At 45.6% G+C, this 72,089-nt stretch overlaps 2 protein-coding genes across 2 annotated transcripts; one reads left to right on the top strand and one right to left on the bottom strand.

Annotated features, from left to right (window-relative positions):
• Positions 1–18,768: 18,768 nt before the first annotated feature.
• LOC125511398 (noroxomaritidine synthase 3) lies at positions 18,769–20,779 on the bottom strand. Its single transcript, XM_048676761.2, has one exon. The coding sequence runs from the start codon at positions 20,745–20,747 to the stop codon at positions 19,140–19,142; it is 1,608 nt and encodes a 535-aa protein (XP_048532718.1). The 5' UTR covers positions 20,748–20,779; the 3' UTR covers positions 18,769–19,139.
• A 25,949-nt stretch (positions 20,780–46,728) lies between these two features.
• On the top strand, positions 46,729–48,593 carry LOC125506378 (phospholipase A1-II 6-like). The gene is made up of 2 exons (XM_048671202.2): positions 46,729–47,516; positions 47,639–48,593. The coding sequence occupies exons 1-2, from the start codon at positions 46,893–46,895 to the stop codon at positions 48,275–48,277; spliced, it is 1,263 nt and encodes a 420-aa protein (XP_048527159.1). The 5' UTR covers positions 46,729–46,892; the 3' UTR covers positions 48,278–48,593.
• The last annotated feature ends 23,496 nt before the right edge of the window (positions 48,594–72,089 follow it).

Here is a 72,089-nt window from a genome sequence, read left to right as displayed (position 1 = left end):
TATAAGCCCTTTATGTGATGTCGCTTAGACGTCCGACTGTGGCATTCTTGTTATTTACTTTAATATAAGCCCTTTATGTGATGTCACTTAGACGTCTGACTGTGGCATTCTTGTTATTTACTTTTGATATAAGCCCTTTATGTGATGTCGCTCTGACGTCCGACTATGGCATCCTTGTTATTTACTTTCATTATAAGCCCTTTTCGAGATGTCGCTTAGACGTCCGACTGTGGCACGTACTGTCATTTACGTTTCAATATAAGCCCTTTATGTGGTGTCGCCCTGACGCCCGACTGCGGCATGTTAAGTTATTTTACCTTTCGAGGCGTCGCTTCAAACACCCGATCGGTCTTCAACTATTTTATTGGGATTTCGGGAGGACTACCGCCTGACTTCCTTTTTATTTAACATGCAGTGCAAAATTTATTATCTGAGTGCGCATTACTAGTCTACTCATGTGCATCATGTTTGCATTTGTTATATCTTATGTCCAAACTGTCTTGCGAGTACATTCAAAGTAGTCACCTAGCTTGTTGATTTGGCCAGATGTTGACGAAGGCGATCTTATGGATGAAGAGTACGATAGCTAGTCCGACGCCTAGAGGAGTCTCAGTCAGTCCCGTGCAATTCTGGAGTTGGTCACTTGTATTATATACGCTTCCGCTACCCTAATAAAATCATCGAGCCTCACTCCGGCGCTTGATGAGCTATAAGATTTTGGAGTCATGTCACCCACTTCATTGTGACATATCCGCCGCCACTTTTATTACGAGTCAGTAGTTATGCCACCATACCCTTTGTGTCATATCCGCCTTTATGTATAATATCAGTGTGCTTGTAATAAATTGTTGAGCAGCCTCAGCTCAACCTTGTATAATATTTAGTACTTCTGGATTTCTGTATCAAGGATCTGTCTACCAGTAAGGAGGATTCTTCTATACTGGTCTGATATAATGGTCGGTTTTCCAACAAATGTTTTATTGGAAAACCGGTCCTGACACCAGGGCAGGGCCACGCGCCCCCTCCCCTCTAGTCCAAATTGGACTAGGGAAGGGGGCGGCGCCCCCCTTTCCTTCTCCCTTCTTCCTCTCCTTCCTTCCCCCTTCCTCCTCCTAGTTGGACTAAGAAAGGGGGAGTCCTAGTCCTACTAGGAGGAGGACTCCTCCCCTCCTTGGCGCGCCCCAAGGGCTGGCCGGCCTCCCCCCTTGCTCCTTTATATACGGGGGCAGGGGGCACCCTAGAACACACAAGTTGATCATTGATCCCTTAGCCGTGTGTGGTGCCCCCTCCACCATAATCCACCTCGATCATATCATCGTAGTGCTTAGGCGAAGCCCTACGTTGGTAGCTTCATCTTCGCCGTCATCAAGCCGTCGTGCTGACGAAGCTCTCCCTCGACACTCAACTAGAGGTGTCATACTTTCGGTACTATGATCGGTCGGATCGTGAAGACGTACGACTACATCAACTGTGTTGTCATAACGCTTCCGCTTACGGTCTATGAGGGTACATGGACAACACTCTTCCCCTCTCGTTGCTATGCATCACCATGATAAATCTTGTGTGTGCGTAGGAATTTTTTTGAAATTACTGCGTTCCTCAGAAGTGGCATCGGAGCCATATTTATGCGTAGATGTTATATGCACAAGTAGAACACAAAGGAGTTGTGGGCATAGGTATATACATATTGCTTTCTGTCACTAGTTGATTCTTGATTCGGCGGTATTGTTGGATGAAGTGGCCCAGACCGACATTACGTGTACGCTTACGCAAGACTGGTTCTACTGACGTGCTTCGCACACAGGTGGCTGGTGGGTGTCAGTTTCTCCAACTTTAGTTGAATCGGATTGAATGAACAGGGTTCTTTTTGAAGATCAAAAAGCAATCACTATACCGCGTTGTGGTTTTTGATGCATAAGTAATAATGGTTCTTGCTCAGCTCGTACCAGCCACGTAAAACTTGCAACAACAAAGTAGAGGACGTCTAACTTGTTTTTGCAGGGCATCTTGTGATGTGATATGGTCAAGACATGATGCTAAATTTTATTGTATGAGATGATCATGTTTTGTAACACAGTTATCGGCTACTGGCAGGAGCCATATGGTTGTCACTTTATTTTATGAAATGCAATCGTCATGTAATTGCTTTACTTTATCACTAAGCGGTAGCGATAGTCATAGAAGCAATAGTTGTTGAGACGACAATGATGCTTCGATGGAGATCAAGGTGTCAAGCCAGTGACGATGGTGATCATGACGGTGCTTCGGAGATGGAGATCAAAGGCACAAGATGATGATGGCCATATCATATCACTTATATTAATTGCATGTGATGTTTATCCTTTATGCATCTTATTTTGCTTAGTTCGGCGGTAGAATTATAAGATGATCTCTCACTAAACTTCAAGGTATAAGTGTTCTCCCTGAGTATGCACCGTTGTAACGCCCTCGATGCGGCTATAGCTCCCACGTGTCGAGGCACGACTTAGAGACATAACCGCATTGAAAGCAATGTCGCGAGTTAGGCAATCATCACAACATCCCATGTAATATAAATAATAAAGGGGAGATACATAGTTGGCTTACACTCGCCACGTCACACAAAGTACATAAATAGCATTACAACATTCAAACACTCATGGCCCGACTACGGCGCCAAAATAAAAGATAACCCAACATGCGACACGGTCCCGATCACCCCCAACTGGGCACCACTACTGGTCATCAGGGAAAGACACGTAGTATCGTTGAGAGTCCTCGTCGAACTCCCACTTAAGCTCAAGCGCGTCATCTGGAGCGGAAACATCAGGCCCTGCATCTGGTTTGGAAGTAATCTGTGAGCCACAGGGACTCAACAATCTCGCACCCTCGCGATCAAGACTATTTAAGCTTATAGGTAAGGCAAGATAAAAATATGTGGAGCTGCAGCAAGCGACTAGCATATATGGTGGCTATCCTGTTCGCAAAAGAGGGCGAGAAGAGGAGGCAAAGCGCGAACAAGAAACTAGAGAGCAACCTGCGCAAGCATTACTCCAACACCGTGTTCACTTCCCGGACTCCGCCGAGAAGAGACCATCACGGTAACTCACACTGTTGATTCATTTTAAATAAGTTAAGGTTCAAGTTATCTACAACCGGACATTAACAAATTCCCATCTGCCCATAACCGCGGGCACGGCTTTCGAAAGTTCAAATCCCTGCAAGGGAGTCCCAACTTAGCCCATGACAAGCTCTCACGGTCGACGAAGGAATAGACCTCCTCCCGAGACATTCCGATCAGACTCGGTATCCCGGTTCTTCAAGACAACTCCGACAATGGTAAAACAAGTCCAGAAACACCACCCATTGTGCCGACAAATCCCGATAGGAGCTACACATATCTCGTTCTCAGGGCGCACCGGATAAGCTAAGCGTACGGGAGCCAATGTAACCCAAGTTGCCAAGGGACGGCGCCGCACGGTGCTCTAGGTTGGACCAACGCTCAGAGGAGCACTGGCCCGGGGGTTTAAAATAAGATGACCCTTGAGTCCGTGAAACCCAAGGGAAAAGGCTAGGTGGCAAATGGTACAACCAAGGTTGGGCATTGCTGGAGGAGTTTTATTCAAGGCGGACTGTCAAGGGGTTCCCATTATAACCCAACCGCGTAAGGAACGCAAAATCCGGGAACATAACACCGATATGACGGAAACTAGGGCGGCAAGAGTGGAACAAAACACTAGGCCAGAGGCCGAGCCTTCCACCCTTTACCCATTATATAGATGCATTAAGATAACATGGCAATATAATGATATCCCAACAAGTAAATAATGTTCCAGCGAGGAACGGCCTCCAATCTTCACCTGCAACTAGCAACGCTATAAGAGGGGCTGAGCAAAGCGGTAACATAGCCAATCAACGGTTTGCTAGGACATGGTGGGTTAGAGGTTTGACATGGCAATTTGGGAGGCTTGAAAGCAAGTGGTAGGAATCGTAGCATGGCATAGCAAAAGAGCGAGCATCTAGCAAAGCAAAGATAGTAATGATTTCGAGGGTATGATCATCTTGCCTGCAAAGTTGTCAGAGTTGACTGGATCCTCGAAAGCAAACTCAACGGGCTCCTCATTAGCTAACTCATCTCCCGGCTCTACCCAAACAAGACAAACAAGAAAACGGAACACAATCAACCACGTGCAAAACTCAAACAATATGATGCAAGGATGGTATGCTATGCGGGATGCGATGCGGAATGCATATGCAAGATTTGACAAGGAATGCATGAACCTGGCCTTAACTTGGAAATCCAAGTGTGCCACTGGAAAGATGAGATGAAATCTCTTGAAAACGATATAAAGATCACCGGAATCGGAGTTACGGTTTGGAAATGGCAAGCGATTCAAATATGACACCGGTCTGCGACTTACATCAAGTAGCCATCTAAATGCAACAAGATGAACATGCTACAGCACCTAAAAATGGCATCAAAATACATGGCAGGAATCCATTCATGATGCTTAACAAAAGTCTAGCACTGAGCTACGGCCAATTCATCCATCAACAGGTTCAAACAAGCATGGCAAAAATGCATTTGACAAACAGATTTTAGACTTAGTGAAATTAACACTTGTCTGGAATTTCAGATCAGATAGCACACTTCGGAGCAACAAAACTACATGCTACAGGATCTGAACATGGCAAAGTAAAGCATGGCATGGAGCTACTCAAAGAGCTTAACAAAAGTCCCTTAGTGACCTTGAGCCAAAAGGGATTAGAAAATACAATTGCAAGCATGTGAACATGGCAAAAACATAATCAGTTCTCAGACTTAGTGAAAACTGGAACATGCTGAAACAGATATCAAGTAGTCATGTTTACGAGCTCGATGCACTCACTAAAGAGCAAGTCATGACAAACTAAGCATACACCCATAAAGAATACACAAAATACAAGCTAGACATGGCAAGAACAATAACATAGCATGCACAGATCAACTACAACATCCTTGGCAAAATCGCTAACAAGTAGACAATCTGCCCAGATTCACGAAATGACAAAAGTAGAGCTCGATTGACTCAAGCTAGGGTGCTCCATAATTGCAAACAAGGACATGGATAGATAGAGCACAACAAGATTAACAAAAAATCCTTACTGATCATCATCAAAAGAGGCACGGATCACTAGGAAACAACATGAACATATGGCCATATGAGATAAATAGCTCAAGGACTTAGTGGAAATGCTAAGTCTCTGAAATCAGCATTAGCAAATGCCTCACTTTGCAAGCTCGTGCTAGTCACCACACACATCACAAAAATACATGGGTTGCACCTCTGGAAAGAATGCAAAACCCTTAACAAAACATATGTAGAGCTCATGGGCATATCATGCACACAATAATCATGGCAAAAATGACAAATATCTAAATGGAGCAGCAGATCTGACAATTATCTCAAGTAGCACTCTTCTAACAGCATTTCGGGCACCAAGATGAACTCAAATGAAAATGATGCAGTGAGATGAAATGATGTACTCTCTGAGACGAACATTTTGATATGCTATATGCCCAAAACTGAGCTATGGATGAGGAGTTACGGCACGATGAACATGAGCAAATGAATTAGGGTTAGGGAAAAAGTTAACCCTCGTTTTGGATCTCATATCCAGATCCACTGTAGCAGCGTCACGAACTCCGAGGATGGCCGGACTACTCGCCGGCGTTGGAGTCGGCCGACGGAGGAGGAGGTAGGCGCGGGGGCGGGGATGGCCGGAGTGGCCGCGGTGCTCGCCGGCGTTGGCGCGGGGTCGGACGGCGTCGGTGGCGGCCGGCGGCTCCCGGGCGCCTCGGGCGGCCGGAGTTCGCGAAGGGCGGCGGCAGCGCGGCTCCCGGTGGCCGGAGCCGGCGAAGGAGGCGGCGGGCGCTCGGGTGCGCGGGAGGAGGAAGGAGTCGGGCGGCGGCGCGCCGCTCTGGGCCGCGGGGGCCCTACGCGGGCCGGGCGCGGCTGAGGCGGCGATGTGGGCGCGGCTCGCCACGTGGCGCGCTGCGGTTGGGGCGGCGGCGATGTCTGGTGGCGGGTCGGACGTGTCCGGCGGCGGCGGTTAGAATTTTAGGGTTTTCGGGGGAGAAGAAGATCCGGATTCGGAGGGGTTCTATTTATAGGCATAGAGGGAGCTAGGAGAGTCCAAATGAGGTGCGGTTTTCGGCCACGCGATCGTGATCGAACGCTCTAGATGATGGAGAGGGTTTTGGGCCAAATTGGAGGGGTGTTGGGCTGCAACACACACGAGGCCTTTTCGGTCCCTCGGTTAACCGTTGGAGTATCAAACGAAGTCCAAATGATACGAAACTTGACAGGCGGTCTACCGGTAGTAAACCAAGGCTGCTTGGCAAGTCTCGGTCCAATCCAGAAATGTTTAATCCCCACACACGAAAGAATGGTAGAAATGACCACCGGAGGAGAACGAAGCGCCGGAATGCAAAACGGACAACGGGGAAAATGCTCGGATGCATGAGATGAACACATATGTAAATGCAATGCACATGATGACATGATATGAGATGCATGACAACGACAACAACACACGGAGACAAAAACCCGAACCCGAGAAAATAAAATAACTTAAGGCCGGAAACGGCAAGAGTTGGAGTACATATTGGGTAAGTTACATCCGGGGTGTTACAACACTCCACCACTACGAAACGATCTCGTCCCAAGATCTAGGACTGAAAGAACGCCGGGTACTCAGAACGGAGGTGATCCTCGCGTTCCCAGGTAGCTTCACGGTCGGAATGGTGTGACCACTTGACTTTGAGGAATTTGATTGACTTGTTGCGAGTCTTGCGTTCAGTCTCTTCAAGAATAGCAACGGGGTGCTCACGATAGGAGAGATCTTCTTGGAGCTCAATGTCCTCGAAGTTGACGGTACGATTAGGAGTCTTGAAGCACTTTGGAGCTGAGAGACATGGAACACGTCATGAACATTTGCGAAGTTTGAAGGAAGGTCGAGTTGATAGGCGAGGTCGCCTCTCTTGCTGACAATCTTGAAAGGTCCCACGTATCTAGGGGCAAGCTTCTCTTTGATACCGAAGCGGCGAGTACCTTTCATAGGAGAGACGCAGAGGTAAACATGATCTCCGATCTCAAAAGCCAAATCAGGGTGCTTACTATCATAGTAGCTCTTCTGGCGGGATTGGGCTGCTTTGAGGTTATCTCGAATGACTTTGCACATTTCCTCTGCCTCTGTGATTAAGTCATTACCCAAAAGCTGACGTTCACCGGTTTCGGACCAGTTGAGAGGGGTACGGCACTTCCTGCCATACAGGATTTCAAATGGGGCCTTGCCCAAACTTGCTTGAAAACTATTGTTGTAGGAGAATTCAGCATAAGGAAGACAATCCTCCCACTTCATGCTGAAGGAGATCACACAAGCCCTGAGCATATCTTCAAGAATCTGATTGACACGCTTGACTTGACCGCTAGTTTGAGGATGAAAAGCTGTGCTGAAGCGGATGTTGGTGCCCATGGCCTTCTGAAAAGAATCCCAAAACTTTGAGGTAAAGATGCTGCCACGGTCTGAAGAGATCACCTGAGGAATACCGTGCAGAGAGACAATTCGAGAGGTATAGAGTTCCGCCAATTGAGCTGCAATGATTGACTCTTTGATAGGCAGAAAATGAACCACTTTAGTGAGTTTTTCGATGACAACGAATATAGCATCATTGCCATGCTTGGACTTTGGAAACCCAGTCACGAAGTCCATTTCAATGTGGTCAAACTTCCATTCTGGAATGGCAAGAGGTTGGAGGAGACCCGCTGGCCTTTGGTGTTCTGCCTTGACTCTTCTGCAGACATCACATTCATTCACGAATTGAGCAATCTCGCGCTTCATTCGAGTCCACCAATAAGCCTGCTTGAGGTCCTGATACATCTTCGTGCTCCCAGGGTGGATGGAGAGGAGAGAATTGTGAGCCTTGTTCATGATCACTTTACGAAGATCACCTTTGGGCACAACAATACGATCCTCGAAGAAGAGAGTATCCTTGTCATCAAGGCGGTAGCACTTGTACTTGGGTTGACTCTTGGCAATCCCAATCTTCACCTTTTTCACCATAGCATCAAGAAGCTGGGCTTGGCGAATCTGGTCTTCCAAGGTAGGAGAGACTTGAAGGTTGGCGAGGAAACCTTGAGGAACAACTTGCAGATTAAGTTTGCGGAAAGCTTCACAAAGCTCGGGTTGGGGCGGCGGCGATGTCCGGTGGCGGGTCGGACATGTCCGGCGGCGGCGGTTAGAATTTTAGGGGTTTCGGGGGAGAAGAAGATCCGGATTCGGAGGGGTTCTATTTATAGGCATAGAGGGAGCTAGGAGAGTCCAAATGAGGTGCGGTTTTCGGCCACGCGATCGTGATCGAATGCTCTAGATGATGGAGAGGGTTTTGGTGGGTTTTGGGCCAAATTGGAGGGGTGTTGGGCTGCAACACACACGAGGCCTTTTCGGTCCCTCGGTTAACCGTTGGAGTATCAAACGAAGTCCAAATGATACGAAACTTGACAGACGGTCTACCGGTAGTAAACCAAGGCCGCTTGGCAAGTCTCGGTCCAATCCGGAAATGTTTAATCCCCACACACGAAAGAAAGGTAGAAATGACCACCGGAGAAGAACGAAGCGCCGGAATGCAAAACGGACAACGGGGAAAATGCTCGGATGCATGAGATGAACACGTATGCAAATGCAATGCACATGATGACATGATATGAGATGCATGACAACGACAACAACACACGGAGACAAAAACCTGAACCCGAGAAAATAAAATAACTTAAGGCCAGAAACGGCAAGAGTTGGAGTACATATTGGGTAAGTTACATCCGGGGTGTTACAACCGTTGCCACAGTTCATCGTGCCGAGACACCACGTGATGATTGGGTGTGATAAGCTCTACGTTCACATACAACTGGTGCAAGCCAGTTTTGCACACGCAGAATACTCGGGTTAAACTTGACGAGCCTAGCATATGCAGATATGGCCTTGGAACACTGAGACCGAAAGGTCGAGCGTGAATCATATAGTAGATATGATCAACATAGTGATGTTCACCATTGAAAACTACTCCATCTCACGTGATAATCGGACATGGTTTAGTTGATATGGATCACGTGATCACTTAGATGATTAGAGGGATGTATATCTAAGTGGGAGTTCTTAAGTAATTTGATTAATTGAACTTTAATTTATCATGAACTTAGTACCTGATAGTATTTTTCATGTCTAATTTGTTGTAGATAGATGGCTCGTATTGTTGTTTCGTTGAATTTTAATGCATTCCTAGAGAAAGCTAAGTTGAAAGATGATGGTAGCAACTACACAGACTGGGTCCGTAACTTGAGGATTATCCTCATTGCTGCACAGAAGAATTACGCCCTGGAAGCACCGCTAGGTGACAAACCCACTGCAGGAGCAACGCCAGATGTTGTGAACACCTGGCAGAGCAAAGCTGATGATTACTGGTGCCAGCGTTGAGCATGAACATTATATCTGGATCTTGTTTGATGCGAGACGGTTATTCATTTAAATCAGAGAATAATGGTTGTTCTATTTATATGAGTAATATCTTTTATGGTCATGCACCCTTGATAAGTGGTCTATTTTTACTAAATCTTGATAGTAGTGATACACATGTTCATAGTATTGAAGCCAAAAAAATGCAGAGTTGATGATGATAGTGCAACTTATTTGTGGCACTACCGTTTGGGTCATATTGGTGTAAAGCGCATGAACAAACTCCATTCTGATGGACTTCTGGAATTACTTGATTATGAATCACTTGGTACTTGCGAACCATGCCTCATGGGCAAGATGACTAAAACTCCATTCTCCAGAACAATGGAGCAAGCAACAGAGTTACTGGAAATCATACATACTGACGTATGTGGTCCAATGAACATTGAGGCTCGTGGCAGATATCATTATTTTCTCACCTTCACAGATGATTTGAGCAGATATGGGTATATCTACTTAATGAAACATAAGTCTGAAACATTTGAAAAGTTTAAAGAATTTCAAAGTGAAGTGGAAAATCATCGTAACAAGAAAATAAAGTTTCTAGGATCTGATCATGGAGGAGAATATTTGAGTTACGAGTTTATTCTTCATTTGAAACAATGCGGAATAGTTTCGCAACTCACGCCACCCGGAACACCACAGCGTAATGGTGTGTCCGAACGTCGTAATCGTACTTTACTAGATATGGTGCGATCTACGATGTCTCTTACTGATTTACCACTATCGTTTTGGGGTTATGCTTTAGACACAACTCCATTCATGTTAAATAGGGCACCATCTAAATCCGTTGAGACGACACCTTATGAACTGTGATTTGGCAACAAACCCAAGTTGTTGTTTCTTAAAATTTGGGGTTGCGATGCTTATGTGAAAAAGCTTCAACCTGATAAGCTCGAACCCAATTCGGAGAAATGTGTCTTCATAGGATACCCAAAGGAGACTGTTTGGTACACCTTCTATCACATATCCGAAGGCAAGATATTCGTTGCTAAGAATGGATCCTTTCTAGAGAAGGAGTTTCTCTCAAAAGAAGTGAGTGGGGGGAAAGTAGAACTTGATGAGTTAATTGTACCTGCTCCCTTATTGGAAAGTAGTTCATCACTGAAATCATTTCCAATGATTCCTACACCAGTAAGTGAGGAAGCTAATGATGATGATCATGAAACTTTTGATCAAGTTACTACCGAACCTCGTAGGTCAACCAGAGTAAGATCTGCACCAGAGTGATACAGTAATCCTGTTCTGGAGGTCATGTTACTTGACCATGACGAACCAACGAACTATGAGGAAGCGATGATGAGCCCAGATTCCGCAAAATGGCTTGAGGCCATGAAATCTGAGATGGGATCCATGTATGAGAAGAAAGTGTGGACTTTGGTTGACTTGACCGATGATCGACAAGCCATAGAGAATAAATGGATCTTCAAGAAGAAGACTGACGCTGACGGTAATGTTACTGTCTACAAAGCTTGACTTGTTGCAAAAGGTTTTCAACAAGTTCAAGGAGTTGACTATGATGAGACTCACCCGTAGCGATGCTTAAGTCCGTCCGAATCATGTTAGCAATTGCCGCATTTTATGATTACGAAATTTGGCAAATGGATGTCAAAACTACATTCTTTAATGGATATCTTAAAGAAGAGTTGTATATGATGCAACCAAAAGGTTTTGTCGATCCAAAAGGTGCTAACAAAGTGTGCAAGCTCCAGCGATCCATTTATAGACTAGTGCAAGCCTCTCGGAGTTGGGATATACGCTTTGATAGTGTGATCAAAGCATATGGTTTTATACAGACTTTTGGATAAACCTGTATTTATAAGAAAGTGAGTGGGAGCTCTGTAGCATTTATGACATTATATGTAGATGACATATTGTTGAACGAAAATGATACTGAATTTCTGTAGCATAAAAGGATACTTGAATAAGAATTTTTCAATGAAAGACCTTGGTGAAGTTGCTTATATATTGGGCATCAAGATCTATAGAGATAGATCAAGACGCTTAATTGGACTTTCACAAAGCACATACCTTGATAAAGTTTCGAAGAATTTCAAAATGGCTCAGGCAAAGAAAGGGTTCTTGCCTGTGTTACAAGGTGTGAAGTTGAGTCAGACTCGATGCCCGACCACTGCAAAAGATAGAGATGAAATGAAAGGCATTCCCTATGTTTCAACCATAGGTTCTATCATGTAAGCAATGCTGTGTACCAGACCTGATGTGTGCCTTGTTATTAGTTTAGTAGGGAGGTACCAAAGTAATCCAGGAGTGGATCACTGGACAACGGTCAAGAACATCCTGAAATACCTGAAAAGGACTAAGGATATGTTTCTCATTTATGGAGGTGACAAAGAGCTCATCGTAAACGATTACGTCGATGCATGCTTTGACACTGATTCGGATGACTCAAAGTCACAAACTGGATACTTATTTTTATTAAATGGTGGAGTTGTCAGTTGGTGCAGTTCCAAGCAAAGCTCGTGGCGGGATCTACATGTGAAGCGGAGTACATAGCTGCTTCGGAAGCAGCAAATGAAGGAGTCTGGATGAAGGAGTTCATATCCGATCTAGGTGTCATACTTAGTGCATCGGGTCCAATGAAAATCTTTTGTGACAACACTGGTGCAATTGCTTTGGAAAAGGAATCCCGATTTCACAAGAGAACCAAGCACATCAAGAGATGCTTCAATTCCATCCGTGATCAAGTCAAGGAGGGAGACATAGAGATTTGCAAGATACATATAGATCTGAATGTTGCAGACCCATTGACTAAGCCTCTCTCACGAGCAAAACATGATCATCACCAAGACTCCATGGGTGTTAGAATCATTACAATGTAATCTAGATTATTGACTCTAGTGCAAGTGGGAGACTGAAGGAAATATGCCCTAGAGGCAATAATAAAGTTATTATTTATATTTCCTTATATCATGATAAATGTTTATTATTCATGCTAGAATTGTATTAACCGGAAACTTAGTACATGTGTGAATACATAGACAAACAGAATGTCACTAGTATGCCTCTACTAGACTAGCTTGTTGAATCAATGATGGTTATGTTTCCTAACCATAGACATGAGTTGTCATTTGATTAACGAGATCACATCATTAGAGAATGATGTGATTGACTTGACCCATCCGTTAGCTTAGCACGATGATCGTTTAGTTTGTTGCTATTGCTTTCTCCATAACTTATACATGTTCCTATGACTATGAGATCATGCAACTCCCGAATATCGGAGGAACACTTAGTGTGCTATCAAACGTCACAACATAACTGGGTGACTATAAAGATGCTCTACAGGTGTCTCTGATGGTGTTTGTATAGTTGGCATAGATCGAGATTAGGATTTGTCACTCCGAGTATCGGAGAGGTATCTCTAGGCCCTCTCGGTAATGCACATCACTATAAGCCTTGCAAGTAATGTGACTAATGAGTTAGTTACGGGATGATACACTACGGAATGAGTAAAGAGATGTGCCGGTAACGATATTGAACCAGGTATTGAGATACCGACGATCAAATCTCGGGCAAGTAACATACCGATGACAAAGGGAACGACGTATATTGTTATGCGGTTTGACTGATAAAGATCTTCGTAGAATATGTGGGAGCCAATATGAACATCCAGGTTCCGCTATTGGTTATTGACCGGAAACGTGTCTCGGTCATGTCTACATAGTTCTCGAACCCGTAGGGTCCGCACGCGTAACGTTCAGTGGCGATTGGTATTATGAGTCTATGTGTTTTGATGTACCAAAGGTAGTTCGGAGTCCCGGATATGATCAAGGACATGACGACGAGTCTCGAAATGGTTGAGACATAAATATTGATATATTGGATGGCTATATTCGGACACCAGAAGTGTTCCAGGTGATTTCAAAGAAAACCGGAGGCCGGAGGGTTACCGGAACCCCCCCCCCCCCCCGGGGAGAACTAATGGGCCACATGGGCCTTAGTGGAGAGAGAGAGAGAGGGCAGGGCCGCGCGCCCCTCCCCTCTAGTCCTAATTGAACTAGGGAAGGGGGGGCGGCGCCCCCCTTTCCTTCTCCTTTCTTCCTCTCCTTCATTCCCCCTTCCCCCTCCTAGTTGGACTAGGAAAGGGGGAGTCCTACTCCTAGTAGGAGGAGGACTCCTCCCCTCCTTGGTGCGCCCCAAGGGCCGGCCAGCCTCCCCCCTTGCTCCTTTATATACGGGGGCAGGGGCACCCTAGAACACACAAGTTGATCATTGATCCCTTAGCCGTGTGCGGTGCCCTCCTCCACCATAATCCTCCTCGGTCATATCGTCATAGTGCTTAGGCGAAGCCCTGTGCTACCTCTAGAGCACTGCGTTGGTTTTCCTCGAAGAGGAAGGGATGATGCAGCAAAGTAGCGTAAGTATTTCCCTCAGTTTTTGTGAACCAAGGTGTCAATCCAGTAGGAGGCTACGCGCGAGTCCCTCGTACCTTCACAAAACAAATAAATCCTCGCAACCAATGCGAATAGGGGTTGTCAATCCCTACACGGCCACTTATGAGAGTGAGATCTGATAGATATGATAAGATAATATTTTTGGTATTTTTGTGATAAAGATGCAAAGTAAAATAAAGGCAAAGTAAAAAAGCAAAGGAAATAACTAAGTAGTAGGAGATTAATATGATGAAGATAGACCCGGGGGCCATAGGTTTCACTAGTGGCTTCTCTCGAGAGCATAAGTATTGTACGGTGGGTAAACAAATTACTGTTGAACAATTGACAGAATTGAGCATAGTTATGAGAATATCTAGGTATGATCATGTATATAGGCATCACGTCCGAGACAAGTAGACCGACTCCTGCCTGCATCTACTACTATTACTTCACTCATCGACCGCTATCCAGCATGCATCTAGAGTATTGAGTTAAAAATAGAGTAACGCCTTAAGCAAGATGACATGATGTAGAGGGATAAACTCATGCAATATGATGAAAACCCCATCTTGTTATCCTCGATGGCAACAATACAATACGTGCCTTGCTGCCCCTACTGTCACTGGGAAAGGACACCGCAAGATTGAACCCAAAGCTAAGCACTTCTCCCATTGCAAGAAAGATCAATCTAGTAGGCCACCAAACTGATAATTTGAAGAGACTTGCAAAGATAACCAATCATACATAAAAGAATTCAGAAGAGATTTAAATATTGTTCATAGATAGACTTGATCATAAACCCACAATTCATCGGTCTCAACAAACACACCGCAAAAAGAAGATTACATCGAATAGTTCTCCATAAGAGAGGGGGAGAACATTGTATTGAGATCCAAAAAGAGAGAAGAAGCCATCTAGCTACTAACTATGGACACGTAGGTCTAAGGTAAACTAGTCACACTTCATCAGAGGGGCTATGGTGTTGATGTAGAAGCCCTCCGTGATCGATGCCCCCTCCGGCGGAGCTCCAAAACAGGCCCCAAGATGGGATCTCGTGGATACAGAAAGTTACGGTGGTGGAATTAGGGTTTTGGCTCCGTATCTGATCGTTTGGGGGTACGTAGGTATATATAGGAGGAAGGAGTACGTCAGTGGAGCAATAGGGGGCCCACGAGGGTGGAGGGCGCGCCTGGGGGGTAGGCGCGCCCCTACCTCGTGGCCTCCTCTTTTGTGTCTTGACGTAGGGTCCAAGTCTTCTGGGTCTTGTTCGTTGAGAAAATCACGTTCCCAAAGGTTTCATTCCGTTTGGACTCCATTTGATATTCTTTTTCTTCGAAACCCTAAAACAGGCAAAAAAACAACAATTCTGGGCTAGGCCTCCGGTTAATAGGTTAGTCCCAAAAATAATATAAAAATGGATAATAAAGCCCAATAATGTCCAAAACAGTAGATAATATAGCATGGAGCAATCAAAAATTATAGATACGTTGGAGACGTATCACCCTGCGCTGGTAGCTTCATCATCGCCGTCATCACGCTGTCGTGTTGACGAAGCTCTCCCTCGACACTCAGCTGGATCAAGAGTTCGTGGGACGTCACCAAGCCGAACATGTGCAGATCGCGGAGGTGCCATACTTTCGGTACTAGGATCGGTCGGATCGTGAAGACGTATGAGTACATCAACCGCGTTGTCATAACGCTTCTGCTTACGGTCTACGAGGGTACGTGGACAACACTCTTCCCCTCTCGTTGCTGTGCATCATCATGATAAATCTTGCGTGTGCGTAGGATTTTTTTTTTTGAAATTACTGCGTTCCCCAACAGGAGGAGCCCGCATCACCACCTCGTCGGGCCCCCGCGCCGCCCGCGTTCTCCATCGCGCCCACGGCCGTCGGCGAGCGTTACCGGCACTACATCGAGGCGGCTGTATGCCGCCGCTATTGGGAGACGAGGACGCCGCTTCCCTGTAGCGACGTCCACCTCCCCAACAACTGGCACTTATTCGCCGTCCGCGTGCCGATCTCGCCGATCCCGCTGAGCGGCCGTGCGCGCCGCCAGGAGATCGAGCGCCGCCGCCGCCTCCTCCCGGACGACCTCTACTACGACGAGAGGTACGCCCCGACTCGTCCCTGTGGGACACGTGGTTTCGGGATGAGCGTGACATGCGGCGGGCGTCCTTCTTCGCCGGCACGTCGATGGGGCCGCGGCGGCCACGTGAGCACCGAGCGCCTGCTCCCCAGGCGCGCGGGCGTATGCGGGTGCGCGGCCTCGTGCCCACGCCGTCGCCGTCGCCACCACCACCTCCTTGCATGACAGCGGAGGTGGAGGCCCGTCTCATGGACCGTGTCATGGAGGACTCCATGCGCACGCACGACGAGCGCCAATGGGAGGGCCTCGAGAAGATGACGGCCCTGTCCGCGGCCGGCGACGTCGCCATCCCCGAGCTGGAGATGGTGGCTAAGGTGGAGGTGATGGAGGAGACGCCGGTGGCCGCGTTCCACCCGGGCCTGGTGGGCCAGCACTGGAGCTGGTCGTGCACGGCTCCGGAGATGGCAGACGTCGTGGGGGGAGTGGACTGGTGCCCCATGCCGCCGCGGTCACCGGAGCGGGACGCCTCGCCGTGGGAGAAGGTGGTGCAGGCACCTGCCACCTTCGAGCATGCCGCCCCCGTGCACCACGGACCGTCGGCCCACCTGTGGACGCCGCCGGACTACGTTGACCTCGTCAGCGAGGACGACGACACCGGCGGCCACTGAAGACGGCGACGGTTACGGCATCGACGGGCGCGGCAGGAGCGCGCGGGCGGCATTTTTTTATTTTGTTTTTATGTTAATTATGGCACTGGGCCGTTTAAGTGAACCGTGAAACTAGTCCGTTTTATGGTCGTGACCCCTAACATATGTTTTAAGTTTTTTTTAACTGCGTTTATTTACCTTTTTAGGCATTTTATTTATGTTTTTCTGTTTTTTTTAATCACGTCCAACACGAATATGATTTGGGATGCGGCCGCGCGTTGGGCGCACCCACGATTCAACGGACAGACGCGGACATGGGCGAACTCATTGCGTCTCAAAGGAACAAAATCCGACCGAACGGGACGCTCGTTTGGGGTCGTGGGATGGAGTTGGCCTCAAGGGCCGGAACTGTATGCTGTGGTCGTAGATGCTCTAATGAAATTTGCATCGGAAGGTCGAGCAGCAGATACGTACATACACATATACCAACACGGACCAGGCCAAGGGTCTCAGTCTCCAGCAAGCAAGCAAGCTAGCTACATCAGCCTGTTTTGTCCGGGGTCGCCAATCGGTACCACCTTTGGAACCACACGCGCCTTGCTTGAGACATCACATCGGCGAAGGTGGCGGTAGCGTGGCTCAAACAGCTCCGCACTGTAGAGTCGCTCTCGCTCGCACGCGATAGACGTCCAGGGCCGCCACTCCACCGCGCTTCCTCTGTCAGCTGTGTGTGCGTGTGCAGTTGCTGCATGCGTGCCGCCAAAAGTTCCACCGTGGTCGATGATGTTGCTGCATCACCCGCTGCTACTACAAGATACCAAACGCTCAACTGATGGAGACAAGTGATGCCCTAGAGTAGGGAAAAGCACTGCTGCCCAAAGTGGTGAAAAACTGAAGAAAAAAAACCCCATTTCAGCCGACGGTCAAATGGGACTGGAGGATGGGATCCAACACAAATTGACTAGAGGACACCTTACATGTCGTTACTGCAGGATTTTAGTTTTGATTTCTAAACATTATATATATAGAGTAGAAGATAAACTCACTCAAAATTTATGCTATGTGTGAAATCTCTGCAGAAACAAAAAAACAAAAGTATCAATGTAAAAGGTTGAACATCTCAAAATCTATTTATGTTGAGATTTTAAGTTGTATTAGTATGCAATAGTGTATGTTGCATGGTAGAGAAACTCACACGTTTAGATCAAACCCATAACATTGAATTTTTTTTGTTTGCTTTTACTGCTCATCCAATCTCACATTAGCTCGGAATCAGAACAGTCGTGCCCCGATGGGAAGTGCTACTAGTGTGCGTTAAGTAGAATAGACGTGAAGCATTCATGTACAAAGGAATATTCGGGAGCATAGAGATTGGTCAGAACTCACGAGTCTATAGTAGTATTCGTTCGTCGGCAAAAAAGGGAGCAGATAGCAGGGTAGTACTCCCGCTGATTGGAGTGCAGTTGTGCAAACATGACCGCAAAATTATTGACATGATTGGTTGGAGGGGGAAGATTATCGGATGGAAGGACACGAATGCCAAACATTGTTGGGAAAGTTGAATTATTCATACGTACACAGTTCCTTCTTTCTAGCTCCTGCCCCTATCTAGTACCCCATGCGTGCTGATCTATATTACTACCATATATGGATCGGTTGACCCCCCCTGTACTCCTGTGCGTGGCACACTATTCAACAAACGTATGTGGAATTTGGATATCTATCTGAACTAGCAAGAGGCCCATGCGTTGCACGGAACATTAAAATGCATTTATATGAGTTGTTTATTTTGTGGGAGACAAAGATGAACGAGGGAAGGCCTTACTTACAAATGTGAGAGGGGTGCGGGTATTTTTTTACAAAATTACCATACTTTGCTTTCTATCCGTCAAATATAGATCGGACGGTCTATACTGCAAGATGGCAGACACATCATCCACTCTGTTTTTTTTATAAGAGTAGAGATATCTGACTCTGGCCGTTTGCCGAATTAATGCTGCTTCCCAATCCAAGTCTGCCTCTCCCGGTCTAGCCGTGCTACGGCTAGTTCAAAATGATGTAGCATACAAAAGTGTGATATGCATAACGAATAAGAAAGTGAGCATGCATATGGTAACTTCCAGAAATGTATATAGGCAGCGTGTGCGAAAATATAGTGTGCAGCTGGGACAAGCATCCAGGCTGTATGGATCATGCATCCAAGCTGGTGCCCATGCCTCCATTTTCTATTTAGTGAACACACACATACAGCTTACACACATGTCACAACGCACACCTACACACGTCTATTTTTCTTGTATTTTTATATATTCTTGTAGTATGGAACACCATTATACTATTAGTAAGCACACATGCATACCACTCTTGCATACATATAATACGCGTACATGTACGTACGTGTCCGCTACGTTACATACGCCCCGTATACTTTGTGGCCGAGACGTGTAGGCAGTAGGCACGTAGGTACGTATACCACTAGCTAGCCATGCACGCCCGCGACGTCCCTCCTCTTGACTGTGACGGCGAGCCCGTTCTTCATGTGGAGAATGATGGACAGCTTCGGCTCGACAACGTGTCCCGGCACGGCCTCGACTGCGAAGTTCCACAGCACGGCGGCCGCGGCGGTCTTCATCTGCACGAACGCCATCTCCTTGCCGAGGCAGGTCCTTGGCCCGGCGTTGAAGGAGATGAACTTGTAGGACGGCTCGTACCTCAGCTTCCCGTCGGCGGTGACCCACCTCTCCGGCCTGAACTCCATGCAGTCCTTGCCCCACACGCCCTCCATCCTCGCCATGCAGTAGGAGAAGATGAGTATCTTGTCCCCGGCCTTCATCTCGTGCCCGCTGGGGAGCACGTCGTCGGCCACCGCCGCCTTGTGCTCGAAGGGCACGGACGGGTACAGCCTCAGGCACTCGCACAGCGCCGCGTGCAGGTACACCATGCCGCTCAGCTCGCTCACGTCGAACACCACCATGCCGTCCAGCTTCTTCTTCCGGGAAGCGATGGGCGCCAGCTCGTCCAGGATCCTCTGCTCGACGCTCGGGTTCTTGGAGAGAAGGTAGAAGAACCAGGATAGCGCCGCGCCGGTGGTGTCCCGGCCGGCGAGCAGGAGGTTCACCGTGGTGTCGCGCAGGAACTCGTCGCTGTACTCGCTCGCGTCGCCGTTGCAGATGAAGGACGAGAGCATGTCAGACGAGTCGGTGACGCCCTCGTTGGTTCGGAGCTTATGGTCGACCCTGCGTTTGGTGATGGTGTCCGCGGCGAAGCGGTCGATGGTCCTACGAGCCGCGGCCATCTTCCTCTCGGTGCCGACCTCATAGCGGTACATGAGCTTCCAGCACGCGGGCGAGATGATGTGGCGGAGGAAGAGCGTCTCGAGCACGTCGTCCATGGCGCGCGCGAAGGGCACCACGGGGAGGCCGATCTGCAGGCACCCGGGGTCGACGCCGAAGACGAGGTTGCAGGTCATGTCGAACGTCAGGCGCAGGAAGACGTCGTGCAGGTCGCAGGGGGTCGACCCGGCCTCGGCGGCGTGGGCGAGGAAAGGCAGGAGGCTCCTCTCCACCTTGTCGCGGCTGTACCGCGCCGAGAAGGCGCGGAAGCGAGGGCCGGCCATGATCAGCTGGGACTTGGCGCGCTGGCGGCGCCAGGACTCGCCGTCGGCGTTGAAGATGCCGTCGCCGAAGACGTCGAAGATCTCGGCGAACTCATCGCCCTTGGGGTAGTTGGTGAAGTTGGAGGTGAAGATGTGGCGCACGTTGGCGGGGTCGCAGGTGACGAAGAAGCGGACGCCGGTGATCCCGGCGCGAGCTTCGAAGTTGTAGCGCGTGCCGGCCAGGATGCCGGTGGCCCAGTCATGGAAGTGGGACAGGTTGGCGACCATTCCCAAAAGATGGCCCAGGATTGGCCATTCCGTCGGCTCTGCCTTGCTTATTTTCTTGGACTGGAGATGGCGGTAGTAGAAGACGAAGAAGCAAAGGACGGAGAGGAGCTCCACGAACCAGTAGAGAGAATCCATGGCTCGAAGAAGATGGGGGAGGTCACCAGTGCAACATATGGGCTGGCTTATATGGACGCACTCTTGCATGCATGTAAAGATGAGTAAATGTGTTTCATAGGTTGGTGAGGTGTCTCTCATCAGCTTCCAGTATGGTGATTGGGTCATCAGTAGGATATCTCTTTTTCAAATTCTACTTTGTGGTTTTCAATATAAAATGGAATTATGTGCTCCAACATATCATATCCAGTATCTGTGAGTGAGAATTGTGAGGATCACATATATGTTCTCTTTGTAAGTGGAAATGTATGGTCTATGTTTTTGTAGAAGGTATGCCATTATCCACGCAACTGAAATTCTTTTGAGCTTATGTTGATATTTTCACCATCCATGGGGCATGAATTGACGCAGAGACTACGATGACGGAGACAAGGTGGGACAGGAACTGACGAAGAGACTACGATGGATGCGAGACTGGAAGAGTAGGGTTCAGACTGAGATGGTAGGGGAGAGGGGGCAGTGACGATCTAAGTGTTATTTGTGGGGTCAGCTGAACCTTAAATTTTTTAGCACCCCTAATTTACTCCTATTTGTAAAATATATGATGTCTTAGAGATGCTTGACGATGAATTTCATTATATCAGAAGTGTTTACAAATTCGGACGATTAGCGACGAGTCGTCTTTTAACTAGTCTTGTTCGACTTACAAGAGTCAATATAGGGAACATTTGTCTTGACCCGAGTCAAAGTAGAGAAAAACCTACATACCTAATCAATTTAGCTACATGAAAGTCCCCTGAAATTATATTTTGGGTCAGTCAATTTTGTGTGCCGTTGATCTTGCTTTGTGATTCGTGTTGCTATTTTTCCTTATTTGTTCTCTGAGGTTTTTTTTGAGAGAATTTGTTCTCTGAGGTGTTTGGGCCGTCTTAAATCGGATGACCACATATTTGGGTCGGTTAATTCCTTAGTGGGCTGAGGACCATTACCAGGTGCGACCCAGCTTTCCCCTTTCTTGCTTTATTTATTTTTCTCTTTTTATCCTTTTTTCTTTTTTTCTATATTAGTTGGTTTGCATTTTTTTTATTTTGTGGGTATTTTTGGAATGCTAGGTGAGTGTAAATATATGCCCACAAATACTCCTTCCGTTCCATAATTTTTGTCATGGATTCGAATTAAAACCTCAACAAACATTATGAAACAGAGGGAGTACTATACAAGTATGTGCCAAAATTGCACTGATATATGATTAATACTTGCATATTAAAAACGCATTTTAAAAAAATAAGTGCAATTTCAGTGACCGGGTTGTGTGCAGGAAGAAGAGGTTGGCCTGAAACTTTTTTCCAATGCGAGCGGTTGGCAAATGGTGCACGCTCCGAAGCAGCACCCATAGCCTCCAAATATGGAGGCTCTCGGGTTGGATATGGAGTGCCCTCCATAAATTATGGCAACTCGGGGTCGTATGACATCTTCTGGTAGAGTGCGTTTTTGGGTCAAAATCGACATTCAACGGTTATTATGCCGACTCTACTATAGTTGCTCTAAGTATTAAGCTAACAAAGATAGCACAATCTCTCGGACTAAGTTTTCTAAGCATGATGACTACATCCAGCAGAACATGAGCACTAGATATTACAAGCCAGCAAACCAAAGTGCAGACCCGGCCAAACATTCACCTCAACTTCTGAGGAGGTAAAAATTGATCAAGCACGCATCATTAGGAGTGGTCAACAACAGAAGGCACCAAGATTCAATTCTCGTCACATAATTCCATCCATGGCCCTTTGTGTACACATCTTGAATCACCTCCTTGATCAGCTTCATCCCTTCCTTAGTGCTTTCGCGACTTTTCTACTCCCTCTATAAACTAATATAAAAGCGTTTAGATTACTAAAGTAGTGATCTAAACGCTCTTATATTAGTTTACGGAGGGAGTACAAGATATGTGACATAGTTTCAAAATATCAGTCAGAGGGTCATAAAAAATTGGTTAGAACAAGCATAATTTTGACCTTCCAAATAATCCAACACACAGTATTTTTTGTGGGTTCTTTGGGAAGGATCACAGTCATCCTCCCACCATGACTTCAACCTTGTCAGTGGCTTGGAGATATATATATTTTTTTGATCGGCAGTGGCTTGGAGATATTGAGAACACATTGAGTTACCTGCCAAATTAATTTAGCAAGAGCTCACCCAAACATTAGGTGTGTAATTTTTTTCTTTCTGCAAGCATAAGTGACACCGATCATTGCCAGCTCTCCCTATCTTGATTAGATTATCCTTTGTCAAAATGCTTTTTCTAAGCATGAGCCAATGGAAAGAAATCTTTAGAGGGATTAGCAACTTCCAGATGAGTCTTGTGTAAGAATTCCATGTAAAACTAGCATCTCGTGTACCAAATTCCATGATATATGATTAAGTTAGCAGACCACACACGTGGCAACAACCGACTTGCCCTTTGTTGATGAGTCAAAGAATCCCGATTGTTGGTTACTCATATTCAAATTCAAGCTTCTTGTTTCATTTCGATTATGAGCATTTGCTACTTTCTCTGGGGAGGGGATCTGTAGCATGCAGGGGCCGGGATACGCGCCTTTTCTTTTGGCTCTTGATTTTCAATCATTCATATATTTTGAAGCAAAATTCCAAATTAAGTTTAGCTTGCGTATCTCTGTTTTTGATGGCGAGGACATTCAAATGAGATCCATTTTAAATACATTTTGACGAGTTTTTGAAACTCCGTTAAGTTTCAACTTCTGAAACTTGGTACGAGCCACCGACAAAATCATATGTTTCAGAACCCGCATTAGGCAAACATGTTTCAACTTCTGAAACTTGATACGAACAACCAACAAAATCGTAAGTTTCCGGACATGCGACCAAAAAATCGTACGTTTTGAAAACTAAAACTTAAAACTTGATGTGTCTTTGTGCGGGATCCAACAACTTTACGGATCGCGAGGCAATCGGGCGACCGATACGGCTAGGCATGTACTTGCCCGTACGAATTTTTGAATTCCTTCTATACTGCAAATACATTGGTTTACTGCTTTTAGAAAATAGTTCATCAGTTTACTAGGATCGTCACGTCTAGTTATATTTTTTAAAGAAATACACCCTCCGGTCCATTTTACTCTCCACATAAGATTTGTCTGAAGTAAATATCATAAAGTTTGACCATATATATATATAAAAATATCAACATCAATAATACTAAAGTTATATGATATGAAAATTAAATTCATGATGCATCTAATGTATTGATTTCGTATTGTGAATGTTGATATTTTTTCTAGAAAGTTAGTCGAGCTTTACAAAGTTTGACTTCAGACAAATCTTATATGCGGAATAAGGAGAGGAGAGAGGACACGTAACTTTATTCACACTCGCACCTGTTACAAATACATTGCTTAGAGCATCTCCACTAGTGCCCTAAGAAGCCTCCCCAAGCCACTTTTTGGGTGTCGGCGGGCAAAAATCGCCCCACTCGGGCCCCCAACTCGTCGTTTTTCGCGGGTAGAAGCGAAAATTCCCGCCGGCAACCCCATACGACACCCAGCGCACCGGGGGGGGGGCTCCTGGGGGCTTAATTTCGCCTTTTTGTGGGTGCTGGCCCACCTGCCAGCGGCTCTCTCCTCTCTCCCTTCCCCACGTGCTCCCTAGGGTGCTGGCCCACCCACGTGCTCCCGCCTCTCTCTCTCTTTCCGTCCACACACACGGGCACCGAACCCCACTCCCGTCCCCGCCGCCTGGCACGCCTCGTCGCTGGTCCTCGTCGACGCCGGAGACCTGCTCGTGCCTGATGCCGAGGCGGCGGCCGAGGAGGCCACCACCTTCCGCGCCCGTCCTCCGCGCCGCGGGCGTCGCCGTCGCGGCCTCCACGGTCACGGTCGCCATGCCCTATTCGCCGCTCCCACGCCTTCCGCCGGCCCCGCCACCTTCTCCCTCGAGCACGCGCTGCTCCTCGCCGGCCCGGCCCCCTCCGACGCCCCGCTGAACCGGCCCCTCACCCCGACAGAGCAGGACATCCGCGCCCGCCTCGTCGTCGAGAAGGAGAAGATCCAGGCGCTCCACATCCGCGAGGACGACGAGCTGCGCCGGCTCGCCTTCTTCGTTGCCCCGCGAGCAGGAGAGGAGGAGGAGCAGGCGCACCCCAGCGCGCGCGGCTTGGGCGCAGACGTGCGGCCGGCAAGGCCTGGGCAGGGCGCGGACGGGCGCGGCCTGGGCGAGGACGCGGGAAGCCAGGGGCGCGGGCGCGCGGCGGCCAGGCAGGGGAGGTGCATGCCGGTCCTTCTCCTCCCTCGTCTGCTGATGATCACCAGCACCCCGCTCGTCCTCGTCGGCCCCGCTTCTCGCCTCCTGGGGGCACGACGAGTGGAAAAGGTCCCGCCCCCAAGCCAAAGTTCTCTCGCCGGCAGCCCCCCAGGAGGCGAAAAAAATGCCTCCTGAGGGGCTCAACGGCTGGAGATGCTCTTAGGATTCAAGATTCAAGAACTACAAAGTAACTCCTATAATAATTATTTTATTGAAAATCCTACACCAATTTTTAGGGAAATTACCAAGCTTTATTGATCAAAGTTCACAAAGAGAGGGATACACATGGTATCATGAGCTTGGCCTAGCCAAACATGGCGCCTCCGATGTAGAGAATGTGAAAACCCGACTAAACTGTCGCCCTCTACATTAGAAGCACACCCTGCAAACCATAAACTGCAATTGAACTCTAATGGCCTTGCCTTAATCTCGCTTATGATTAACCCATATCGACCAGCATTACCCTTCGTAATACTCTCTCTGTAACTTAATATAAGATGTTTTCCGGTGAAAAAAACTTAATATAAGACATTTTTTGACACTGTCATAGTATCAAATAGGCAAATTTTAACATGGTCCCTCTTACCTCCTCTTTTTACATGTGAAATAAGAAGATAAGAGTTAATCAAGCCATTCATAAATGAGATCATCGGCTAAGATCTATTTTATACTCTTATCTCTCATTAAAAAAAAGGTCTTATATTAAGTTACAGAGGGAGTATCATCCACTACCTACTTTGAGTCTAATTTGCAAATTATTTAGATAAACCTCTTAAGAAGTTGGAGGGCCTAGTATACGACGTTTTTCCTTTTGCTTGGCCCAACACTAAAAAACCTACTTCTTTACTAATGATTTGGACTTGAGTAGGTTGAAAAAAGACATACTCCTTGACAAGAACGACGCTCAAATGAGTATTTTACGTAGCAGAAGATCCTCGGCCAACACCACAATGCTTCATGGCAAGCTATAGCTTCGAGGGTGGCCGGATGCAATACGCCATGAGCTACCGGTGCCGAAGAACCAAAATATTTTTCGGAGTCATCACCACATACCGTTCCCACAGATCCACCGATTCCAGACCTAGTCACACATGCATCCACATGATCTTTTGCGTACCCAGCAAGGTGCGTTTTCCATCTCGCACCAACTTCCCTGTTTGTTGGTTGTACGGACAGTTTCTCTAGAATTTTTTGCCCAACATCCCCAAGTTCTAAGATGAACTGGTTAATAAAAAGATGTGTCGATAGTGTGCTCTGGAAGATGCCCTCATGAATAATAGCTTTTCTTCTCGCCGACCATGTCGCCGAAGTGTCACTGGTAGCTTGACAAGGAATTCCTACGACTAAGAGTTACACTGAAATCTTTGAAATCTCGCAAAAAAAAAAAACACTGAAATCTTTGAAAGACATCTCTTTTTGAAAAAAAAACAGTCAGTAACCCGATTATCTCCGTGGTGGGCCTATCAGACGGCCTGTTATCGGCCAGCTACGCGAAGAAGAAAGAATGGACGGGAACAGAGCACGCGAACGGGAAGGAGCAACAATTGAAAAAACAAAGAGGCATTCAAGCCCAATCTTCCATTCCAGCAGGACCTATGTCGGACGGACAATAAACTATTTTTTGAGAGTACGCAATCGCGTATCTTAGCTTTATAGAAGATGGAAATATGTACAAAAAATAGTTACAAATGAGGGGTATGATCTGGCACACGACCTAACCAATGTTTGCCAGAGATCCCCAACTCCACTCCAACACTACACTCTACTACTCACAAAATATGCTAACTCCACGTCCTCCTGCCAACGCCCAAGTGCGCATAATTTCGAAAGTTTGCATGGTAAAATGCTGCACCGTGTCAATCGCAGTTCTCTGACCAAACACCATACCGTTTCTATGCTTCCACAGCTGCCAAGTGAAAAGCATCACCAGCGAATCAAAACCCTTTCTGTGCTCAGCTGGTATTCGAGCGCGACTCGCCATCCACCAGTCCTCCAAGGAGTCATTTGCGCTCGGGACTAGAGAGATATCCAACCGAGCATGTTGAAAGCATTTGTGCCAGACCTGTCGAGCAAAAACACATTGAACCAGGATGTGATCGACCGTGTCTTCCTCCTGGGCACATATGTAGCATGGTGATCGATGATCTTGAAGCCCATGTCTGAATCTACGATCGGCCGTCCAGAGACGATAATGCGTGGCTAGCCACATGAACAACTTGCAGGAGAGAGGAGCCCAACACTTCCATATGGCCTTTGCCGGGGCGAAGCCAATGCTACCTTGCCAGAGCATCGCGTAAGTAGATGCCGAGGAGTAGACTCCAAGGTTGTTCCATTTCCAGATTGGGGTATCCACCTGCACTGGGTTAAGCTGAATGGTGATCATGATCTCCCAAAGCCGGACCAGTTGCACCAGAACCTCTGCCGACAAGTCCCCGGATACATCATTGGTCCAGCGATGGAGAAGAAGAGCATCCGCTACTGTCCTCCTGTTAGCCACTTGCGTGCGCACACATGCACGAACCAGCGGCGCGATCTCAGCAATGGTGGAGCCATTGAGCCATCTATCCTTCCAGAACAAGATACGTTGTCCATCTCCCACCTTCCACTGAACAAGGCTCGTAAAAGCCGCCTGTGTCTGCTTGTCCATAGTAAGCGAAAGGCCCTGCCATGGTCTGCCCTGATCCGTGCGCTTCAACCATTCCCAGCGCAGTCGAAGGGCGAGCCCCTGCTTGTTGAGGTCGAGTATTCCTAGTCCTCCAAGATGTTTGGGACGGCAGACTCGCTTCCAAGCCACCAAGCATTTGCCTCCATGTATTTGCTCCGATCCCGCCCAGAAGAATGCACGACAGGCTTTATCCACTTGATTCAGTGCCCACTTGGGGGCCTCAGCGACGAGTAAGTGATGCATAGGCCTGGCACGAACCACATTGTTCACAAGGATCAGTCGTCCTGGTCTTGTAACCAGCCCTCTTTGCCAGCCCGGTAGGAAATTGAGGACCTGATCCACAATAGGTTGCCACTCCGCTCTCGTAAGTTGTTTGATCGAAAGTTGTAATCCAAGGTATCTACACGGGAAGTGATCCATGCTCTAGGGTAAAGCTTGAGAAACACGCTGCCGATCCGCATCGTCAGATTGGATCATGATCACCGAAGACTTGGCAAAATTCACATGTAATCCCGACGCTCTGCCAAAAATTTCCAGAGCTTCTCTGACAAAGCACAAGTCGCTAACTGTTGGCCTGATGAAAAGTATCACATCATCCGCATAGATTGACAATCTCTGAAGAGGAGTGCATCCTGGCATTGCACTGATCGCACCCATCTGCTGTGCTTTGATCATCACGGATGAGATTGTGTCCATGGCAATTACAAACAGAAGAGGGGAAATTGGGCCTCCTTGGCGCAACCCCTTCGCATGCCTGAACTTCTTTCCCTGACAGCCATTTACAATCACTCTTGAGCTTGCTGTGGTGAGCAGAATAGCCAGATGTGAGCACCACAGTTCTGAGAACCCTTTCGCCCGCAACACTTCAAATAGAAAGGACCAGGAGATTGAGTCAAATGCTCGTGAGATGTCCAATTTCAGCATCACACCTTTGGCTTTCTTTTTGTGCAAATTACGGGCCACCTGTCTGACAAGCAGGACGTTGTCATGTATATTTCTCCCACGGATATAGGCAGATTGATTCGTCTTCACCAACTCTCCCATACGCGGGCAGAGCCTAGATGCCATCAGTTTTGAGTTTATCTTAAGAATGCTGTGAAGGAGGCTGATTGGCCTGAAGTCTCCAATCTGACAAGCATCAGGTTTTTTAGGTATGAGGGTGATTATCGCTTGATTGAGCCTACCAAATCCTCTGCCATTTCCCAACTGGAATTTGTGAATAGTCGCCATTATGTCTCCTTTGATAATACGGACAATAAACTATGAGTCCACAGTCCCCTCATCAAAAGAAAAAGGAGCAGCCAGTCCACAGTACGGCCATCCTCCTATACAAGATTTAATCAGGAGAAGAGATGTGGAACTCGTGGCCTAATTCCGGTGCACGCAAGCGAGCGAGCCCACGCGCGTACGCACACTGCTGATGCACAGTGCACGCGGGCCTCAGGCCACCCGCGCCGCGGACACGCCGGCACGTCCACCCCACCAATGGCGGCCCTCCCCTCCCACACCACCTAGCTAAGCTAATAATGAGTTTATGAGAAGCATCGCTGCGTCGCGAGCTTGGCCACACGCGCTCGCGGACGCCGTGCTGGCTTGGCTTGTTTGTGTTCGCGTGGGGGCGAGCGTGGACCGACAGCGACGCCGGACCGTGCGCACGGCGATCGGTCGAGGGGATCCAGAGGCGACAAGGCGCGGCGGCCTGTGGCTGGCTGGAGCGAAAGACCCACGCCGCCTAATAAGTCCTGCCCTCCGCTACCGCCCAACCCGGCGCCTTGGCCCGACGCGCACGTTCCGTCGCCGGTGTCGGTGCACGCGCGCGCGTGCATGAATGCCACGACGATTCACCCCGTAGCCTCGCTGGCCAGCGTCGACTCGTTTTCCTTGTTTTCCACTCGGCGGAGCGGTGGATCACGCGCGCGCCCGGCGATATGCATGCGGGGGGCGGGGGCTGCGGGTCGTACGCCGACGACCCGAGGCGGCAGTCTTTCCACTACAGTCCTTTTCTCGTGCTTTCCGGCCGGTCCCGGCCGGCGCGAGCCATGTGTGTGGCTAATCAACATATGACCCGTTTGGTTGCCCGCATAAGGTTTAGTCAGACCCGTGCGGAAAAAAACCGAGCTGTTTGGTTACCTGTGTGCATTATTGGGCATGCATGGCACGAAGTTTAAAACACCTACGGGCCTGTCTCGTAAGGCACGCTTGAATCAGCAGTTTCTCAAGAGCCAGGACTGCATAAAGCACGTGGACAGCGGGGGCTGCACGCGAGGAGCCATCCTTGAGAAGCTGCGTTGCTTCCCGAAACATCGACAGTTATTACCCTCATAGCTCTCTCACCCCTCTTCCCTCTCCGCACTCTCGCCGACGGCAGCGGCGGCGTGCAGCATATCGGAGAACAGCTAGTCGACCTCCGGCCACCTTCACCGACATCCGCAGCAGCACTCTGGCAATGGCAGTAAGCTATTTTTCCCTTCCTCCCCTACTAGTGCGCATTCGATTTGAGTTTAGATTCAATCCATATTATGGAAACGGGAAATTAGGGTAGACACCATCGGTGTGATCATAACATCGCCATGACTACCGGTAGATATGAGGTTCCCGATCCGGATTGAGTACAATAGGAATGTAGATTAGGGTTCATCTTGCATAGTGCACACATATTTTAGCCTCGGGGACCCTGGAGGCGATTGGAGCGGCGGGTGGCCTTGGTCTTAGTCTTCTCCTCACTACTAGGAAAAGGCCTACTAATGGCGCATCAGTTTTGCCTACTAATGGCGCATCACTGGTGCGCCATTAGTATCACGCCACTAGTATTTATTACTAATGGCGCATCACTGGTGCGCCATTAGTATATAACACCATGCGCCATTAGTATGCCTCCCAGAGCCATATTTAACCATGTGCTTTGGCACACTAATGGTGCACTACGGATGGATGCGCCATTAGTATACTTGGCATATTAATGGCGCACTCTGTAGTGATGCGCCATTAGTATGAATATTAGTTTTTTTTTACTTTTTTGATTTTTGCACAGGTTACAAAAAATATTATTTGACAGAATATAGACAGTAGCACACATCAACAGCAGATTCATCGAATACAATAGAAGATTAGTCTCGAATACAATTCATCATATTAGTCTCCGAATTCAAAAGATCGAACAAAGATAAAACATTACAAGTCTCGAGACCGCGAGTATCGAGTTTGTCGGAAGTAATACTAATCCTAACAAGTCCTACTAATCATCATCATACAACTTCTACTCGTTATTCATAACAAGTCATACGATCATCATCTTGATAGTCATCGAACCAACCCTACTTAATTGTTCTTAGCACATGATCATCAATATTAAGCAGGACCTAAATACCCTATTTAAGCTAAAATAGCATAAAATAATATAGACCCTGACTCTCCATTATGGAGAATGGAGAACATCCCGTCTCCAATTCTTGCGCTTCGCTTCCTTTTGCTTCCAAGAAGCTCCTTACGACTGTCCATACATTTTTTCCATTCTTTGATTTTCATGTCTCCACTTCTTTTAGAAATCTCGTATGGACAGTTGAGATTTGTAAGACGACCTGGCTGTATATTCAAAACATTAAGACTACATTTCTGATACATCATATGAGGCACACGATTCTCTAGGATTATCTGTTGAAAATATAGTAATAACTTCATATTTAGCAATGATGTACTAGTTTTAGAAGTATGCAAAAGATGCACGGATGTCGTAGTAGTAAAAATCTTACCAGGGTATCTTCATGGTAGTTACCGTAGATAAGCATACCCTCATCAAAACCATACATCTTGCAAAATGCTTCCCAATTTTTGCAACCAAAATGGGTTACGCTCTTAGAATTATATAGATTTACTTCAAAGTCCACATCGTGATGAGTCCTTAGGTGAATTTTCTTTATTTCAGAAATTTCATGGTCTTCAAAATCCATCCTCTCCAAGACATAGCGTCTTGCATGGCATGGGATAAGCTATACTCGAATTGTAAAAGATGAAAATTACACGTTGAAATAGTTGAAGTCATGCTTAATTATGAAAATAACACTTGTCGTCGTTATGTACCGTTTCAACTTCGAAGGTCTCCTCGAGCTTAATGCTGAAGCGCCGATCATCGTCCAGGTGAGGCATGTCGCACAGACCTCGATCGTCGTGGCACCAGTCGCACTCCGCCGGGAGACTTTCGTCGTCCGATGATGATGACGACATATCCTACGTTCATAATTCAAAACTACATCATTTAGGGTTTGTCGACACCGAGGCATCCTAAAAGCTAAGCTTTTATCATTTAGGGTTTGTCGACGCTGAGGCACCCTAAAAGCCTAAGCTTTCATCATTTAGGTTCTTATCGACACTGAGGCACCCTAAAAGCCAAGGTTTTATCATTTAGGGTTTGTCGACGTCGAGGCACCCTAAAAGCCTAAGCTTTCATCATTTAGGTTTTGTCGACGTCGAGGCACCCTCAAAGCCTAAGCGTACATCATTTAGGTTCTCATCGACACCGAGGCACCCTATAGAAGCCAAGTTAAGTTTTCATCATTTAGGGTTTATCGATGCCGAGGCACCCTAGGTTGGGCCTAATCACTTGGCACTAATCACTTGGCTCTATTGCCACCTATGTTGGGTTTATCATCTAGGGTTTATCGATGCTAACGAGAATTCTAAGTTGGGCCTAATCACTTGGCTCTATTGCCACCTATAGTTTAATGCAGCAAGAATGGCGGGGCAGTTGATCCTACTTAACTAAGTACTAAGATACCCCGGCCAATGCATTAGCCGCAAGTACCCCATATGTCCTATTTTTAGCAAAGTCATGCTAAAATTCACGGAAAATTTCAGCATGACCTTTGCTGAAAATAGGACATATGGAGTACTCGAATTTGCCGGAACGGAAGTTAATCGACATTCCGGCAAACTCAAGGGCCTCTCGGGGTACCTGCAAATTCATCACGACACAATGGTTGGAGACAAAACCCAGCCACGGACCATATGGTCCTCTGCTTTCATATGGACAAAAATCAGCTCAACTTATGTGAGTTTCCATTCCAGATCTAATAGGTCACCCAACAAAAAATCATCAATAGCTTAGCAAGTCTATACAAACACAGAAAGAATAGAAAGTTTGCTGCCTATTCAAACACAGAAACAAAACACTACTTGAAACTTCTGCTACATTTGGACCATGGCAATTTACTTTCATGGAGCATGAAAAATGTATTTTACAGACCATGGCATTGTTTTTACTATATGCACCATGGCAAATTTCATCTATAAACCATGGACAAATACATGATACAGTGCATTTTTCTTCAGAATGACAAATACTCGGTTGACAATATGCAAATGATTTCCTAGGGGTTTCAGACATGCTATGTGTGTCTGAATACATGTGTGTCAGAATCATGTGTCCAAGTCAGTCACAAGCACAAGCAGATCATGTGTATTCAGATCAGGAGGCAAGCTCTAAAACTGGACTTTTAACTAACTTTTAAACTGAATTTTTACTTCAAAATAAGAGTACCATGCCTGCTTAACTGAATTTTTAACATAATCTCTCTCTTGGCCTAGGAGTACTCAATTTCAATCTCTCTTGGCCTAGGAGCAAGTTTGTGCAGCACCAAATTTGTGCAGCCCCAAGTTTGTGCAACTGTTGGTACAAAAATGTGCAGCCTCATGTTCGTCTCTCACTTACTCTGTGCTGGTTATGCTACACAATCAAATCATCGATCCAAGAGCAGTATATTTGTGCTGTTTAGCTTTTTCTGAAAGGTTTTTCTCAGAGCCTACTTTACTTAAAACAGATGATTTTAAATATGAAGGCAATAAGTGAACAACATTCTAGGCATGCGATTCCAATCACTTTTTTTACTTTTCTTCCTCAAGCACATTCAGCCAACATTATCTCCTTTCTTGCAACACAGCAAAAAACAACCACTAGCTACCCAAATACATGGATGCTGCCTCTACCACCCCGTAAAACAAAAATCAGACCTATTTAACTCACATATACATTCTAATTAGATCAGACAGATGTTTCAACACAATAAACATAGTCATGTACAATAAGAAGCAAATGTGTTACTGTCAGGGTTTGGTTTAACTTGAATAAAAACCATGCCAAAGAAACTAGCAGGTAAAAGTACAGCATTGCTCGGAAATTTTTGCACTTTGCATATACAAGCTATATAGTCTGAAATCAAATGCATACAGCTGAGACAAGCATCGACCATAGCAGTCCACAGCCATGAACTTGTACAGAGGGGGAGAGAGGCGAGACAAGTGGTCACCTTGGTGACAGGGGAACGAAATCCAAACAAGTCGAACCCACAGCAGCAGCTTCTCTGTATCCTGTTGAACCAAGTCCTTCCTTCACACAACACAACAGCACAACACAGCTATAGATGAGAACGCGTCAGAGATTGGAGGAGATGAAGAAGAAAATCAGCAAGAGACAAGGGGAAGAGGGATTCGTATCCTGTTCTCCTGCTGGACGGCGGGGAGGTCGCGGGCCTCCTCTCCTGGTGGACGTGGGGCTCCGAGGCTCCGGCGGCTCCGAGGCTCCAAATCTCCGGCGGTTTCTAGGGTTTCGAGGGGGGAGGCGGGGCTCGGGGGGGAGGCGGCGCTCGAGGGGGAGGAAGGGAGAGGGAGGCGGCGGGGGCGCGTGGGCGGCTGCGGCGCAGTGGGTCGGGGCAGCGGCGGCGGCGCGGTGGAGGGAGAGGGACGAAGTAGTCTGGCGAGAGGGAGGGACGAGGGAGGGACGAAGTGTATGGATGGGGGAAGATTACTAATGGCGCACCCCGAGGCGGTGTGCCATTAGAATGTTTTTTCCATAGCAATGGCGCACTAGCCGGACAGTTCGCCATAAGTATTCTTTTTTTAGATAGCAATGGCACACTAGCCACCCGTGCGCCATAAGTAATTTTTTTAAAAAAAATGAATATGAATATGAATATGAAACAGTAATATTTTTTATAAAAACAGTAATAATTGTTGTTTAACAACAATTGTAGTCTACACTTTATTATTATTATTTTTTTAAATGAATATGAATATGAAATAGTAATATTTTTTTTATAAAAACAGTAATAATTGTTGTTTAACAACAATTGTAGTCTACACTTTATTATTTTTTTTTAATAAAAACAGTAATAATTTTTTTTAAAATATCATCAAATTTGTTATTTGAAAATATCATCGGCGGCGGCGGTGGAGCAGGGGAGGGTGCGGGGGGTGCTCATCGGCGGCGGTGGAGCGGGGGAGGGTGCGGTGGGTCGTCGGCGGCGGTGGAGCGGGGGAGGGTGCGGGGGGTCGTCGTCGGCGGCGGAGCGGGGGGAGGGTGCGGGGGGAGGGGGGTGTGCTCGGCGGCGAGGGGGATCTGGCGAGGGGGATAACTATTGAGAGGGAGGGGGATCGAGATCGAGTGTCCTCATGAATATTCAATATTTTTTCATATGGAATATGAAAAAATATCATCAAATTTGAAAAAATATTCATGAATTTAAAAAGTGCCCATGAAATTTAAAAATATTCATAATATTAAAAAGTAAAAAAAAGTGCCCATTACTAGTTTAAACTAATAATGGCACACCATGCAACGGTGCGCCATTAGTAGTTTTACAAAAAAGTAAAAAAATACAGTAATGGCGCACGCTATGGCTGGTGCGCCATTAGTAGTCCTAACTACTAATGGCGCACTCTACCCGGATGCGCCATTAGTATGTTTGAAAAAATGAAAAAAAAACATTTTGTTATTAGTGGCGCACCGTGTGCCTGGTGCGCCATTAGTGTCTTCCACACTAATGGCGCACCAACAGATGGTGCGCCATTAGTATATAGTAATGGCGCACCACATGTCTGGTGCGTCATTAGTGTCATTTCCATCTATAGCCCTTTTCCTAGTAGTGCTTGAACTTGCATCATCGTATCTTCTTCCTCGCCGGAGTCCACCTCAATTGGCATGCTTCGGTTTCCTGACTCCGACGCCCTTGCAATCATCACCACCGCATATTGTTCTTCCCCTTCCATAGGCATAGTATTTGTGGTGAAGTACATGCCAACACGAATTTCAGTTTTCCTGAATTAATTAAAAGTGTTCATTGATAAAAAATCATGAATTTAAAAAATGTTCATGAATTTCAGTTTCTCCCAAAACTGAAAAACCTATCCATTGATTCAAAACATGTCTTCTGATTCAAATTTAAAAAATCAACAATTGTTCTCAAATTTCAAAAATTATTCGGGAATTCCAAAATACTAAATGTGACCAGAGCGCTTAGCTGGTTAAGTTTCTTGTGGTGGAACTAGGGTAGCAGGGTTCAAGTTCTAGACTTGACACTAGTGCTCTCATTTCCTTGAATTTATTACAGGATTTCTGGTGATATTCATTTAGCGGGGGGAGACATTCCCATCAACTTCAAGTCACCTATGGTGACTTCATCAATCTCAAAGCGATGTGTCTGCTCAATCTTCTGGAGATGCTCACAAAGGTAGAGTGTGAGTGCATCAATCATATGAATGAGGATATGTGTGTTTATATGAGTGCCTGCATCTACATTGTTTTCTAAAAAAATCCAAAATTTAAGTTTAAAAACTCAAAGAAAAGAAAATAGGAATAAAAAGAAATCAATAAATAAAAAAACACGGACAAGGAAAACCCGTTGGGAGAAAGTGAAAAATCTGAATATGGCCCGGCCATATGCGAGCTAACAGGAGGAGGGGGCTGCGTGTTTGCTTGCTATTTCTTTGACCAAAATCACTAGTTGAAGAGTATTCGTTGTAAGGATCACTCCAACTCTTTAGGTTGTGACAAGTCGCGCATATACAGCGTGTCATTTGTCGCAAACTGAGAGTTTTTTTTAGATCCGTTTACTCAAAAAGTTTTATCTCTCAAACTGTGAGTCCAAATCTTAAACAGATTTCACAGTTGGATTTCTCGCATCGAAATCTTTAAAATTAGATTCCATATTGATAGATTTTGATGTATTTTTTTTTCATGAAAAAAATCGGACGAACAAACTGAACCGGGAGCACAGATTTTTCCCTGTCCGAAAGAGGCACGCCCGTGCCTCTCATGAAATCACAACTGTGCCTCTCGCGGAAGCAAAACCGTAACTTTCGCGGAAGGAAAAAAAAAGAGAAAACACGTTTTTTCCATTTCCAAGGAGGCACGGCCGTGACTCTCGCGAAAGCACACCCGTGTCTCTCGCGGAAGCAAAACCGTGACACTCGCGAAAGAAAAAAAAACAAAAAACGTGTTTTTTTCGTTTCCGAGAGGCACGACCATGACTCTCACAAAAGATAAAAACAGAAAACGCGTTTTTTCGTTTCCAAGAGGCACGGCCGTGACTCTCGCGAAAGCACAGTCGTGCCTCTCACGGAAGCAAAACCGTGACTCTTGCGAAAGAAAAAAAAAATAAAAAAAAATGCTTTTTTCGTTTTCGAGAGGCACGGCCATAAGCCCATGACTCTCGCGAAAGTAAAACCGTGCCTCTCGCGGAAGCAAAACCGTGACTCTTGCAAAAGGGAAAAAACACCTTTTTCGTGCAAAAAGATTGTTTTTTCTAAAACAAATTGGTCAAAAAACTAAGGAAGACTGGTGGAAAACCAAAACGTCGAAAAAACCAAAAAAACGTTCAAATAGCCGAAAACACATGCAAAAAAATAAAAAAGCAAAATTTGGAGGGAGCGTTGATATGTCTTCAATGTATCTATAATTTTTGATTGTTCCATGCTATTATATTATCTGTTTTGGATGTTTAATGGGTTTTAATATACCTTTTTATATTATTTTTGAGACTAACCTATTAACCAAAGGCCCAGTGCAAATTACTGTTTTTTTGCCTCTTTTAGTGTTTCGTAGAAAAGGAATACCAAACGGAATCCAAACGGAATGAAACCTTCGGGGGAGTTATTTTTGTAACAAACGTAATCCAGGAGACTTGGAGTGGACTTCAAGAAAGAAGCGAGGAGGCCACGAGGCAGGAGGGCGCGCCCCCACCCTCGTGGGCCCCTCGCAGCTCCACCGACCTACTTCTTCCTCCTATATACACCCATATACCCTGAAAACATCCAGGAGCACCACGAAACCCTATTTCCACCGCCGCAACCTTCTATACCCGTGAGATCCCATCTTGGGGCCTTTTCCGGTGCTCCGCCGGAGGGGGAATCAATCACGGAGGGCTTCTACATCAACACCATAGACTCTTCGATGATGTGTGAGTAGTTTACCACAGACCTTCGGGTCCATAGTTATTAGCTAGATGACATCTTCTCTCTCTTTGGATCTCAATACAAAGTTTTTCTCGATTCTCTTGGAGATCTATTCGATGTAATTCTTTTTGCGGTGTGTTTGTCGAGATTCGATGAATTGTGAGTTTATGATCAAGATTATCTATGAACAATATTTGATTCTTCTCTAAAATCTTTTATGCATGATTTAATATCTTTACAAATCTCTTCGAATTATCAGTTTGGTTTGGCCTACTAGATTGATCTTTCTTGTAATGGGAGAAGTGCTTAGATTTGGATTCAATCTTGCGGTGTCCTTTCTCAGTGACAGCAGGGGCAGCAAGGCACGTATTGTATTGTTGCCATCGAGGATAAAAAGATGGGGTTTATATCATATTGCTTGAGTTTATCTCTCTACATCATGTCATCTTGCCTAATGCGTTACTCTGTTCTTATGAACTTAATACTCTAGATGCATGCTGGATAGCGGTCGATGTGTGGAGTAATAGTAGTTGATGCAGAATCGTTTCGGTCTACTTGTCACGAACGTGATGCCTATATACATGATCATGCCTAGATATTCTCATAACTACGCGCTTTTCTATCAATTGCTTGACAGTAATTTGTTCACCCACCGTAGAATTTGCTATATTGAGAGAAGCCACTAGTGAAACCTATGGCCCCCGGGTCTATCTTCCATCATATTATTTTCATATCTACTTGCTATTTCTACCATTGTTTATTTTGCAATCTTTATTTTCCAATCTATACCATAAAAATACCAAAAATATTTATCTTATTATCTCTATCAGATCTCACTCTCGTAAGTGACTATGAAGGGATTGACAACCCCTTTATCGCGTTGGTTGCGAGGTTCTTGTTTGTTTGTGTAGGTACTAGGCGACTTGCGTGTTACCTCCTACTAGATTGATACCTTGATTCTCAAAAACTGAGAAAAATACTTACGCTACTTTGTTGCATCACCCTTTCCTCTTCAAGGGAAAACCAACGCATGCTCAAGAGGTAGCAAGAAGGATTTCTGGCGCCGTTGCGGGGGAGGTTGCACCAAGTCAAGTCAAGATTTGATCTACCAGCAACTAGCCGTTTTTGGCGCCGTCTACACACAAGTCAAGACATACCAAGTTTCCATCACAAACTCTTATCCCTCGCATTACATTATTTGCCATTTGCCTTTCATTTTCCTCTCCCCCACTTCACCCTTGCCGTTTTATTCGCCTCTTTTCCGTTCGCCCTTTTCCCGTTTGCCTTTCTTTCGCCATGGCCGAATAAAAAAGGGGTAATGCTTTTCTCTCGAGTTCTAGTACTTTGGATAAACCATCTATCCTTTCTAAGCTTATAAATAATGATGCTATGGAAAGACCTACCGGGATTATCAATGAGAGTTTTGTTGGAGATATGCCCTAGAGGCAATCATGTATGATGATATTTCCTATGTGTTTATGAATAAAGATAGTCCTTGGAAATTATCAATGATGTGTATCAGCAAGTACGTGACTTGTTTGTGGGACTATGCATTGTATGATGACTGTCCTAAAAGGTCCCTAGTCGAAAGGGCTGTGTGGACGCGTAGCCAACTGGACTAGCATATGATCGACACGGTTGATGGCTTGGTCTCACTAGCCATGGAGCATTGGATGCTAACCGGATAATATGGACTTGGAAGGATCTGGTTGGATTCGACGTAGTCGGATCCGAGTTGAGATAAGGTCCAAGTCGGACAGACCCAACTATGAGACGCAGCGATAAGTCATCTGTGAGTCTCTAGTACAACATATGTTCTATGTCCTAAGACCTGAGCTGACGCATGTACTTGGGATGGTGACAGACTTGCTTTGGGCCGACCAAACGCTACTCCGTAACTGGGTAGTTATAAAGGTAGGTTTCGGGTTTGTCCAGAACCATGCTGCGAGACGTGGTCGAGCAAGATGGGATTTGCCCCTCCGATCAGGAGAGATATACTCTGGGCCCCTCGTGTGATCCGACCAGGATAAGCATGGCCATGCGACAAGAATTATGAGATAATCCGGTTTGTGGTCGGCATCACTGGAACGAGAAAGGGGTGGGGCTAGCACAAGGATGACAGACTCGCCTTGATCTCGACAACATATATCGTGTGGCAAAAGGAATGGAAGTGTGATGTACAGATTCGCTAACCAGCTTCATAGTCTGCTTGGTGTTTGGCATGCCTTGCTAGAGGCCGCTATCAACCGTGCAGTTCGGAGATGATCCGAACTGCGACCAAGCCGACTTGAACCTAAGGGGTCGCGCGCTTAAGGGAAGGAACCTACGAGGTCGGATCCGAGGACACTGGTCGAATGTGATCCGAACTGTATTCGGATTATGGCCGAGTAGACTTATGGGCTTTAGGGTTCGTGCGAGGCCCAAGTGTTGAGCCCGTGACGGACGCCTATATATAGTGGAGGTGCGGCACACTCATGAGATGATCGCTTCGGCGCTGTCACTAGGGTTTGCATGTGTTGCAAATAGACACCTCCACTCGCCGCCGGTTGTGTGATCGGACCTAACAGTCCGCCGCACGACGTTCCTCCTGCACGCGCGGATACCGTTAGAGGCGGTGCACTTGCGCCGCTCCGGCGAACCTGTACGTGGGAACCGACCACCGGTTGTACGAGAGAGATCGGACGAGGAGGAGACGATCCACGCGGACGCGTTGCCCCAACTCTTCTTCCGCTGCACGGCATTGCGCGTCTAGCGGTAACGAACTGTGATCCATCTCCCGTAGCATGTTCTTGGTTGTTCTGCGCGTAGGAAATTTTAATTTGCAGTCGACGCACCCTACCGTAGAATCCAACAAGTTTGAATAATTTCGTTGAAGATGATCCTGGAATTTTTCGTTATTTACTTGACGAGTCTTTAAAAGATGCTTGGGATAGGTTATTAAGGATCCGAGCTAGCCATGTGCCTCAATATCAAATTGAGATATACCTAAAAAGCTTTTATGTTGGCCTACCCTCTTCGTTTAAATAAGTTTTAGATTCTATTTTTGAAGAAGTTTTTCTTGAGGGGGATCCCATAGATACCTATGAAAAGATGAAAACTATATTTGGGCACCCCATTAGTGAGAAGGTTGAATCCAGCTATCTTTTGTGCTTTTATCAAAATGAAATTATCACAGAAATGAAGGCTAGTTTAGATGCAAATTTCTGTAGCGTGCTTAATCTTTCTTCCACCATTAATGGCCACGTGCTTTATCAAAATAGAAATATAAATGCTATTGATAAGAAATTTTCTCTTTTGTTTCCCAACACCAAAGATGGTAAAACCTAGATCTATTCTTATTTTTATGCCTAGCTAGGGGCGTTAAACAATAGCGCTTCTTGGGAGGCAACCCAATTTTATTTTTGTTTCTTGTTTTTGTTAATGTTTAGTAATAAATAATTCATCTATCTTCTATTTAGATGTGGTTTTATGCTTTTATTTAGTGTTTGTGCCAAGTAGAACCTTTGGGAAGACTTGAGGGAAGTCTTTCCGATCTTGCTGTAAAAACAGAAACTTTAGCGTTCACGAGATTTGCTGCCATTTTTTTACTGGAGAGTGTGATTTGGTTGATTCTTTTTGCAGATGATTAATAGACAAATTCCTCATGTCCACCAATTTATTTCAGAAATTTTGGGGCTACAGAAGTATTTGAAACCTGCAGATTACTACAGACTATTCTGTTTTTGACAGATTCTGTTTTTTGTGTGTTGTTTGCTTATTTTGATGAATCTATGGCTAGTATCGGGGGGTATGAACCATAGAGAAGTTGGAATACAGTAGGTTTAACACCAATATAAATAAAGAATGAGTTCATTACAGTACCTTGAAGTGGTGATTTGTTTTCTTATACTAACGGAGCTCATGAGATTTTCTGTTGAGTTTTGTGTTGCGAAGTTTTCAAGTTTTGGGTAAAGATTTGATGGATTTTGGAATAAATAGTGGCAAGAGCCTAACCTTGGGGATTCCCAAGGCACCCCAAGGTAAAATTCAAGGACAACCAAAAGCCTAAGCTTGGGGATGCCCCGGAAGGCATCCCCTCTTTCGTCTTCATCTATCGGTAACTTTACTTGAGGCTATATTTTTATTCACCACATGATATGTGTTTTGCTTGGAGCATCTTGTATGATTTGAGTCTTTGCTTTTTAGTTTACCACAATCATCCTTGCTGTACACACACACATGAATCGGAATTTATTAGAATACTCTATTTGCTTCACTTATATCTTTTGAGCTAGATAATTTGCTCTAGTGCTTCACTTATATCATTAAGAGCACGGTGGTGGTTTATTTTATAAAAATTATTGATCTATAATGCTTCACTTATATTATTTTGAGAGTCTTTTAAAATAGCATGGTAATTTGCTTTGGCTATAAAATTAGTCCTAATATGATAGGCATCTAAGATGGGTATAATAAAAACTATCATAAAAAGTGCATTGAATACTATGAGAAGTTTGTTACTTGATAATTGTTTTGAGATATGAAGATGGTGATATTAGAGTCATAGTTGAGTAGTTGTGAATTTGAGAAATACTTGTTCTAAAGTTTGTGATTCTTGTAGCATGCATGTATGGTAAACCGTTATGTGATGAAGTCGGAGCATGATTTATTTATTGATTGTCTTCCTTATGAGTGGCGGCCGGGGACGAGCGATGGTCTTTTCCTACCAATCTATCCCCTAGGAGCATGCGTGTAGTACTTTTTTTATAAGTAATAGATTTTTGCAATAAGTATGTGAGTTCTTTATGACTAATGTTGAGTCCATGGATTATACGCACTCTCACTCTTCCACCATTGCTAGCCTCTCTAATACCGTGCACCTTTCGCCAGTATCATACACCCACCTTATACCTTTCTCAAAATAGCCACCATACCTATCTATTATGGCATTTTCATAGCCATTCCGAGATATATTGCCATGCAACTTACCAACATTCCGTTTGTTATGACACGTTTCATCATTGTCATATTGCTTCGCATGATCATGTAGTTGACATCTTATTTGTGGCAAGGCCACCTTTTTAATTCTTTCATACAGGTCACTCTTGATTCATTGCATATCCCGGTACACCACCGGAGGCATTCACATAGAGTCATATTTTGTTCTAGTATCGAATTGTAATTTTTGAGTTGTAAGTAAATAAAAAGAATCATATTTTTGAGTTCTTTTTGAGCTTTCATATACTTATAGCTCTAGTGCATCCATTGCATGTCAATCCCTACTCACTCACATTGATATCTATTGATGGGCATCTCTATAGCCCGTTGATACGCCTAGTTGATGTGAGACTATATTCTCCTTTTTGTCTTCTCTACAACCACCATTCTATTTCATATATAGTGCTATGTCCATAGCTCACGCTCATATATTGCGTGAAGATTGAAAAAGTTTGAGAACATCAAAAGTATGAAACAATTTCTTGGCTTGTCATTGGGGTTGTGCATGATTAAATACTTTGTGTGATGAAGATAGAGCATAGCCAGACTATATGATTTTGTAGGGATAACTTCCTTTGGCCATGTTATTTTGAGAAGACATGATTGCTTTATTAGTATGCTTGAAGTATTATTATTTTTTTGTCAATATTAAACTTTTGTCTTCAATCTTTCGGATCTGAACATTCATGCCACAACAAAGAAAAATATATTGAGAATTATGCGAGGTAGCATTTCACATCAAAAATTCTGTTTTTATCATTTACCTACTCGAGGACGAGCAGGAATTAAGCTTGGGGATGCTTGATACGTCTCCAACGTATCTATAATTTTTGATTGTTCCATGCTATTATATTATCTGTTTTGGATGTTTAATGGGTTTTAATATACCTTTTTATATTATTTTTTGGATTAATCTATTAACCAAAGGCCCAGTGCAAATTGCTGTTTTTTTTGCCTATTTCAGTGTTTCGCAGAAAAGGAATACCAAATGGAATCCAAACGGAATGAAACCTTCGGGAGAGTTATTTTTGGAACAAACGTGATCCAGGAGACTTGGAGTGGACGTCGAGAAAGAAGCGAGGAGGCCACGAGGCAGGAGGGCGCGCCCCCACCCTCGTGGGCCCCTCGCAGCTCCACCGACCTACTTCGTCCTCCTATATATACCCATATACCCTGAAAACATCCAGCAGCACCACGAAACCCTATTTCCACCGCCGCAACCTTATGTACCCGTGAGATCCCATCTTGAGGCCTTTTCCGGCGCTCCGCCGGAGGGGGAATCGATCACGGAGTGCTTCTACATCAACACCATAGCCTTTCCGATGATGTGTGAGTAGTTTACCACGGACCTTTGGGTCCATAGTTATTAGCTAGATGGCTTCTTCTCTCTCTTTTTGGATCTCAATACAAAGTTCTCCTCGATTCTTTTGAAGATCTATTCGATGTAATTCTTTTTGCGGTGTGTTTGTCGAGATCCGATGAATTGTGAGTTTATGATCAAGATTATCTATGAATAATATTTGATTCTTCTCTGAAATCTTTTATGCATGATTTAATATCTTTGCAGGTCTTTTCGAATTATCAATTTGGTTTGGCCTACTAGATTGATCTTTCTTGCAATGGGAGAAGTGCTTAGTTTTGGGTTCAATCTTGCGGTGTCCTTTCCCAGTGACAGCAGGGGCAGCAAGTCACGTATTGTATTGTTGCCATCGAGGATAATAAGATAGAGTTTATATCATATTGCTTGAGTTTATCCCTCTACGTCATGTCATCTTGCCTAATGCTTTACTTTGTTCTTATGAACTTAATACTCTAGATGCATGCTGGATAGCGGTCGATGCGTGGAGTAATAGTAGTAGATGCAGAATCGTTTCGGTCTACTTGTCGCGGACGTGATGCCTGTATACATGATCATGCCTAGATATTATCATAACTATGCGCTTTTCTATCAATTGGTCGACAGTAATTTGTTCACCCACCGTAGAATTTGCTATCTTGAGAGAAGCCACTAGTGAAACCTATGGCCCCAGGATCTATCTTTCATCATATTATTTTCATATCTACTTGCTATTTTCATCGTTGTTTATTTTGCAATCTTTATTTTCCAAACTATACCATAAAAATACCAAAAATATTTATCTTATTATCTCTATCAGATCTCACGCTCTCGTAAGTGACCGTGAAGGGATTGACAACCCTTTTATCGCATTGGTTGCGAGGTTCTTGTTTGTTTGTGCAGGTACTAGGCGACTTGCATCTTACCTCCTACTGGATTGATATCTTGGTTCTCAAAAACTGAGAGAAATACTTACACTACTTTGCTGCATCACCCTTTTTTTTCAAGGAAAACCAACGAATGCTCAAGAGGTAGCAAGCGTCCAGAACGCGACACGTGACGAATGACTGAGAATGCGCCAAGTGGCGCTGATCTTTGCGAGGCTTCCGAAGAAGCGCTTGTTAATTAGTTGACCCGCGTGATAAATAGGATCCCCACAATTTGTCGAGCAATGTCGTCTTCTAATGATAAGTACATGGGCTGCCCATGTCAGGACCCACTAGGCCCGTGGATTTCATTTTATTTCAATTATTCTTTTTCTTAACCGGTTTAACGAAATGTTGTAATAATATAGGCACCAATTGGTGGCCGTGTCTTTTTCTTTTGCGGGGTAAAAACAGGCACAGCTACCAATTGTCATGGTGGTCGTGCCTTTTTCTAAGTACCTTGCCATTTGACTATTGTATCGAATTTTGCACTTCCCAAATTTTTGAATTCCAAAGGTTTGCTTTCTGTTTTTAGTTGTATTATTTAGTTTAAACTTTTGAATCAAATTGTTTAGTTTTCAGCTTCCGTTTTTCTTGAATTTCTTATATTGATTTCCTCATCCGTAAGTTTTAAATTTTTCGATAAGGGGCGCTTTATAAAACGTTTAAGCATTATACCCGAACTCTGCATAACTATGATGCACACAGTCGATGGATGTCCACTTTAAAACAGTAAAAAAAGAAGGGGGGGGGGGGGTGACCTTGTATTTAAGTTTTAAATTACTTGGAAGAAAATATGTGAGAGCAGTCTCACCATGCATTGTAGGTGACCTTGTTTTTTTTTGGGTGGGGGGGGGGGGGGGGGGGGTAGGTGAGCTTTGCGGAGCTCGATCCATGATTTCGGTTGAACTTTTAAAGCTCGATTTCATGATTTTATTCTTAGTTCCCATCCTGAAATATTGAAAAAAGAAATTAAGGCATCACTAAGTCTCAATCGACTAAGACTTAACCAAGTCTCGATCGGTGCTATATTTGTAGGATCTTATGTTGAGATCCGTGTAATTTTTTCTTGTTAGTTTCTTTATTTCCTTTCTTGCATTTTATATCACTTGACTTAGACTTGGTTAGGTCTCAGTTGACTGAGACCTAGACACACCAAAAAAGTTACTCCCTTCATTTCTAAATATATGTTCTTTTAAAGATTTCAATGCGAACTACATAAAGATGTACATAGGTATAATGTGGATTCACTCATTTTACTTCGTATGTAGTCTATATTTGCAATCTCTGAAAAGGCTTATATTTATTTTAGGAACAAAGGTAGTATATGGAACAAAGGTAGTATATGGTTACATGAGAAAGCGGCCAAGCTTTCCGCCCGTAATTTACATCTCCTACGTCTGAGACTCTGAGGCTGGAAGACAAGATTCTGTGAGAACATCACGAAATGTCCGTAACAGAATACCCGATGAACTCAAGCAGCATGCATAGCCCATGCATGCCATTGGCATGGCCTGCGAGGTGCGAGCGCCACTGACACCGCACTGACCGTCGTCTCCCATTGGAGCATGCAGTTGCGCACGAACCAATACGCGTTTGTGTCATCGTGCCCCCCATATCGCAGTGTCACGCCATTTTCACCTGGCCTTCGTCATCGAGCCACGCGCACAAGCAAGCTCAGGAAAGCAGCAGGCGCCATTGTCGCCGCGTGTATAAACATCTAGCATGAGCAAGCCAGCTGCTGCACGTAGCAGTTCATAGTTCTCGTAGTGCAAGTGTGGACGTCGGCCATGTCGGACGAGCAATGGCGCCTCGTTGGACCGAGCACGGCCACCGCAGCGGCGAGGTGGAAAGAGCTCCACGGCGAGCAGTCGTGGGAGGGGCTGCTGCGGCCGCTGGACCTGGAGCTCCGGCGCACGGTGATCTGGTACGGCGAGATGGCGCAGGCCACGTACGACGCGTTCAACCACGAGAGGCACTCGCCGCACGCCGGGCTCTCGCGCTTCGGCAGGAAGCGCTTCTTCGAGCGCGTGATGCTGCCGGGCCACGCCGCCGCGTACCGGGTCACCAGGTTCCTGTACGCCACGTCCTCCGCCCACGCCGCGAAGGCCGTCGCGTTCGTGAAGGGCGGCCATCCGCGGAGCCGGTGCAGGGAGTCCAACTGGATCGGGTACGTCGCAGTGGCCACCGACGCGGGGAAGTCCGCGCTCGGGCGCCGGGACGTGGTCGTCGCGTGGCGCGGCACCATCCAGGCGCTGCAGTGGACCAACGACCTCGAGTTTGCCATGGTGCATCCCACGGGCATCATCGGCGACGCCACTGGCGCCGACGTCATGGTGCACCGCGGCTGGCTCTCCATCTACACCTCCACCGACCCGGCCTCCACCCACAACAAGGAAAGCGCCAGAGGCCAGGTAATCTAGCTTGTGACTAAACGACGGCGGTGTCCGTCGCCTTATGCAGGGTACAGGGTACACTGTTCAGTGTTGAGCTCACATGCAGCTTCATGCTCGTGCAACCATGGATGTCATGTCAGGCGCTGGCTGAGGTGCGGAAGCTGGTGGGCACGTACAAGGACGAGGAGGTGAGCATCACGGTGACCGGGCACAGCCTCGGGGCGGCGCTGGCCACCCTGAGCGCCTTCGACATCGCCGAGAACGGCTACAACTGCACGGCCTCGGCGACGTTCCCGGTCACGGCGTTTGCGTTCGCCAGTCCACGCGTGGGCGGCGCCAGCTTCAAGCAGCGGTTGGACACCGCGGCGGCCGCCGGCCTCCGTGTCCTGCGCGTCCTCAACTCCGGGGACATCGTGCCCAGGTACCCGGCGCTGCCGTACCATGACGTGGGTGTCGAGCTGGTCATCGACACCAGCGCGTCGCCGTACCTCAAGGCGCCCGGCGACGTGAACGTGTGGCACAACCTGGAATGCTACCTGCACGGGGTGGCGGGCGCGCCGACGGCCTCCGGAGAGGGGTTCGAGCACGTGGTGGAGCGGGACGTGGCGCTGGTGAACAAGTCGTACGACGCACTCAAGGAGGAGCACGGGGTGCCGGCGGCGTGGTGGGTGCCGTGGAACAGGGGCATGGTGAAGGGGGACGACGGCCGCTGGAGTCTGCTGGACTGCGAGGACGAGGACGACAGGGAGGACGCCGTGGTGTCGCCGGTGAACAAGTGAAGCCGACGTATCCATCAGCCCATCTCACGTTCGGGTTCGTGTAATGCATGCATGCATGCACAAATAATTCGTTCACGTTCAGGGTCTATGATCTGGACTAGTATTTCACGTCGTTGTTTCGAAATATCCCAATGATTAGTAAACTCCACTACATCTACATTCTATTACCTTTTAATTGCGGGATTATAGCCCAAATGATGTTTCCACGAGCACATATGATGCTAATTATTCATAAATACAATCCTATTTGCATGAAAGCCTCTCCAAGTACTCCCTTCGTCACATCCTCTATAACACTAAACTCTCTAGTTTTAAAGAGCCCACATTCAATTAAGGTCTCTAATTAGAATTAGGTCACCCGATTTTGACCGGGTCAACAATTTCTCAATGCTCTCTTATTCAATTCTTTTATACTACTAGTAATAATGTACGTGCAATTCATGATTATATTATGTAGAATATTAGTTGCACATTATATTAGGTAAGATATATTTGTTGCATGTTGGTATTTGGTAAGATATCAATTGCTTTTTCGCGGGAATGGTAGGATATTAATTACATGACAGATTTCAAGGGATAACGTTGAGTCAAAAAATGTTTATAACCACCGGCAGTGGTGGGTAATTAGAGCGTTAAACGTGTTTGATGCTCAACATTGGAGCGATTTGAACCGCTAGATAACATGATTTGACGGTCGAAATAGTTTGGATCTGCCCATTTGGATCATTTTAATTGGTATAGATATAGATATGCTATGCTTTCTAATTTTTAGGCCTCACAATTAATTGATGTATTTAATTTAGAATTCTATCATTCGATTTTGACCGGGTCAATAATTTCTCATGATCTATCATATAATTTTTTTAATTCACTATGTTTCCTAATTTTGAAGTTTTTAGTTGAGATATTCAATTTTGAATTTGGTCAACAAGTTTGACCAGACCAACAATTTTTTAAATCAATCAGCAGCAACCGGCCTATAAAAACATATCGATCTCATGCACCCTCCCACTACCTAAAAGAAAGAAGCGTCACCATGTGATATTGTAGCACCAATATACTATATGCAACCACCGACGCAGATATTTCTCCACATAAATATTGGTTGGTTAGCAGATGACACATAATCACACCACTAAAAGCCCACCAAATCAAAGCACTATAAATAAAAATAAAACACACTATCATATCTCCCACCCGCCAAACTAAATATTCCATCAGTTTCAAAATATAAGGGGTATTAGTTATTTAAAAAGTCAAATTTCTTTAATTTTGACCAAGTTCAGAGCAAAAATATCGACATCCACAATATTAAACAAAAAGGTATAGAAATTCATTTCATGATGAATCTAAATACACCGATTTGATATTATGGATTTTGATATATTTCTCTACAAATTTGATCAAACTTAAAAGGTTTTCCTTTTCAAAAAAGTAACACACCTTATATTTTGAAACAGAGATTTCTTTAAAGAAACCTAACAACACCAACGGCGTAGCAAAGCGCGCCCAACCCTTCTAGTAATATAAGATGTTAGAGCATCTCCAAGACGGACCCATAAACCTCCCGCAACTGTCCGGACTGTGGAAGTCATCCAACGCCGAACTGTATCGGTCCACGGAGCGGTCTGGACGTGATTTCTCATGCAAACAGGAGACAAAAGTGGGAGAGGTTTGCGGGAGTCTGGGCCGCTCCCAAGCCCGATTCTGACCGCCCTGGCCCATAAAAAAACCCTCCCCACTCCCGCGCGCACTCCCGCCCGATGCCAATAGCCCGCATTCATACCACTGTAGAGTGCGCCGCTCCGCATTAAAGACGGCTCAAGTGGACGCGACCTCTCACTGCCCCTGAAATTGAAGCGGTGCACCGGTCGAGGGCGCCCCCGCTGCATGCCCGACTGTGGGTTTATAAAACGATGGCACGCCTGCAGTGTAGGACAATAGTCCCCGTCCCTAATAGTACATATTGTTCTAAATTTGTATCAGCCGCTTTCATTCATTAGTTTAGATGTAGACTCCGTTTGGAACAATTCAAGAAAGTACACAAATTCTCAAAATTTCTCCTAAATGGTGCTCCGGGTCATCCGATTTGGCATGGTCGTGTTCTTCACAAGGAGATGCTTTTTCCGTTATGCGTTTTATCTTGTCATGGATGAAATTAACCTAATGATGACCAAAGCTGATAACTTGGATCTTCTAGCGACCTTTCCTCCTGACACTATATTAAAAAGGCTGTCGATTTACGTGGGTTTGTTTTCCTTCACACTTCACCGTCTGATGTACATGTGGTCGTCTCTTTGATGGAGGTATTTTTGAAGGAAATATGCCCTAGAGGTAATAATAAATTTGTTATTTATATTTCCTTATATCATGATAAATGTTTATTATTCATACTAGAATTGTATTAACCGGAAACTTAGTACATGTGTGAATACATAGACAAACAGAATGTCACTAGTATGCCTCTACATTGACTAGCTCGTTGAATCAATGATGGTTATGTTTCCTAACCGTAGACATGAGTTGTCATTTGATTAACGGGATCACATCATTAGAGAATAATGTGATTGACTTGACCCATCCGTTAGCTTAGCACGATGATCGTTTAGTTTGTTGCTATTGCTTTCTCCATAACTTATACATGTTCCTATGACTATGAGATCATGCAACTCCCGAATACCGGAGGAACACTTAGTGTGCTACCAAACGTCACAATGTAACTGGGTGACCATAAAGATGCTCTATAGGTGTCTCCGATGGTATTTGTTGAGTTGGCATAGATTGAGATTATGATTTGTCACTCTGAGTTTCGGAGAGGTATCTCTGGGCCCTCTCGGTAATGCACATCACTATAAGCCTTGCAAGCAATGTGACTAATGAGTCAGTTACGGGATGCTGCATTACGGAACGAGTAAAGAGACATGCCGGTAACGAGGAACTAGGTATTGAGATACCAACGATCGAATCTCGGGCAAGTAACATACCGACGACAAAGGGAACAACGTATGTTGTTATGCGGTTTGACTGATAAAGATCTTTGCAGAATATGTGGGAGCCAATATGAACATCCAGGTTCCGCTATTGGTTATTGACCGGAGACGTCTCTTGGTTATGTCTACATAGTTCTCGAACCCGTAGGGTCCGCACGCTTAACGTTTGGTGATGATCGGTATTATGAGTTTATGTATTTTGATGTACCGAACGTAGTTTGAAGTCCTGGATATGATCACAGACATGACGAGGAGTCTCTAAATGGTCGAGACATAAATATTGATATATTGGACGGCTATATTCAGACACCGGAAGTGTTCCGGATGATTTCGGAGAAAACCGGAGTGCCGGAGGGTTACCGGACCCCCCCCCCCGGGGGGGGGGGAAAGTTCGGCCTTCATGGGCCATAGGGAAGAGGGGAGGCAGCCCACAAGGGACAGCCGCGCCCCCTCCCTATAGGGAGTATGAATTGGACTAGGGAGGGGGCGCCCCCCCTTTCCTTCTCCTCTTCCTCTCCTTTCCTTCCTTCCTTCCCCTTCTCCTCCTAGTAGGACTAGGAAAGGAGGAATCCTACTCCTACTAGGAGGAGGATTCCTCCTCCCTTGGCACGCCACTAGGGCCGGCCGGCCTCCCCCCTTTCTCCTTTATATATAGGGGCAGGGGCACCCTAGAACAAACAAGTTGATTGCTTTTAGCCGTGTGCGGTGCCCCCCTCCACCATAATCCACCTCGATTATATCGTTGTAGTGCTTAGGCGAAGCCCTGCGCCGGTAGCTTCATCATCACCGTCATCACACTGTCGTGCTGACGAAGCTCTTCCTCGACACTCAGCTGGATCGAGAGTTCGTGGGACGTCACCAAGACGAACGTGTGCAGATCGTAGAGGTGCCGTACTTTCGGTACTAGGATCGGTCAGATCGTGAAGACGTATGACTACATCAACTGCGTTGTCATAACGCTTCCGCTTACAGTCTATGAGGGTACATGGACAATACTATTCCCCTCTCGTTGTTATGTATCACCTAGATGGATCTTGCATGTGCGTAGGATTTTTTTGAAATTACTGCGTTCCCCGACAATGGCATCCGAGTCAGGTCTATGCGATAGATTTTATATGCACGAGTAGAACACAAAGGAGTTGTGGGCGTGGGTATATACATATTGCTTGCCGTCACTAGTTGATTCTTGATTCGGCGGTATTGTTGGATGAAGCGGCCCAGACCGACATTACGCGTACGCTTACGCGAGACTGGTTCTATTGACGTGCTTCGCACATAGGTGGCTGGTGGGTGTCAGTTTCTCCAACTTTAGTTGAATCAGATTCAATGAACAGGGTTCTTTCTGAAGATAAAAAAGCAATCACTATACCGCGTTATGGTTTTTGATGCGTAGGTAAGAATGGTTCTTGCTCAGCCCGTAGCAGCCACGAAAAACTTGCAACAACAAATTAGATGACGTCTAACTTGTTTTTGCAGGGCATGTTGTGATGTGATATGGTCAAGACATGATTATATAAATTGTTGTATGAGATGATCATATTTTGTAATAAAGTTATCGGCAAGTGGCAGTTGTCACTTTATTGTATGAAATGCAATCGCCATGTAATTGATTCACTTTATCACTAAGCGGTAGCGATAGTCGTAGTAGCAATAGTTGGCGAGACGACAACGATGCTTCGATGGAGATCAAGGTGTCAAGCCAGTGACGATGGTGATCATGATGGTGCTTTGGAGATGGAGATCAAAGGCACAAGATAATGATGGCCATATCATATCACTTATATTGATTGCATGTGATGTCTATCATATATGCATCTTATTTTGCTTAGTTCGACGGTAGCATTATTAGATGATCTCTCACCACTAGGTGACAACCCCGCTGCAGGAGCAACGCCAGATGTTGTGAACACCTGGCAGAGCAAAGCTGATGACTACTCGATAGTTCAGTGTGCCATGCTTTACGTCTTAGAACCGGGACTTCAACGATGTTTTGAACGTCATGGAGCATATGAGATTTTCTGGGAGTTGAAGTTAATATTTCAAGCAAATACCCGGATTGAGAGATATGAAGTCTCCAATAAATTCTATAGCTGCAAAATGGAGGAGAATAGTTCTGTCAGTGAACATATACTCAGAATGTCTGGATACCACAACCACTTGACTCAGCTGGGAGTTAATCTTCCTGATGATAGTGTCATTGACAGAGTTCGTCCATCACTGCCACCAAGGTACAAGAGCTTCGTGATGAACTATAATATGCAAGGGATGGATAAGACGATTCATGAGCTCTTCGCAATGCTAAAGGCCGCGCAAGTAGAAATCAAGAAGGAGCATCAAGTGTTGATGATCAACAATACCACTAGTTTCAAGAAAAAGGGTAAAGGGAAGAAGGGGAACTTCAAGAAGAACGGCAAGCCAGTTGCTGCTCAAGTGAAGAAACCCAAGTCTGGACCTAAGCCTGAGATTGAGTGCTTCTACTACAAAGGAACTGGTCACTAGAAGCGGAACTGCCCCAAGTATTTGGCGGAGAAGAAGAATGGCAAAGTGAAAGGTATATTTGATATACATGTTATTGATGTGTACCTTACTAATGCTCGCAGTAGTTCCTGGGTATTTGATACTGGTTCAGTAGCTAACATTTGCAACTCGAAACAGGGACTACGGATTAAGCGAAGATTGCCTAAGGACGAGGTGACGATGCGCGTGGGAAATGGTTCCAAAGTCGATGTGATCGCCGTCGGCACGCTACCTCTACATCTACCTTCGGGATAAGTTTTAGACCTAAATAATTGTTATTTGGTGCCAGCGTTGAGCATGAACATTATATCTGGATCTTCTTTGATGCGAGACAGTTATTCATTTAAATCAGAGAATAATGCTTGTTCTATTTATATGAATAATATCTTTTATGGTCATGCACCCTTGACGAGTGGTCTATTTTTACTAAATCTTGATAGTAGTGACACACATGTTCATAGTATTGAAGCCAAAGGATGCAGAGTTGATAATGATAGTGCAACTTATTTGTGGCACTACCGTTTAGGTCATATTGGTGTAAAGCGCATGAAGAAACTCCATTCTAATGGACTTCTGGAATCACTTGATTATAAATCACTTGGTACTTGCGAACCATGCCTCATGGGCAAGATGACTAAAACTCTGTTCTCCAGAACAATGGAGCGAGCAACAGAGTTATTGGAAATCATACATACTAATGTATGTGGTCCAATGAACACTGAGGCTCTGCTACCTCTTGAGAATGCGTTGGTTTTCCCTTGAAGAGGAAAGGGTGATGCAGCAAAGTAGCGTAAGTATTTCTTTCAGTTTTTGAGAACCAAGGTATCAATCCAGTAGGAGACTACACGCAAGTCCCTCGTACCTGCACAAACAAACAAGAACCTCGCAACCAACACGATAAAGTGGTTGTCAATCCCTTCACGGTCACTTATGAAAGTGAGATCTGATAGAGATAATAAGATAAATATTTTTGGTATTTTGTTGTATAGATTGGAAAATAAAGATTGCAAAATAAACGGTAACAGAAATAGCTTGTAGATAGGAAAATAATATAACGGAGAATAGACCCGGGGGCATAGGTTTCACTAGTGGCTTCTCTCAAGATAGCAAATTCTACGGTGGGTGAACAAATTACTGTCGAGTAATTGATAGAAAAGCGCATAGTTATGAGAATATCTAGGCATGATCACGTATATAGGCATCACGTTCGCGATAAGTAGACCAAAATGATTCTGCATCTACAACTATTACTCCATACATCGACCGCTATCCAGCATGCATCTAGAGTATTAAGTTCATAAGAACAGAGTAACACATTAGGCAAGATGACATGATGTAGAGGGATAAACTCAAGCAATATGATATAAACCCCATCTTTTTATCCTCGATGGCAACAATACAATACGTGCCTTGCTACCCCTGTTGTCACTGGGAAAGGACACCGCAAGATTGAACCCAAAGCTAAGCACTTCTCCCATTGCAAGAAAGATCAATCTAGTAGGCCAAACCAAACTGATAATTCGAAGAGACTTGCAAAGATATTAAATCATGCATAAAAGAATTCAGAGAAGAATCAAATATTGTTCATAGATAATCTTGATCATAAACCCACAATTCGTCGGATCTTGAGAAACACACCGCAAAAAGAATTACATCAAATAGATCGCCAAGAGAATCGAGGAGAACTTTGTATTGAGATCCAAAGAGAGAGAGGAAGCCATCTAGCTAATAACTATGGACCCGAAGGTCTGAGGTAAACTACTCACACATCACCGGAGAGGCTATGGTGTTGATGTAGAAGCCCTCCGTGATCGATTCACCCTCCGGCGGAGGGCCGGAAAAGGCCCCAAGATGGGATCTCACGGGTACAGAAGGTTGCGGCGGTGGAAATAGGATTTCGTGGTGCTGCTGGATGTTTTCGGGGTATATGGGTATATATAGGAGGAAGAAGTACATCGGTGGAGCAGCGAGGGGCCCACGAGGGTGGGGGGCGCGCCTGGCCCCACTGGGCGCGCCCTCCTGCCTCGTGGCCTCCTCGCTTCTTTCTTGACGTCCACTCCAAGTCTCTTTGGATCTCAATAGGTAGGTATGGTGGCGGTTTTGAGGAAGGTATATGGTGGGTTTATGGTACCGGCGAAAGTTGCACGGTACTAGAGAGGCTAGCAATGGTGGAAGGGTGAGAGTGCGTATAATCCATGGACTCAACATTAGTCATAAAGAACTCACATACTTATTGCAAAAATCTATTAGTTATCGAAACAAAGTACTACGCGCATGCTCCTAGAGGGATAGATTGGTAGGAAAAGACCATCGCTCGTCCCCGACCGCCACTCATAAGGAAGACAATAAATAAATAAATCATGCTCCGACTTCATCACATAACGGTTCACCATACGTGTGTTGGAAATATGCCCTAGAGGCAATAATAAAAGCATTATTATTATATTTCCTTGTTCATGATAATTGTCTTTAATCATGCTATAATTGTGTTATCCGGAAATCGTAATACATGTGTGAATAATAGACACCAACATGTCCCTAGTAAGCCTCTAGTTGACTAGCTCGTTGATCAATAGATAGTCATGGTTTCCTGACTATGGACATTGGATGTCATTGATAATGAGATCACATCATTAGGACAATGATGTGATGGACAAGACCCAATCCTAAACATAGCATAAGATCGTATAGTTCGTTTGCTAGAGTTTTCCATTGTCAAGTATCTTTTCCTTAGACCATGAGATCGTGTAACTCCCGGATACCGTAGGAGTGCTTTGGGTGTACCAAACGTCACAACGTAACTGGGTGACTATAAAGGTATACTACGGGTATCTCCGAAAGTGTCTGTTGGGTTGACACGGATCGAGACTGGGATTTGTCACTCTGTATGATGGAGAGGTATCACTGGGCCCACTCGGTAATGCATCATCATAATGAGCTCAATGTGACCAAGTGTCTGGTCACGGGATCATGCATTACGGTACGAGTAAAGTGACTTGCCGGTAACGAGATTGAATGAGGTATTGGGATACCGACGATCGAATCTCGGGCAAGTAACATACCGATTGACAAAGGGAATTGTATACGGGGTTGCTTGAATCCTCGACATCGTGGTTCATCCGATGAGATCATCGAGGAGCATGTGGGAGACAACATGGGTATCCAGATCCCGCTGTTGGTTATTGACCGGAGAGTCGTCTCGGTCATGTCTACATGTCTCCCGAACCCGTAGGGTCTACACACTTAAGGTTCGGTGACGCTAGGGTTGTAGGGATATGTATATGCAGTAACCCGAATGTTGTTCGGAGTCCCGGATGAGATCCCGGATGTCATGAGGAGTTCCGGAATGGTCCAGAGGTAAAGAATTATATATAGGAAGTGGTATTTCGGGCATCGGGACAAGTTTTGGGGTCACCGGTATTGTACCGGGACCACCGGAAGGGTCCCGGGGGTCCACCGGGTGGGGCCATCTGCCCCGGGGGGCCACATGGGCTGTAGGGGGTGTGCCTTGGCCTACATGGGCCAAGGGCACCAGCCCCAAGAGGCCCATGCACCTAGGGTTCAAGAAGGGAAGAGTCCCAAAGGGGGAAGGCACCCCCTAGGTGCCTTGGGGGGGGGAGGGATTCCTCCCTTGGCCGCCCCCCTAGGAGATTGGATCTCCTAGGGCCGGCGCCCCCCCTAGGCTCCCTATATATAGTGGGGGAAGGAGGGCCTCTCATACCACGCCTTTGGTGCCTCCCTCTCCCTCTCCAACACATCCTCCTCCTCCATAGTGCTTGGCGAAGCCCTGCCGGAGTACTGCAGCTCCACCACCACCACGCCGTCGTGCTGCTGTTGGAGCCTTCTTCCTCAACCTCTCCTTCCCCCTTGCTGGATCAAGAAGAAGGAGACGTTACGCTGACCATACGTGTGTTGAACGCGGAGGTGCCGTCCGTTCGGCGCTAGGATCTCCGGTGATTTGGATCACGTCGAGTACGCCTTCCTCGTCCCCGTTCTTTGAACGCTTCCGCACGTGATCTACAAAGGTATGTAGATGCAATCCAATCACTCGTTGCTAGATGAACTCCTAGATGGATCTTGGTGAAACCGTAGGAAAATTTTTGTTTTCTGCAACGTTCCCCAACAGTGGCATCATGAGCTAGGTCTATGCGTAGTTCTCTTGCACGAGTAGAACACAATTTGTTGTGGGCGTTGATGTTGTCAACTTTCTTGCCGCTACTAGTCTTATCTTGCTTCAACGGTATTGTGGGATGAAGCGGCCCGGACCAACCTTACACGTACGCTTACGTGAGACCGGTTCCACCGACTAACATGCACAAGTTGCATAAGGTGGCTGGCGGGTGTCTGTCTCTCCCACTTTAGTTGGAGCGGATTTGATGAAAAGGGTCCTTATGAAGGGTAAATAGAAGTTGACAAATCACGTTGTGGCTTTCACGTAGGTAAGAAAACGTTCTTGCTAGAACCCTACTTCAGCCACGTAAAACATGCAACAACAATTAGAGGACGTCTAACTTGTTTTTGCAGCAAGTGCTTTGTGATATGATATGGCCAAAGTTGTGATGAATGATGAATGATATATATGTGATGTATGAGATGTTCATGCTATTGTAATAGGAATCACGACTTGCATGTCGATGAGTATGACAACCGGCAGGAGCCATAGGAGTTGTCTTTATTTTTTTGTATGACCTGCATGTCATTGAGAAACGTCATGTAAATTACTTTACTTTATTGCTAAACGCGTTAGCCATAGTAGTAGAAGTAATAGTTGGCGAGCAACTTCATGGAGACACGATGATGGAGATCATGATGATGGAGATCATGGTGTCATGCCGGTGACAAGATGATCATGGAGCCCCAAGATGGAGATCAAAGGAGCTATGTGATATTGGCCATATCATGTCACTATTATTGTTTGATTGCATATGATGTTTATCATGTTTTTGCATCTTGTTTACTTAGAACGACGGTAGTAAATAAGATGATCCCTCATAATAATTTCAAGAAAGTGTTCCCCCTAACTGTGCACCGTTGCGACAGTTTGTTGTTTCGAAGCACCACGTGATGATCGGGTGTTAGATTCCAACGTTCACATACAACGGGTGTAAGACAGATTTACACATGCAAACACTTAGGTTGACTTGACGAGCCTAGCATGTATAGACATGGCCTCAGAACACAGAAGGCCGAAAGGTCGAGCATGAGTCGTATAGAAGATACGATCAACATGAAGATGTTCACCGATGTTGACTAGTCCGTCTCACGTGATGATCGGACACGGCCTAGTTAACTCGGATCATGTTATACTTAGATTACAGGAGGGATGTTTATCTAAGTGGGAGTTCATTGAATAATTTGATTAAATGAAATTAATTATCATGAACTTAGTCTAAAATTTTACAATATGTCTTGTAGATCAAATGGCCAACGTAGTCCTCAACTTCAACGCGTTCCTAGAGAAAACCAAGCTGAAAGACGATGGCAGCAACTACACGGACTGGGTCCGGAACCTGAGGATCATCCTCATAGCTGCCAAGAAAGATTATGTCCTACAAGCACCGCTGGGTGACGCACCTGTTCTCCCTGCAGAACAAGACGTTATGAACGCTTGGCAGGCACGTACCGATGACTACTCCCTCGTTCAGTGCGGCATGCTTTACAGCTTAGAGCCGGGGCTCCAAAAGCGTTTTGAGAGACACGGAGCATATGAGATGTTCGAAGAGCTGAAAATGGTTTTCCAAGCTCATGCCCGGGTCGAGAGATATCAAGTCTCCGACAAGTTCTTCAGCTGTAAGATGGAGGAAAATAGTTCTGTCAGTGAGCACATACTCACTATGTCTGGGTTGCATAACCGCTTGACTCAGCTGGGAGTTAATCTCCCGGATGACGCGGTCATTGACAGAATCCTTCAGTCGCTTCCACCGAGCTACAAGAGCTTTGTGATGAACTTCAACATGCAGGGATGGAAAAGACCATTCCTGAAGTGTTTGCAATGCTGAAATCAGCAGAGGTAGAAGTCAAAAAGGAACATCAAGTGTTGATGGTGAATAAAACCACTAAGTTCAAAAAGGGCAAGGGTAAGAAGAACTTCAAGAAGGACGGCAAGGGAGTTGCCGCGCCCGGCAAGCAAGCTGCCGGGAAGAAGCCAAAGAATGGACCCAAGCCCGAGACTGAGTGCTTTTATTGCAAGGAAAGTGGTCACTGGAAGCGGAACTGCCCCAAATACTTAGCGGACAAGAAGGCCGGCAAAACGAAAGGTATATGTGATATACATGTAATTGATGTGTACCTTACCAGTACTCGTAGTAGCTCCTGGGTATTTGATACCGGTGCAGTTGCTCACATTTGTAACTCAAAATAGGAGCTGCGGAATAAGCGGAGACTGGCGAAGGACGAGGTGACGATGCGTGTCGGGAATGGTTCCAAGGTCAATGTGATCGCCGTCGGCACGCTACCTCTACATTTACCTTCGGGATTAGCTTTAAACCTTAATAATTGTTATTTAGTGCCAGCTTTGAGCATGAACATTGTATCAGGATCTCGTTTAATTCGAGATGGCTACTCATTTAAATCCGAGAATAATGGTTGTTCTATTTATATGAGAGATATGTTTTATGGTCATGCTCCGATGGTAAATGGTTTATTCTTAATGAATCTCGAGCGTAATGCTACACATGTTCATAGTGTGAGTACCAAAAGATGTAAGATTGATAATGATAGTCCCACATACTTGTGGCACTGCCGCCTTGGTCACATAGGTGTCAAACGCATGAAGAAGCTCCATGCTGATGGACTTTTAGAGTCTCTTGATTACGAATCATTTGACACGTGCGAACCATGCCTCATGGGTAAAATGACCAAGACTCCGTTCTTAGGAACAATGGAGCGAGCAACCAACTTATTGGAAATCACACATACTGATGTGTGCGGTCCAATGAGTGTTGAGGCTCGCGGTGGCTATCGTTATGTTCTCACCCTCACTGATGACTTGAGTAGATATGGGTATGTCTACTTAATGAAACACAAGTCTGAAACCTTTGAAAAGTTCAAGGAATTTCAGAGTGAGGTTGAGAATCAACGTGACAGGAAAATCAAGTTCCTGCGATCAGATCGTGGAGGAGAATACTTGAGTCATGAGTTTGGCACACACTTAAGAAAATGTGGAATAGTTTCACAGCTCACGCCGCCTGGAACACCTCAGCGTAATGGTGTGTCCGAACGTCGTAATCGCACTCTATTAGATATGGTGCGATCTATGATGTCTCTTCCCGATTTACCGCTATCTTTTTGGGGCTATGCTTTAGAGACTGCCGCATTCACTTTAAATAGGGCTCCGTCGAAATCCGTTGAGACGACACCGTATGAATTATGGTTTGGGAAGAAACCTAAGCTGTCGTTTCTGAAAGTTTGGGGATGCGATGCTTATGTCAAGAAACTTCAACCTGAAAAGCGTGAACCCAAGTCGGAAAAATGCGTCTTCATAGGATACCCTAAAGAAACTATTGGGTATACCTTCTACCTCAGATCCGAAGGCAAGATCTTTGTTGCCAAGAATGGATCCTTTCTAGAGAAGGAGTTTCTCTCGAAAGAAGTAAGTGGGAGGAAAGTAGAACTTGATGAAGTATTACCTCTTGAACCGGAAAATGGCGCAACTCAAGAAAATGTTCCTGAGGTGCCTGCACCGACTAGAGAGGAAGTTAATGATGATGATCAGGATACTTCTGATCAAGCTCCTACTGAAATTCATAGGTCCACAAGGACACGTTCCGCACCAGATTGGTACGGCAACCCTGTCTTGGAAATCATGTTGTTAGACAACGGTGAACCTTCGAACTATGAAGAAGCGATGGCGGGCCCGGATTCCGACAAATGGCTGGAAGCCATGAAATCCGAGATAGGATCCATGTATGAAAACGAAGTATGGACTTTGACTGACTTGCCCATAGAGCGGCGAGCCATATAAAATAAATGGATCTTTAAGAAGAAGACAGACGCGGATGGTAATGTGACCATCTATAAAGCTCGGCTTGTCGCTAAGGGTTATCGACAAGTTCAAGGGGTTGACTATGATGAGACTTTCTCACTGGTAGCGAAGCTGAAGTCCGTCCGAATCATGTTAGCGATTGCCGCATTCTATGATTATGAAATATGGCAAATGGACGTCAAAACGGCATTCCTTAATGGTTTCCTTAAGGAAGAATTGTATATGATGCAGCCGGAAGGTTTTGTCGATCCTAAGAATGCTGACAAGGTGTGCAAGCTCCAACGCTCAATTTATGGGCTGGTGCAAGCATCTAGGAGTTGGAACATTCGCTTTGATGAGATGATCAAAGCGTTTGGGTTTACGCAGACTTATGGAGAAGCCTGTGTTTACAAGAAAGTGAGTGGGAGCTCTGTAGCATTTCTCATATTATATGTAGATGACATACTTTTGATGGGAAATGATATAGAACTCTTGGACAACATTAAGGCCTACTTAAATAAGAGTTTTTCAATGAAGGACCTTAGAGAAGCTGCTTATATATTAGGCATCAAGATCTATAGAGATAGATCAAGACGCCTCATAGGTCTTTCACAAAGCACATACCTTGACAAGATATTGAAGAAGTTCAATATGGATCAGTCTAAGAAGGGGTTCTTGCCTATATTGCAAGGTGTGAAATTGAGCTCAGCTCAATGTCCGACCACGGCAGAAGATATAGAAGAGATGAGTGTCATCCCCTATGCCTCAGCCATAGGTTCTATTATGTATGCCATGCTGTGTACCAGACCTGATGTAAACCTTGCCGTAAGTTCGGTAGGAAGGTACCAAAGTAATCCCGGCAAGGAACACTGGACAGCGGTCAAGAATATCCTGAAGTACCTGAAAAGGACTAAGGAAATGTTTCTCGTTTATGGAGGTGACGAAGAGCTCGTCGTAAAGGGTTACGTCGACGCTAGCTTCGACACAGATCTGGATGACTCTAAGTCACAAACCTGATACGTGTATATTTTGAATGGTGGGGCAGTAAGCTGGTGCAGTTGCAAGCAGAGCGTCGTGGCGGGATCTACATGTGAAGCAGAGTACATGGCAGCCTCGGAGGCAGCGCATGAAGCAATTTGGGTGAAGGAGTTCATCACCGACCTAGGAGTCATACCCAATGCGTCGGGGCCGATCAAGCTCTTCTGTGACAACACTGGAGCTATTGCACTTGCCAAGGAGCCCAGGTTTCACAAGAAGACGAGGCACATCAAGCGTCGCTTCAACTCCATTTGTGAAAATGTTCAAGATGGAGACATAGATATTTGTAAAGTACACACGGACCTGAATGTAGCAGATCCGTTGACTAAACCTCTCCCTAGAGCAAAACATGATCAACACCAGAATTCCATGGGTGTTCGATTCATCACAATGTAACTAGATTGTTGACTCTAGTGCAAGTGGGAGACTGTTGGAAATATGCCCTAGAGGCAATAATAAAAGCATTATTATTATATTTCCTTGTTCATGATAATTGTCTTTAATCATGCTATAATTGTGTTATCCGGAAATCGTAATACATGTGTGAATAATAGACACCAACATGTCCCTAGTAAGCCTCTAGTTGACTAGCTCGTTGATCAACAGATAGTCATGGTTTCCTGACTATGGACATTGGATGTCATTGATAACGAGATCACATCATTAGGACAATGATGTGATGGACAAGACCCAATCCTAAACATAGCATAAGATCGTATAGTTCGTTTGCTAGAGTTTTCCATTGTCAAGTATCTTTTCCTTAGACCATGAGATCGTGTAACTCCCGGATACCGTAGGAGTGCTTTGGGTGTACCAAACGTCACAACGTAACTGGGTGACTATAAAGGTATACTACGAGTATCTCCGAAAGTGTCTGTTGGGTTGACACGGATCGAGACTGGGATTTGTCACTCTGTATGATGGAGAGGTATCACTGGGCCCACTCGGTAATGCATCATCATAATGAGCTCAATGTGACCAAGTGTCTGGTCACGGGATCATGCATTACGGTATGAGTAAAGTGACTTGCCGGTAACGAGATTGAATGAGGTATTGGGATACCGACGATTGAATCTCGGGCAAGTAACATACCGATTGACAAAGGGAATTGTATACGGGGTTGCTTGAATCCTCGACATTGTGGTTCATCCGATGAGATCATCGAGGAGCATGTGGGAGCCAACATGGGTATCCAAATCCCGCTATTGGTTATTGACCGGAGAGTCGTCTCGGTCATGTCTACATGTCTCCCGAACCCGTAGGGTCTACACACTTAAGGTTCGGTGACGCTAGGGTTGTAGGGATATGTATATTGTCACACCCTAGCTAGTCCATGCATTAGAGTGTGCATCATGTTTACTTTTTATCAGAAACTTGAAATGGGGAAGGCAGAACCCCCAGCACCCCTCTTGAAATCAACTAGGGTTTACTAAAAATAATTTCAATGAACCTGAAATGCCCTTCTAAAATGTTCACCCTCTTTGTCTTAGGTTAGAACCTCTGGCAAAATTGGTGCACAATTTTCTAGGTCAACAGAAGGTCATTGAATTAAATCATAAGTATTTGAATTTGGGCATTTAGATTCTATAAAATAACTTAATTGCTCAAATAATTCTGGGAGTAAATGTTTCCTGTTGGAAATAATCTAAACAGAGGCCACATTTATTTTCAGGATTTTTGGAAATGTTTTAGTATTTTAAATAAAGCTAAACAGTTGCAGTTTAATAGAAAACAGAAACTAAATCAAAAAAAGGAGAAAGAAGCCCACCTGGGCCTTACCTGGCTCGGCCCAGCCTACTGGCTCGGCCAGTCACTCCCTACCTCGCGCCAGGAGGCAGGGGCGCATGCTCGCCGCGCGCCGGCCACCTCCTGCTTCTGCCGACGCCGGGAGACGCCCAGAGGACGCCACGCGACCCCCACGTCTCCCTCTCATCCTCTCGCACTCTCCCCCTCATCTCTCTCACTCTCCCCCACGACGGCCGAGCACGTCCCTCGCCGCCGATCGCCGTAGTTGCCACTACAGCCACTCCCTCGCCCCTCCGACGAGCCCATTAGCTCCGCCACGACTCCCTCGTCCTCCCCACCGAGCCACGCTTTGCCGGAAGCCCTGCTTCGCCGCCTTCGCCCTCGTCTTCAACCTCGGGCACCCGAGCCATCTCCGGTCGATTCACCGCCGCCAGGACCTCCCCGAGCTCGCTGACCCCCTCTCGGACTCCGCTGTGAGCTCCTCTTCCTTTCCCCCTAGCCCCCGTGCTCTTTTGGCCCCTGTAGCCGCCGTTTCCACCGCACCCGAGAGCTCCTCGCCGCCGGCCATGTTGCCGTCGTGGCTACGGCCGTGCAAGCACGCGTCCGAGCGCCTCACCGTGCTCAGCGCAGCACCAGGAACCCGTAGCCACCACCAGTTCTTCCTCCCGTGCACCGTAGCCTCGAAACCGTCCTCACCCGACTCCGGCGACCGCCAAGCTCGTCGCCGGCGACATTTCCGGCCACCCCGAGCCCAACTACCACCACCAAACGCTGCGGCTCGTTCCCAGCTATCCGTAGATAGTCTCTGCCGTCGATTTGGTCGCCTGAGGGCGTTTTCCGAAGCCCTCCGCCGTCTCGGCCTCGCCGGCGACTCAACGCCGGCGGGATTAGCCCTGTTGACCGGCGGATTTGACCACTGACGTGGACTGGGTGGGCCCAGTTGACTCCCCTGAGTCAATGACAAGTGGGCCCCCCCTCTGCTAATTATCCAGATTAGTTTCTAACTAAAAATTAGTTAGTTTAATTAGTATAGTCACTGACTAGTGGGCCTTGCCCAGTAATTAGGCTAACTAAACGTAGTTAGTGCACTAAGAGGCTGACAGCAGGGGCCCACCAGTTAGGTTTGACCTGGGCTGGCGCCTTTGACCTGCTGAGGTCAGCATGACGCAATGCTGACGCAGTAATGCATTTTCTGGATTTATTTTTATACAGGAAATTCCAGAAAATAGTTCAAACTTCAAAAATTCATAGAAATTCAACCATAGCTCCAAATGAGATAAATTATATATGAAAAATTATCAGAAAAATTCAATCTATCCATCTGTAATGGTTTCATGCATGACAAAACAAGTTTACCTTGCTGTTTAGGCAGAATAAGGAAATGCACTATATATGCCATGTTTAATGAGCTAATATTTGAATCTTTGGTTCAAATGAGTTCATCCCTTTCTATTTTAGCTTGCATTAGGCCAAGACACACTCATATTGCCATGTCATAGCATGCATCATATTGTTGCATATCGTCATGTGTTGATTGTGTTCTGATGTGTTCTTCGTGGTAGGTTCTGCCTCCGAGGATATTCACGAGTATCCAACTGAAGGGCAGTATCCCGTTACCACTCCATCAGGCAAGCAACCATTGATCATTCCGATACAAACCCATGTTCTCGCTTCTGCTCTTGTTTACTGCATTAAGACAACGCGATTCAAACTGCTGTGTGCTACGGTAGTTGAACCCTTATCCTCTGCATGACCTGTCATTGCCACAGTAACTAGATGAAACCCACTAGCATGTGTAGGAGTTGTTTGAGACATGTTTTGTGATTTCCTACCTTGCTATGCCTGCTATGCTTAGAGTTGTGTCAGGTCTGGTTCATCTGGGTGATGGGCTAGAGTGAAATGCTTGTGCCGGTAATGTGAGGGATGTGTTGAACATGTTTTGGTAAAGGTATCGATGAGAGGCCATGTAGGAGCATGGTGGGTTGTTTCATTGAGGCCGTCCTTAAGAACTGAGATCTGTATACGTGATTTAAGATTCAGCTACTACCACACATTGGGCCCGAAACCAATGGACCCTCTCGGCTTCTTAATCACCCTAGTACTCTGTCCAGGAGTTGCAAATAGTTTCTGGTGTTTGTAGGTTATGTGTTGGCGGCTGTGCGTAGCGCTGACCCTAGGGGTGGGCTATGTTGCGGTAGATACACCGTGGCCGGGTATGCAGGGCGCCCGTTTGGCGTCTCGGGACCCTGTTCACATCGTTCGGGGCCGTATGTGGAAACCTCGGCCGGACTCCCTGCGGATGGAACCTGGATAGGCGATAAACCTGGACTAGAGACTTAAGTGTTTAGGTAGGCCGTGGCCGACACCCTCGCTGGGCTTCCGCTTGAAGGTTGCCGAGTACATGTCGTGTAAACGGCGGTAAGTGGTGGAAGCGTGTCTGACGAAGTACACCCCTGCAGGGTATAAAACTATTCGAATAGCCGCGTCCGCGGTAAAGGACTACTTGGTTGCATATACAGTTCATAGACAAGTTAATGGATACTACTAAAAGACTCAAGATAAGTGTGAGTACCGAGGATGGCCCCCTCGTAGGATGACGAGGGAGGATCCCCGGTGGAGTATTGTGTTGGTGAGTAGTGGACTCGTGTGCGAAAACTATTTTACTGGTGAAGTTCCGTAGGATAGCTTAGCCAAGAGTCAAAGCTGGCTTGCTGCATCAACCCCACCACCTTCTTGAGAATAAGCATGTATAGTAGGTTCTGATGTAAGACTTGCTGAGTACCTTTGTACTCATGTTTGCTTAATTATTGTTTCCAGACGACAACACTGCCCCCTCCGATGGGTTTTATGTAGACCTTGACGTCGACGAGTGACTAGCCACCCAGGTGGTGATCCCGGCCATGGAGGGCCCTATGTAGATAGACAGGCTTCTAGAAGCCTTCTTTCTTTTTAGAGTCTGTACTCAGACTAGTTGCTTCCGCATGTGCATGTATGATTGTATGACTTGAGTGTCGGGTCATGTGACCCCTATCTGTATGACATGTTATGTATGGCTCTCTGGAGCCCTTTAAATAAAGTACTTGAGTTGTAGAGTTTTGTTGTGATGCCATGTTGTATGTACTCATATCGAGCATATTGTGTGTATGATTGAAATGCTTGGTATGAGTGGGATCCGACAATCTAGTTGTTTATCCTTGGCAGCCTTTCATATAGGGAAATGTAGTCTAGTGTTCCTCGGGACATAGTAGTCCGCTACAGCCCGGTTCACCGGAGTCCTGCTAGCCCAGCACTACTGTTCAGGACACTTGACTGGCCGGCATGTGTTTCACTTCGTTCCAATGTCTGTCCCTTCGGGGAAATGTCACGCGGTGACTTCCGGAGTCCTGCCTAGCCTGCTACAGCCCGGGATCCCCGGAGTCTTGTTAGCCCAGTGCTACAGCCCGAAATCACTCGTTGATGACCGACATGCTCGATGTGATTCATGTATGCCTGTCTCCATAGGTTTGTGCCGCTTTGGGTTCACGACTAGCTATGTCGGCCTGGGTTCTCTGTCATATGGATGCTAGTGAAACTATCATATACGTGAGCCAAAAGGCGCAAACGGTCCCGGCCATGGTAAGGCGACACCCGTGGGATACCGTGCGTGAGGCCGCAAAGTGATATGAGGTGTTACCGGCTAGATCGATGTGACTTGGAATCGGGGTCCTGACATATATGCAGTAACCCGAATGTTGTTCGGAGTCCCAGATGAGATCCCGGACGTCACGAGGAGTTCCGGAATGGTCCGGAGGTAAAGAATTATATATAGGAAGTGCTATTTCGGGCATCGGGACAAGTTTCGGGGTCACCGGTATTGTACCGGGACCACCGGAAGGGTCCCGGGGGTCCACCGGGTGGGGCCACCTGCCCCGGGGGGCCACATGGGCTGTAGGGGGTGCGCCTTGGCCTACATGGGCCAAGGGCACCAGCCCCAAGAGGCCCATGCGCCTAGGGTTCAAGAAGGGAAGAGTCCCAAAGGGGGAAGGCACCCCCTAGGTGCCTTGGGGGGGAGGGATTCCTCCCTTGGCCGCCCCCCCTAGGAGATTGGATCTCCTAGGGCCGGCGCCCCCCTAGGCTCCCTATATATAGTGGGGGAAGGAGGGCCTCTCATACCACGCCTTTGGTGCCTCCCTCTCCCTCTCCAACACATCCTCCTCCATAGTGCTTGGCGAAGCCCTGCCGGAGTACTGCAGCTCCACCACCACCACGCCGTCGTGCTGCTGTTGGAGCCTTCTTCCTCAACCTCTCCTTCCCCCTTGCTGGATCAAGAAGAAGGAGACGTTACGCTGACCGTACGTGTGTTGAACGCGGAGGTGCCGTCCGTTCGGCGCTAGGATCTCCGATGATTTGGATCACGTCGAGTACGCCTTCCTCGTCCCCGTTCTTTGAACGCTTCCGCACGTGATCTACAAAGGTATGTAGATGCAATCCAATCACTCGTTGCTAGATGAACTCCTAGATGGATCTTGGTGAAACCGTAGGAAAATTTTTGTTTTCTGCAACGTTCCCCAACAATGTGCATGCTACGGGAATCACAAACTTTAGAACAAGTATTTATCAAATTCACAACTACTAAACTAGCTTGACTCTAATATCACCATCTTCATATCTCAAAACAATCATCAAGTATCAAACTTCTCATAGTATTCAATGCACTTTTTATGAAAGTTTTTATTATACCCGTCTTGGATGCCTATCATATTAGGGCTAATTTTATAGCCAAAGAAAAATATCATGCTGTTCTAAAAGACTCTCAAAATAATATAAGTGAAGCATGAGAGATCAATAATTTCTATAAAATAAAACCACCACCGTGCTCTTAAAGATATAAGTGAAGCACTAGAGCAAACTTTTCTAGCTCAAAAGATATAAGTGAAGCACATAGAGTATTCTAATAAATTCCGATTCATGTGTGTCTCTCCAAAAGGTGTGTACAGAAAGGATGATTGTGTAAAACTAATAAGCAAAGACTCAAATCATACAAGACACTCCAAGAAAAACACATATCATGTGGTGAATAAAAATATAGCCTCAAGTAAAGTTACCGATGGACGAAAACGAAGGAGGGGATGCCTTCCGGGGCATCCCCAAGCTTAAGCTTTTGGTCGTCCTTGAATTTTACCTTGGGGTGCCTTGGGCATCCCCAAGCTTAGGCTCTTGCCACTCCTTATTCCAAAATCCATCAAATCTTTACCCAAAACTTGAAAACTTCACAACACAAAACTCAACAGAAAATCTCAAGAGTTCCGTTAGTATAAGAAAACAAACCACCACTTCAAGGTACTGTAATGAACTCATTATTTATTTATATTGGTGTTAAACCTACATAGATTCATACCCCTCCCCCCCCGATAGTATAAGAAAATCTCAAGAGTTCCGTTAGTATAAGAAAACTCAACTTCTCTATGGTTCATACCCCCCCCCCCGATACTAGCCATAGATTCATCAAAATAAGCAAACAACACACGAAAAACAGAATCTGTCAAAAACAGAACAGTATGTAGTAATATGTAGGTTTCGAATACTTCTGTAACCCCTAAAATTCTTAAATAAATTGGTGGAGGTGAGGAATTTTTCTATTAATAATCTGAAAAAATAATCAACCTAATCTCACTCTCCAGTAAAAAATGGCAGCAAATCTCGTGAGCACTAAAGTTTCTGTTTTTTACAGCAAGATCGCAAAGACTTCCCCCAAGTCTTCCCAAAGGTTCTACTTGGCAGAAACACTAATTAAAAAAATAAAACCACATCTAAACAGAAGCTAGATGAATTATTTATTACTAAACAGGAACAAAGAGCAAGAAACAAAAATAAAATTGGGTTGCCTCCCAACAAGCGCTATCGTTTAACGCCCCTAGCTAGGCATAAAAGCAAGAATAGTCTACGTATTGTCATCTTTGGTATGCAATCCGTAAGTGGCCCTCATAATAGATTCATAAGGTAATTTAATTTTATTTCTAGGAAAGTTTTCCAAGCCTTTCCTTAACGGAAATTGGAATCTAATATTTCCTTCTTTCATATCAATAATTGCAGCAATCGTTGTAAGGAAAGGTCTACCAAGAATAATAGGACATGTAGGATTGCAATCTATATCAAGAACAATGAAATCTACAGGCACATAATTCCTATTTGCAACAATAATAACATCATTAATCCTTCCCATAGGTTACTTAATAGTGGAATCCGTAAGATGAAAATTTAAAGAACAATCATCAAATTCACGGAAACTTAACGCATCACACAAAGTTTTTGGAATCGTGGAAAGACTACCACCCAAATCACATAAAGCATAGCATTCATGATCTTTAATTTTAATTTTAATAGTAGGTTCCCACTCATCATAAAGTTTTCTAGGGATAGAAACTTCTAACTCAAGCTTTTCTTCATAAGATTGCATTAAAGCATCAACGATGTGTTTGGTAAAAGCTTTATTTTGACTATAAGCATGAGGAGAATTTAGCACGGATTGCAACAAGGAAATACAATCTATCAAAGAGTAATTATCATAATTAAATTCCTTGAAATCCAAAATAGTGGGTTCATTGATATGTAAAGTTTTGACCTCTTTAATCCCACTTTTACCAATTTTTGCATCAAGATCTGAAAACTCCGAATCATTGGGACGCCTTTTAGCTAAAGTTGACTCATCTCCAGTCCCATCATTATCAAGATTGATATTGCAAAACAAAGATTTAATAGGAGACACATCAATCACTGTTAGATCTTCATCCTTATTATCGTGAAAACTAGAAGAACACGCTTTTATAAAGCAATCTTTTTTAGCATGCATCCTAGAGGTTCTTTCTTTGCACTCATCAATGGAAATTCTCATGGCTTTGAGAGACTCATTTATATCATGCTTAGGTGGAATAGATCTAAGTTTCAAAGAATCAACATCAAGAGAAATTATATCCACATTCCTAGCCAACTCATCAATCTTAGGCAATTTTTCTTCAAGCAAAGCATTGAAATTCTTTTGCGAAATCATAAATTCTTTAACACTAGTCTCAAAATCAGAGCGCATCTTATTAAAATTTACATAAGAGTTGTTGCAGGAATTACCATAATTATTAGAGGAATTACTAGGAAACGGCCTAGGATTAAAGTTTCCTCTATACGCGTTGTTACCAAAATTGTTCCTACCAACAAAATTCACAACCTCTCAACGATGCTAACATAGTTGGATCATAGGATTATCCCTCAAAGTGCAAGTAAGAATCACTCCCGAGTTCCTATTAGCGGAGAACAAAAGATAGGAATTGTTTGTAGGGTACGAAACTAACTCAAAGCTATTCTTTTCGTTCAATATATTCAAGAGTTCATACTAAAATAACGCAAAGCTATTTTTTCCGTTCGATCTATCCCAGAGTTCGTACTAAAATAACGCAATGCTATTTTTTCCGTTCGATCTATCCTAGAGTTCGTACTTGAATAACACCAAAGCATATTCATATTCATAATACTCAATCCGCACAAAGAACTACAAGGAGACCCCAAAGTTTCCATCGGAGAAAAGATA

Source organism: Triticum urartu, chromosome 5A (genome assembly GCF_056163025.1).
Source record: "Triticum urartu cultivar PI428250 chromosome 5A, HENAU_Tu73, whole genome shotgun sequence".
NCBI classification, from domain to species: domain Eukaryota; kingdom Viridiplantae; phylum Streptophyta; class Magnoliopsida; order Poales; family Poaceae; genus Triticum; species Triticum urartu.
The sequence above is the reverse complement of the archived record's forward strand: the minus strand, read 5'-3'. Positions and strand labels throughout refer to the sequence as shown.

What these genes read in the sequence shown, in the direction of transcription:
- LOC125511398 (XM_048676761.2), bottom strand. Translation starts at nt 20,747, where the DNA reads ATGCAAGAGTGCGTCCATATAAGCCAGCCCATATGTTGCACTGGTGAC.
- LOC125506378 (XM_048671202.2), top strand. Translation starts at nt 46,893, where the DNA reads ATGTCGGACGAGCAATGGCGCCTCGTTGGACCGAGCACGGCCACCGCA. An exon ending in AGGAAAGCGCCAGAGGCCAG is followed by an intron (nt 47,517 to 47,638) that starts GTAATCTAGCTT and finishes ATGTCATGTCAG; the next exon opens with GCGCTGGCTGAGGTGCGGAA.